This window comes from Castor canadensis, chromosome 1, assembly GCF_047511655.1.
Source record: "Castor canadensis chromosome 1, mCasCan1.hap1v2, whole genome shotgun sequence".
Taxonomy (NCBI): domain Eukaryota; kingdom Metazoa; phylum Chordata; class Mammalia; order Rodentia; family Castoridae; genus Castor; species Castor canadensis.
The window spans coordinates 49,234,074-49,306,162 of record NC_133386.1 but is presented as its reverse complement, the minus strand read 5'-3'; positions in this window follow the sequence as shown (position 1 = coordinate 49,306,162).

Sequence of the window (72,089 nt, the reverse complement as noted above, 5' to 3'; positions counted from 1 at the left end):
CAAATTTGAATTTTTCACCGAGCTTGACTTCCTAAGATATACTCATTTTTTGAAAATATCTTCTATAAAATAAACATTGAAACTAAATTTAATGTTTTGGTGCTGTAGCTATACTGCTTCTAAATTCCTGAATACTTAAAAACCTCATGCTTAGTATTCTATAGGTATAATACCCAAATATTTGATTGCATTTTACATTTTCATCCAGAAAGTGTTGCATCAAGAAGGTTAAGTATTTTCATAGGCTATCACTTAAATGAATATTTAATGCATACTCTTTAATACCAAAGAGGGGAACCCCGTCATGTAATAGAATGAATCTAATTTTTAAATTTTTTGAATTAGGAATCAATAAAGACCTCATCCTAACTGTAAAATTTATGGTAGTCCCCATTATCCATGGTTTCATTTTCCAGTTTCAGTTAGCTACAGTCAACTGCTGTCCAAATATATTAAATAGAAAATTATAGAAAAAAAATTGTAAGTTTTTAGTTGCATACCATTCTGAGTAGCATGATGAAATCTTGTACTGTCTCACGTCCTCTTTCCTAGGATGTGTGAATCTTCCTTCTGTCTGGTGTATTTTCACTGTATGTGCTACCCCTCTGTTAGTCACTTAGTTACTACCTTCGTTATCAAACCAAAATTATGGTATCACAGTGCTCATATTCAAGTAAGAAGATCAAAAGTAAGGCTACTCTACAATGCCCATATGTCATTCACCTCACTTTGTCTCATCATGTAGGCATTATACCCTTTCACATCATTAAAAGAAAGGTGATGATGGTACATATTTTGAGAGAAGCTGCAGTCACCTAACTTTTTTTACAGAATATTTTTACGATTGTTCTATTTTATATTAGTTGTTGATGTTAATCTTTTACTGTACCTAATTTATAAATTAAACTTCATAAACTTGTATGTATGCATAGTATAAGAAGAAATAGAATATGTAGGGCTAGATAATATTCAAGAATTTAGACATTCTATGGAGGTCTTGGAACATATCTCTGCAAAGATAAGATTTTAAAAAAAAGGCACTGAACTTTGACATGTATAGCCGTCTAGCAGCTAAATTAAGCAAGGGTAATTTCCAATTAGTTAGAAGATAAGACCTCAAAGTGGTTCTTAGTTTATGTCTAAGTGTTGTTTTTTTACGAGGAGTTGGTCTCTTGACCCTTAATCAGAAAAGCAAATCAGATGACTTGGAAAAATTTACCCAATTATGCTGACCTAAGTCTCATCCTGACTCTATGGTTGATTTGTCAAAGATAAAATCTTTCCATTAATCTCCCATTTCTGATCATTATTCCATTCCTGACAGATAAGAGATATTCTAGTAAGTTAAAGACCATAATATTCATATTAGCACTGACACTAAAACCATTGTTTTGAGCAGCTTAACTCCAAAACTCTAGAATGCTACATCACGTAAGATGTTTCATGACAGCATACTGGATATTTTGATGTGGCCTTGGGAGACAGCTGTTGCTCACTGTATGTTGAAATGTTTGTAGTTTTGCATGAAGACACAGAAATGTGGTTTTCTGGATTCCCAGTTATCTATATCTTTGAAAAGATTAGAACTGAGACTTTGTTTTAGTTTTTGGTAGAAAACATTGTTCTAGGGGCTGGGGATGTGGCTTGCTATTAGAGCATTTGCCTACCACGTGCAAGACTCTGGGTTCAACCCCCCAGTACCATCAAAAAAAAAAATACCAAAAAACAGAAAAAGAATGAAAAAAGAAAATGTTTTCCAGGCACCTGTAGACAGAGAAAAGTACCTATGTTTTTAACATTTCCACAAAAAGTCATGCACCCTTATCTACTAGCCTATTTATTGGAAATTATTCCAGTTGACCCTTAATCCACACTCTAAATTATTTTTCTGGAGTATAACACCAGATCTCTGCTATTTCTTATTTTATTTTTAAATCATAGTAATAACACTCATGTATAATTTCTTTAAAAGACGTTCAGTTTTCCTATTGCACACCCATTATAAATTTTATTTTGGATCAAGTCAGACCTTTAAAGTCTATGCATTTATAGGACACTATTTGCACCCTTGTATGATCTCTGTTACTGAGTCACACTATGATCTGTGCCATCAGCCATTTGGCTTGTTCTGACAATGGGAAAAATCAGTAATTCTCTCAGGTTAGGTCAGGTAATAAGCAGAAGCTTTTGCCTTGCAAGGTCACAGAATCACAGTGGAGGTCATCCTCCAGGCAATACTGCTGTGTCATTCAGCTCCAGTGGTCAGCTCTCTCTCAAACCCAGTTCAGCAGTAGGATTATACTCTTTCCTCTTTCTTTCTTTCCTTCCTTCCTTCCTTCCTTCCTTCCTTCCTTCCTTCCTTCCTTCCTTCCTTCCTTCCTTCCTTCCTTCCATCAGTTCCCTTTCCTTCCCCTTTCTCTTCCCCTTTTGTTTCCTTCCTTTCCTCCCTCCCTCCTTTCTTTCTAAACAGGGTTTCCTTATGTAGCGTAGGTTGGCCTTGAACTCATGATCCTCCTGCCTCAGCCTCCTGAGTGCTGGGATTACAGATGTGCACCTGGCTAGACTATACAATTTTTATCCTCAAGAAATTATCACCTCATTCTTTGCTCTGTGCTGTTTTTCCTTTTGTGCCTATTATTATTGTCTTAGATGCCTCTGGGCCTTTGCAACCTAACTTTTCTCTCCATACCCTTCAGTTCCTGCACACACTCCAAATAATCGCCTCCCTCTGTATACCTCTTATCTTTAAATGCCCCAAAAGAAAACATGCAATTGTTTCCTCTCAACTTCAGTCATCCTTTCTCAGCAAAGCTTTCTAAAAAAAATCAGACGGTCTTGTAGGCCACTAGCCAGTCTGTAAACATTCATTACTCTTGAGTCAAGTGTCTCTCCTGTCTCCAGGCCAATTAGCTGTGGTCATAATATGTATAATTGTGCGTATTGGTGGGGAGGGAGTTAGAAAGCAGTGACATAACACAGAGCACAGCTGTGTGTGGGCAAGCCAACTTTCCTTTAGAGGAGATCTGTGGTCATTGTAAGAACTTTTAGTCCTATTTTGCACTGAGGAGTAGTAGTAGTATACAAAATATTTATAAAAGAATTGATATTGCATTTATTTTAGGAACGTTATTGAGAGTATACCTCTATATCTTACTATGTATCCTTTTCACAGATCCATGAGAAAAAAAATTCTCTTGTGTCTCAGTACAAGTAATGCCATGATAAACAAAGCTTATCTGGTTATGCTCTTATGTACACCAAGTGTTTTGTAAACACTACTCTTTGGAGTATAACACTGCTAAAATTGTGATTCATCCTGCAAGGAAGGATTTCATAGACTGTGTCTAGAACTCCCTGTTCCTACTTTCTTCATATTTTCTTTTCTTGTTTTGCTTTTCACCTAATTAGACCTATTTCCTTTACGTTTAGCTCTTACCACTTGTATTTTTCAAACCACATTAAATCTTAATTTCAGAAGAGATAAAACATAAAAATGGCAAAACTTATAATTATCTATTAACATAATTATCCACTTGCTAAACTATAATTTTTTTCAAGAAAAGCAGTCATCCCATCATCTTTGTACCTATCAAGTTTAACTCAGTTCTAGCCCTCAACAAGCACTTCTTTAAAGTTTGTTGACTAGATGAATTGTTTAATGTTTTTTTCCCTAATATTAGAAGACGATAAATTTCATGCTGAAAAAAATTGAATAAAATATTTGAAAATAAGATAATTTTAAAGAAACAAATATTTGTGATATAATCTTGGAAACAATATTCTCAGATTTTAAATTCTGGTCATTGTAGCTACAATATCTCTTTTCTTTCCGTCAAACAACCCCACTATGGTCATGAATAGCGTGAAAGTGAAATCTACTTAAGTTCATAGAGTTTATGAGAAAAAAAACATAAATTATATTTTATAATCACTGAAATGAAGACCAAAGTCAATACTTTAAAAGCAAATTGCAAATTCTTTTAGTAATCATTATGGCATTACTATTCATCATTGTAACCTGACTCTGAATGAAGTTGTATTTTCATGTTAGTGTCCTTTGAAACATGTAATTCCATAAGCATTCCATTGTGATGAAAGCCCTTGTGTCCATCCAAACAGAGAAAACACTGTATCACAAGTTACTCATGGCAAGTTTCTGGCAACTATTTAAAAGGGACAAAAAAAGAGGAATTTAATATAATTCAATCAAAGACTGGGTAATACACATGAGAGAAAAACAAGGCTGGATAGAAAATTAGTAAAGTCAGCATTATTACTGAATGCAAGGCTTTGCAGTGTTGTAGAACAAGCTAGAAGGAATGCATTGTGTTAGTGTGAAACAACAGCTAATTCATATGTATGACTATTGAAGTTCAAGTAAAGACTGAGCTGTATTAGACATTAGGAAATCTGGCGTGGGGATGTCTTCTCTTCATGTTTCTGGAAAAATAAATAGCTAGTCAGAATCTCTTTTCATTGGTCATGGAAACACAGGAATGCCACCAATGTCCTGTGACCTGCTCTTGTCTGTGTCCTGTACAATTTCAACATGGCTTTGGGGATAGTATGTTGCACTGTTGAAAGGCTGCCCAGAGAGGAGAGTAACCATTCCTGTTGCTGTTTCTGTAGTCAACCAGCTTTAAATGCCTTCTTTACATAAAAATAAAAGCCCTTGACCTTTTTGCTCAAAACTAAAGTGTCTGATCCTTGGAACTGATAGTTTAGCATGTTCACAGGATGGATTCCATTCCACGTCTCTAAGGAGAGCAGTGATTTGACACATCCTCTTGGTTTCAGGTTCTTATTCTATCCTTTAAATGAGAAACATGGTTGAGAGTCAAATTTGGACTCATAAAACTGTGCATTAATTATATACTGACTCTGCACTATTAAAACAAAGCTCTTTGAGGAGCGGCCATCAGATACCTTTCAGAGGAGGGAGTTTTGGCTGTTATTCTTACAACGCCCCTGAAAGAACCCAGATCCTCTCTCCGGCTGCAGCTTTTATTCCCAGCTCTTCTTTTTTCAATGGTTGTCATGGAATCAACTTATTAACATATGAAAAGCCATACACAACACTTTTCCTTTACCCCTGCCTCCCCCACAACCAAAGCCTGTTGCTAAAGACTTAGTCCTTAATATTCATGTAAAGGAGGGTGGGGCGTGAGAACAGAAATAAAATTGTGAGTGAAAAAACAAAGACGTTTTCAATTTGTATCCCACAGGGCAAAAATGGCTGATTATAAAAGAGAATTTTCTTAATTTCTCTCTTTTTACTGAGTCCTCCCCAGACTATGGCAACTGTGGTCCCCTGTTACAACTGACCTTATTCAGCAGGATTGATTTTAGTTGCCTCATGAGTCAGAGGATAGCTACTGCACACTTCTTAACATATTATGTCAACAGCTTTTGCTTAATTGGGGGTTAATTTCAATGATCAATTCTCACATTTAAAAAATAATAATCTCTAGATTTCTTTAAAAGTTTTACTTTGGTCCAGAAGCAACCCCAAATTGTACTTTGCAAAAGTAGTCCTACTAGCTACCTAGACTATAGCTCATTGAAAAGAATAAGATTGTGGTTGCTGTTTTGGTGTTGTCTTAGGCCTTATCAATAATTTATACTTGCCTCCCTTTGTGTATGTGATCAAATTGAAACCAAATGTTTTTCCATGTAAAAGTATATATTGCCAACACACCCAATACAATTATGAAACTGACTTGAAAAAGCTCTGAAGAAACTACCAAATAAAGATTTCTTAAACCAACAAACACAAAAGTCTCATGAAACACATTATACTCTATATACTGTAGTCACATAGACTATACTGAAAGTGCACCCACAAATTATTCTTACACAGTGTATATGAGACTGGAGTTTTGGACTCCAGACCCAAACTCCTGGGCTTCCACATATCCAGCCACTCGCCCATATAGGCCAAATAAAGAGGCATGGTGAAGGTCAGAAAAAGGAGATTATTACACGGCCCAGGACAAGCCATGGGAAGAGACAGAGTAAGCACTCAGCCCATCTTCAGCCATCTTCAGGGTACAGAAGCTTTAACTTTAAATAGACAAAGAATTAGGGCAGAAGACAAAAGGTATGCATACTTAAAAGTCCTAGTCACAGGTGTGTTCTGAAGGTCAGATTAGTTGGTGGGGCCTGTTTGACCATTATCTCAGTTCTTGTTCTTTAAGAGTTCCAGGGTTCCAGTGAAGTTGTTATCCGTCACTTGAGGGAAGCAATCTGGCTCCCAAAAGATGATTACTCCTGCTCCAGGGTGCAGCCTCATCATTATTGTCCTTATTTAGGGGGTGGTCTGTTCTACAAGGCTTTGCTGTTCCTTGGGGGTAGTTTTGGTCCCTTGTCTTAAAAATGTTATCGATCATTCTTGACCTTCCTTCATTCCATGGTGGCTGCAGGAGAAAATGACTCAGAGCAAAGGACAGCTGGTAAAATGGAGACAGAAATGCCAAGATTTTCTCCTGCTTTTAGTTAACTAGTGGGCCCAAGTAAGGAGTCCCGGCTTTTCAGGAAAAGCAATTTAAGCACGTCTTACACTTACCACTTTCTGGCTCCCAGGCAATTTCTCAACCTTGTCTCCATCTAGAAATTTTTAGTTAATATCTGATGATGACTATAATAGTTAGCAAATAATTAAAATCAAGTGCTAAGAACTTCACATGACTTATTTATTTATTCATAGGCAAATCAATCATAGGAACAAAAGTTGAGCACTTTCAATTTGGGGACTTACTAGCCTCATTGTGAAAGTTCTAAATTAGGGAAAAATTGACCACATTGATTTAGATAACCCACCTGGATATTCCACAGATGGTGTCAATCAGAATTCTTTTGGTTGTTAGTGAGAAACAACAAATAAACAAGAAAATAAAGGGGGAAGGTTAGCTAATGTCTTTCAGATTGAAAAATCCGAGGAAGGCACTGGCTTTAAGCATGACTAAAACTGGAGGTCAATGAATGTCCAGTATCTAACATCTGTCCTACTCCTTATTTTTCTTCTCCTCTTCCCTTCATTTCTTGCTTTCACAGTATAGCTGCCTTATACTCTACCACAATGAAGCTTCCCTCTGGGCAACCCAGGAAAGTGACTGAAGGAAGTTCTGAACTTATATTCACTCTACTTATTCACCCATTCAAAAAAAAAATTAAAACTCCATTGTTTAGTGGTTCTCCTATACCACAGCAAAGAAAGATTCTCACTAGACCTGCCTGGCTCATGTGCCCAGATTTTACTTGTATCTCTATAGCCAGGGAAATACTTGGCCAGTTTTTGTTTTTGCCTACTTCTATGGCTGAAAGTACAATGTCTGTTATAAAATGAGAGAGAGATAAGAAAACTGCCAGAGATGAATAAAACTATAGTAATCTGCAATCCACACAAGCCTATACTCCTTCATGTCTGAAATAAAATATCTCTCAAATTAAATCAGGGTTTCTAATAACCAATATCCTTAATTATCTAAACTAATGAAGGTAGTAGAGGTATGTCTATTACTATGAAAGGAACTAATATTAAAATGCTTTTCACTCAGGACTGGAAGCATGGCAAGAAGACCCTGAGTTCAAATTCTAGTACCACCAAAAAAATGTTCTTCACTCAAAATTTTATCTTGTACCTTTACAATGTGAAATATTGAACAAAGTGGAGTGAGCCAATGTTGGACAAATGTAATAGAGATCCAATTTTATTGAGATGAAGTACTTTCAAAAATAAACATCAATCAATTGAGCTTAATTTACTTACTTTCTACCAGTGATCCATAGTGTACTTGATGTACTAGGAAAGAACAAAAATGATGACTCTAGAGGTAATATCAATAATTGCGTAACAGAGCCTGAGAGTAAACTGAGAAATGTAATTGATTTTTGCTCATCAGAGCAATCAATACAAAAGTGATAAGGTCATAGTTAACTCACCTCTAACAAATGGAAGCCAACCTTGAGCCTCAATGTCTTTCCTTCCCTATCCACCAACACTACTAGATTCTATGATATCCTTCGAGCCCCCATAATATTAGATGCAAGATATGGGATGTAGGCTTAAATGAGCTTACATGCTTGTCTCTCACCTGCATGTTACCATTCCACTAGGCTTGAAACAGATGTTCAGGTCCTCATATGATTTTAAAAACTATCAGGAGTTCTCTGTGGACTCCATGTTCTTATTATTTGCAACTATTCAGCATCTGGCTGAAAATGCTGTGTAAGGGAGCTTATTCCCTCCTCCCCATAACATTTTAGCAGTCTCCCAGTCACCATGAATGGGAAATATATGCATGAATATCTGAAACCTATCCATAGAAGAGCCAGTAAGTGATTCTCATGTACCCAAAAAGGCCTGTGTAGATAAGAAGAGCTGCTATTCCTTGGAGCATCACTATTTGGAGAATTTTCAAGGCCTTAAGGCATTTCTGTAATTTTCATTCACAACAATCACTTCTGCATCAGGTTTTTTGTTCTATACTAAAATGTTTGGGTAAGTGACCCAATGACAATCAGATATCACTTTAATTACTTTTAAACCATAACACTGGCTTTGAAACTCTTACCAAAAACACTTTGTTCAACAAACCCCAAGATATTCCTGTATTTGGTAGATTACATTTCACTAAAGATATTCATCATAAACTCATATTTCTCTTAATAAATTGAAAGTGTCATTATATACCGATCTTTAATTTTCTATTACCTATATGGAATCCCTCTTTTCCAATTAAATATCCTTTCTTTCCTTCTTCAAAAATCAACTTTGAGAACACTTCAATCAGAAACTTTTCCTTATTAAGTCTATTCTACCTTGGTCTACCTGTTCCTTTAAACTTTACAGAGATTTGTAGAATTTTATAAATATCAGTGCTGTCTATCATACGGTCAGCACTGCAAAAGTACTGTAGGAGAACAGAGAAAAAGTGTAAGAAAGGCATGATATTTTCCCTCAAGATATTTAGTCTTGCTTATTTGGAGACAATATTTATACAACTGAAATATTTTAAAGCAAGGCAGTATGTAGTAAATTTGCTAAGTGTATGGTTCAGATAAAAGTTGAAAGTTTCTATTATTTAGAATCACCATTATGCAAAATCTAATGTGTATTATGTACTATTGGGTTCTGGGGACACTAGAGTGACTAAAATCCTAAAGTTTCTTTGTATGACTCATCAACCAATAAGCAAAACAGGCATATGTATAGATGATAGTATTCAAAGTGCCAAGTGCAAATACGGAGGCTGTGTGTATGGTTCTAAGGGCACAGAAGAAGTGTTCCCAGGTCAAGCAAAAACAGGGTTTCTCAACCTCAATACCACTAACCTTTGAGACAGTATAACTCCTTATTGTAAGAGACTGACCTGTGTATTGTAAGGTGTTTTACAGCATCCCTTTTCTTTGCACATTAGATGCTAGATAGCAACACTACCAGCATACAAGTTGTACTAATCGATATCCCCTGGGGGACAAAAATCAGCCCCAGTTGGGAAACACTGGTCTAGAAGGATCCAGAAAGATATTAAAGAACAAATAGAGTTTTATCAGGTCACATGTATAGATGGATGTGGGAACAAGGAACAGCACAAGTGAGAGTCAGTTCGCCAGCATGGTATGTACAGAATCAAAGGTGCTATGATACAGGAGTATACAGAGCAAGTTTCTGCTTCAAATCCTTTTGGAATGATGAAGCATACAAATGAATAAACAAACCAGTGCATAACTGATACTCATATTTGCTGAATAGCAGACACTGATTTGCAGAACTCTGAGCATGTTGAGATCTTCTAGGCTTGGTGGAGTTTCCCAGGTAGGACTGGAATGTCAGGCTGCAAGTAGGAAGCATTCTATGCAGGCACATCTGGAAAGCTGCCCAAAAAGATCTTCAAAGAAAGCAACCTGAACTCTCCGAGGCTCCAGTAATTTATTGTGATTTATTTTCTCATTTGAAATAAGTATTCATTTTTGTTCCTAAATTTGTCTTCTTTATCATCAAATTATATAAAATTCTATTTCCCAGAACCTGAATCCACTCTGCTGGGAAGAAAGCCTAGGTTAACCTTGACCTGGGCTTTGAATAGAAGCCTCCCCTGATGAGAAGAAAAAGAATCGTGTTCTATGTGGGGGAGTTTTGTCTCTGGGGTGGTTTTCATACGCATTTGCCCAGAAAGGAAGGTGGAGTAGACAGCCACGAAAGGTCTCTCTGCCTGCCTTATGATTTTGTGATTTCAAAGCATTATACTTGGTGCACACAGTGCACCAAGAAGCTTAAAATCATGAATCCCACATTTGTAGGACTGGAGAAGATAAACAAGAACTGCTACATAAAACTGTTTGTATAGTTGATAGAACTCAGGATTTGGAGTCAAAAGACCTGCATTTGAGTCTCAGATCTGTCACCTTTAGGGAAGTTCTCTGATAAGTATGCACAGTTGTGTCCATCCTAAGGGATTTCTGGAAGGAATGAGTAGATTAACCTGCTAACAATGGTAAAGTAGACAGTGTTCTTCAGTTGGAGTTTGTTTGGATTGATTTGGCAGTAGTTATTAAATGTTAACTATTTTGAATTTCATCTGCCATGTAAAACAGTAAAGTTAGTTAACAGGCCTGCCGACAACTGGCCCAACCTGTGCAGATAAATCTTACTCACTACTCCAACCACAGATTCCATTGCTTGCTAAAACCCAGGAACACTGTTACTATGGAGAAGAGCCTCTTCTGGTTCTCATGGCTTTGAGTTCTTTGGGATAGACATAAAGATTTAACGCCACAGCGTAAGCAAAGTTATTTGACAGAGCTGGTGGTTCTCAATCCTGGGTGCAGAGAGAATCATCTTGGAAGATATTTGAAGATTTATGTGTGGTCCCAACTCAAAAACATGCTGGGTAATGGGGATTTTCCCCAAGTAAAATCACAGCACATCCAAAAGTGGAAATCACCATAGCTAGTTATCTCTTTTCATTTAGTTATGAAACAGGGTACCTTGCCCTGTTATACCTTCATTGCAGACTCTGTAGCAAGTGTCCTCTTCCTGTGTGAAACACTCTCTTAGAAAAGACCTAGGTTATATATACTATACATAAATGGAAGCAAGTGAAGTCATTGCTCTGTGACTTATTATAAGGCTCAACTAGCCTTCTTTTACTATGCTTCTTTTCATGGAAGAAGAGTCCATGGAGTCAAAGGGATTATACCCACCACCCTTTACTATGTGTTAGGTCTCAGGACTCTGAAATTCCCTTACCAACCAGCTAAGGACAGCTTCCTGCACCTTGAAAGTCCTCTTTTCTGGATCTGTCTACCTACCTGAGTGCAGACTGGACATACCTCTACACCTCTAGGACATGGTAGGGACCCCTGATGGCTGTTGGGAGGCATGTGAATGAGCTTGGACATGACTGAGAGAGTGTCCCTCACACATGTGAAGCCCCACACATTGCAGACTGGAGCCAGGGTATGAAGAGAAGGGGGTGGTTCAAAGGCAGTGGCTGAGTAGGAAGAGCCCAGATCTCCCTGGCCATTGAATTCCAGGATGGAACTACAAGGAGTCAGAGAAGTTTAAGTATGAACCCCAGCTCTACATTATAAATGGAAATATGTTTGTCATAAAGGGCGAGTAGAGCATAATTTAAGAGTTTTCATGTTTGCATCATAATTTTTTTAGGCATAGTACATGTGGTCCTCTTGCCCTGGGCTCCACAAACATTAGGTGCCAGCCTATATGAGTGTCTACCTCACTTCCCTTGGGATGTTTTCTTATTTGCGATCAGCAGTCAGGGAAGTTTTCCAAGGCTCTTTGAATGCAATGAGAATGTGGTCCATCAAAAATGCTATCTGGTTTTATTGTGCATGAGAAGTTGTTAACTCTGGCAGCCTAGCCAGATTCTTCTACGTTCCCATTGTCCTTTTGGCTTCCCTAGCCAAATCCTAATGGGTTAATGAGTCTGTGTCTATGAGATGGGAGGGAGGGATTAAGGAAAGTATAATGAAGCAAATCACAGAGTGTACTATAGTCCTGTAAAGACAAGACAGAAGACTTCGACTCATTTGACTTCATTTTCAATCCACTTAATTTCAAAGCCTTTCTTTCTTTCTTTCTTTTTTGGCAACAGGAAATAGAAGGAATGATCTCTGCTTTTTCTCTTGTAAAACCTGGAGCATGATAACTACCCTGGTCTCTTAGGAACACTGTAAGGAGGATCTCAGAAAACAGGGGATGTTTATAGCATACATATGAAAAAGTGAACAAATTGTCATTTTCTCCCATTTGTTAATCTTCCAGGATTTATTAGGGGTTTTAGAAAGGAAACGTGGCTGGGTTTTAAGAGAGGCTACATAGGGAAATGGTGGGAGTTGGGCAGTAAAAGCCAAGGACAGAATTGAATTTACACTTTATAAATCTGGCACCAGTGTATTTGAACTTGGTCATGATCTGGCCAACATCAGACAAATAAGAATTATTCTCAAACAATGAATTCTCCCAGCAAATTAACCAGGCACATTCAGGAGGCCAAAGTTCCAAAATCCAGGCAAATACCATGAAGATCACTGGAAGGGTCTCTGTAGCTGCCAAGTCAGCTCTTGTCCCCTACACACCAAAAAAGTCAGTCACTTCCCCTGGGAGGAAATGAGAGGCCCAAAGATCAAGCCTCTGTGGGACGGGACACAAGTTCTTGCACAGCCCAGGGGCCCTCCAGGACTAAGATGGCACTGTGATGTTGCTAGTATTTCATTGAGAACAGGCAAAAAGGAGGCTGATGTGAGAAGAAATCCTTACACACATATTGGCATAAAGAGCCTGTGTACTTGGTGCTTAGTATAATGAAATAGAGGGCTTAAGTATCGCCTGCTTGGGGAAGAATGAATTTTTTTTTCCCTCACTGGGCAGCTTTTGCTGCTGGTTCAGAGGATGTACTGTGCTAATTGGCTTCCAAGGTGTCTCTCTCAGACAGGTGGAATTCTAGATTCAGGTTGGGCTGTCATCTCTGGTGCCATTTGTGGAAACTTCAGTACTTGTCTGTCCTGCTCTATTTTAGTAATTAGTAAAGGGTTGAAGCCCAAGAGTTACCTCTTAGCCAGTCTAACCTTAGGCTTCTGAATTTACTATAGACATATCACCACACTCCAGTTCCCAACACCATATTCTTCTCAAGTGATACCCTCATTCCATAAGAAGGGCACCTTAGAGTTTCTTGCATGGGAGGTGGGAGGAAAAAGGGGGAAGAAAAAGAATTAATCAGAACTCTCTTTATACCATAAACAACCCTACCTATAGCATCTACATTATGCATACTGTGCAAACAGTACTCTCTTTTTTCCTTGAAACTTGGAATGACTGGGTTATTGAATTTTTCTACCATTTCCCCCAAAGAAATCCAAGCTAAGTGACAGTTCATGCAGTGGAAAGAACATGGGCTTTGAACACAAAGAGCTCTCCATTTGAATACTGGTTCTTCCAGTTAGTAGTTATATGACCTGATTATGGATAAGATATTTAAGCATTCTGAATCTCTGCTCCTTAATATATAAAATACAGCTAATAATAGATATACTGTAGAACTATTGTGCAGATGAAATTAGATAACTCCTGATAGTCATTCAATATGAGGAAATTTCTATGAACAGGAAATGTGTTGTTCAAAGGAGCCTGTTCCTCCCTTCCTATTGCAAAGTCTTGTTGCTCAGTGAGTGCACCTGCAGTGAGCTCTACTCCAGGGCTATGATGGAAATCTGTTTGTTCTCATTGAAAATACTATGTCAGGATAAGACTTTCAGGGAAGATGACTTCAGAAAATAGTATGATGACCTCTTCGCTTCCCCCTTCCAGTTGTCCCACAGCATCTTCCATGACTGACACATAGCGTCTGGGAGATGCAGCTCTTCTGGGATGGGCAGAAGTAATGAAAGGCCTTTAAGAACATGATAGGCCATCCAATGAGGCACCCTCCTCTGAAGGGGAATAGCTAGATGGTGCCCAAAGGGCCACTCAGTGATCAGAACTGTTGCCAGCCTCAAATTGCCCTGAAAGCAGAGCAGAAAAGGCCCCTAGCCACATCTGATTCCCAAGCGTGAACCCAGCTTCCACTTTTAATTGCACGTGTATTCCACCCTGTGTCCAGTGTGCTCCAACTGGAGATGCATTCTGATGTCTCTACCCCCTTTTCAAGTTCTCTTCTGCATAGTACATTTGTCTATATCTGTGCTGCCACAAAATGCTCGTCACTATCACTAGGCCCAATTAACACCTGATGTTGTGCAATAGTATAAAAATTCTTGATGCTATCATGACTTGGCACCGCTCTTCTGCCTGATCTCATCCAGAACTTCTGAGACACTACAGATAAGATGCCTGGATAAGATCGAATGCTATTCATATAGCATTCGATGCTGGATGATGTGTGTACTGAGTATTTAATGGCAGGTCTGTGGATAGGGTGGTGGGGAGGGAGCTGAGGAGAAAAACTTAGACAGACTAGACTGTTAGACCATCCAGAAATGGATAGTTCAGAATTACACAAGCATCCCAGATCTCTTCAGAACAATGGGGAATTTTATCTGTTTTTTATCTCATCCAGCTTATGAATCTGCTAGAAATTCTTGGAGGTGAATTAGACATATCCTTCAGCTTGCCAGGAGTTCCCATTTTGCAGACATGGAATTTGGTTTGTTATTGGCAGGAATGTACGTTACTGGCCCTAATCATAATAGACATAGATTTATAAAACATGCTATCAGAGCACCTGGGAGAGAAAGGAAGGAAAGCAGGGTGCAAACTATGAGGCTTTCTGCCTGGGTTTAGCGAAGAAGTTTACCATTTTAGAAATAAAGATAACTTGCATTGTTAAAACCTTTGTTGGCAAGCACAAAGCTCATATAGCTCCTTAATCCAATTTCTAAAAGCAACTAGAGCAGCCATCATCATTAATTAAAATAAACAGAAAGCAAAACCAACAAACAAGTATTAATCCCTTTTAAGCATTGTGCTTTGCTAGGAATAAAATAAGTCTCCGAAGCAATGAGTCACAGCAAGGATGGGAGAACTACATGGCAGACTCAATGGTGCATGAGGCAGGAGGTAGAGTGGGAGTCTGGGGCCACCACTCCCCTGGGCACCTTGCCCTGAGTTTCCACTGGCCTGTGAAGTCCCTAACATGGTCCTCAGGCAAGTCTCATGTAGCATTACTGTTTACAAACATATTCATATGTCTGTAATGGCTACAGTAAGCATGAAGCCAGTCAGGTTGGCAACTAATGATCACTAATCTAAAGTGGCAATCTAAAAAAACTACCAAAATGCCACAGGAATCAATGTATATTGATCCCATTCTCAGTGCCCTTGAGAGAAAGGAAATGTTTTTCACAAGGACAAACCTACTGAAGTTGAATATTTTTGTAGAGTGATGGCTGTCAACTGAAAGTCATGATCACAGATTGCTAAACTCTGACAATGAAAAGTGTTCTTTTGACAAATGAAGTCTTCAGAAAATTGCAGAAGAAAGCAGTAAAGGACCACAAAAAAATAGTAAAAACTTTACCATACTTTTTTTTTCCCAACAGAATGTTCTTACTAGACACTGAATATAAGTTAGTAAGAACCTGGTTTGTATGTAATATTGAACTAAAATGGATATTGGAATAATATTTTTTAATGTCAGTTTGAAAGAATATCAAATCATGTATCTTGGCTTTATGTCGTAGTCAGTTCTTGGTAATAGTCAACAAGTAACTGAAGTTCCACTGAAGTTCATAAGCCAAATATAGTAGAATCACTGTGTTAGAGATAGTCAGATATTTTCCCCAGAGGTGTCTAATGGTGAAAAATGATAGATGGAAGAACTGTATATATTCCAGTTTTCCTAGTAGTTTTACTTACCATATGAGTATGATTATATGGTCAATTAAATTGACTGTGGATTATTTTAAGTGGTTAGAGAACAAAACATATTGATCCTTTTTTCTCTGCATGGTATTTTATATTAAACATGGTCTTTTGAGGGAATAATACTTTTTATAACTCTTTGGTAAACTTTTCCAATGAGTAAATGCTTTAACCAACCTATGGTGTCCTCCTTGCAGCTTCACTTCTAATTCTGAATAAAATATCCATCTCATTTGAAATAAAATTTAAACTCCTTGATATCTAAAGACCCATCCACTATTGCTTACTGGGCCCCTCTTCTCCTCTCTGATCTCATCTCTTTGCACTACACCCTTACTTACTCTCAGGCATACTTTCCTCATAGCTATAAGTACACCAAACACATGTCTGCCTCAGGGCCTTTGTACTTGCATTTCCTTCTGCCTAGAGATCTTTTTCTCAGATATCTGCCTAACATGTCTATCATGTCATTCTGATATCCTCTAAATATTCCTTGACCATAGAGACTGTCCATGGTGTCTCTATATAAAAAAGATACTCTGCAATTCTACAACTCCATAACTTCTTCCATTTACCTTGTTTTGTGATTTCTTTCTTTATAGTCTCTCTTTCAAATTTTTATGTTTCTATTATACACAGAATCTAGAGCATTCTATATTATAAAGTTTTATCACATGGTTAGCACTGCAAAAAAACATGGGAAAATGGAGAAAAAATGTTAAGAAAAACATGGTTTTGCTCTCAAGACAGTTATAATCTTGCTAAGAAGAAAATATTTACAAGTGAACTTTTTAAAACAAGATAATATGTGATAAATTTGTTAAGTACATGATTCAGCATAAGTGAAGAGTTCTGTACTTTCAGTGACCACTGTAGACCTACTCTATGCCAAGCAGGATCCAGGGACACTAAAGTGGTTACAGGTCTTTGGTTTTGTTCAGTTTTTATGTCTGCTATCCAATTATAGGTGAAGATTTACTCATTCAATACGCATTATTGAACATCTCTACATGACAGACACTGAGACACTTTTAATAAAAACTAAAGATGAATCAAAAAGATGTGAAACAAGCCCATTCCAATGTGGGAATGGCAGGCTGTCGGGGAGCTATATTCATTGTCGAGCTTTCTGTTTCTCTGTTCCTAAGCAAAGCAAAGGTAACAGCATACACTTTCTTTCTATCAGGGCCCGTTCAACCTTTTATACAATATGCAGTTGTCCTGTTTCAATAACTTTTTGCAATTCTTGGTATTATTCTCTTTTATCTTCACTGATTAATTGCTTTCATTCATAAAACACTGTTAACAGATTGATTTTCTCTTAAACACAGGTTGATTTTTTTCAGGTCACAAAAGGACATGATGTACTTTGTGAATTAATTGTTTTTGACTCCAGAGTCATACCTTTCAGCAAGATTAATGACTCACCCAGAGCCCGCACAGTGCTAGATAGTGGAGAGTTTGTTACTAGCTTCTGTGTTCCCAATCAGCACTTCTGCTTTTATTCTTCCCATCTTTGATGTTTTATTTTGATTTAGTAATATATTGTGTCTTTACTCCTATGTCCCTAAAAGGTGCTCTCTCTGTAGAAGTTGCAATGGTAGCTTCCCAAAGAGTGCTTTTCCTACAGGCACCCCACATCTTTCAGTATCCCCACATCTCTTCCCACCAAAATAAACACCTCCTGAAAGCTTAAACATAAAATGAAGCTAAGTAATTTTGTTTACAAATACAAACAGTTTGGATTTAGTAGCCAAGATTTAGGGCAGTTCCTATGTTGTCAAACATGGTTAACCATCCCAAAGGGATCTTTATTACACTGCTTTCTATACAGCAAGGAGAGGGAGGTGGTGGCCAGTTATGGGAAATGAGAGAAAGGCTTTTCTCTTACCTCTGGGGAGTGTAGATGGTTGATATGGAAGATTACACTGGAACAAAGATTGTATTGCTGGCTTATGTCATTTATGCTCTATTTGTACTACATTATTATAGACTAGTTCTATTGTCTTGACAGACAATAGAGGGTTTTATTTCAGTGTTATGTATAGAAGGCCTGTATGGTCTCTTTCTTCCCTTCTCAGAGACAGGAAGATATTTAGTGTCAGATTTCTGAAGGAGCCATGTCAAAATGAAGAGGTATAAACATTTCCTTTTTTTTCCCCTTTCTTCCCCCATGTTAGCTTTCAAAGTTCCATAATTCCTCTGTTGTTTGTGACAGAAGAGGAAATCATAGCACATTACAGAATAGTCTTCTTGGGCAACTCTATACAAATAAAAATGAGTCCATAAAATAGATCTTAATGGAAATTTCCATTTCATACACTTAAAAAGCAAGCCTTTAGATAATTTTAGGAAAAATGGCTTAAGCATAAATACTCAGAATATTCTGCTTTTAGGTAAAAATTTCTTTCCTTCTCATTCCTATTCTCATCATATACATATGAAAACTCTGCAGTTTTATATTTGCAAATAGACACATATTTCAACAAGGCATAAACAAATGCACATTCATAACAATTGTTTCAGTTTAACCATTGCTTGCTAGTGTTATCTACTGGGACTTATATTCAGTAATATTGCCAAAACTTGTATCCAGCTGAACTCTGTGTTCTATCCAGTGTCATGAGTTTCTCTCCTGTAGTAAGGGATTATCTCTATGAAACAAAATGTTCCTTATAGGCACCTATTTGATTAGAATGCACTCAACACAAAGAATATCTTTTTTTCCCTCAATTCAGACAAGAAGACAAAAAGTATTTCAGATAATTCATGACAACAATTCAATGTCATTGTCCTAAATTTCCTAAATTATCCTTTCCAGTTTCAGCAATTAAGGACCATCCCTTGTTAGTGACAAATCCTTGTCTTCCACAAATACTCAGCCTTAATTATCTCTTATTAACCTGCTCATCACTAGTTTGCCTTGGTTAGACCACTTTGGTATTAAGTAACTGCCATTCAATCTACACTGAACTGCTTCTTTCTAAAGAAAATTGGTGTAATGGGAATATCGTTTTTGTTCCACTCAATTATCTAAACATCCTGTGTTGCAGTTTCCCCACTGTCAAAGCAGAAGTGTCAAAGAGACTGATGGGAGTTGAACAGGTGAGGTCCATAGGCTCCCAGTGCCTGAGGAGTCTGTGCAGGGGAGGGTTGAAAAAGGAAGCATATTGTATTGAAGATGATGATAATTATTGTCATTTGACAATAATTGTTCTTCAAGTCACTGACTGAGTCCATTTCACAACATTCATAAGTAAATTTTGGACACAATTTCTACAAAATAAGTTGCAATTTTAGAAGGCTTAGAAAAAGCAGAACTGATTTTATTAGTTTATTAATAAAGGCAAACTCAGCTCTGTGGGGAAATAAAATGACACTTCCATTTTCTATATCATCTCTCCTTTTTTATTCTTACTGCTCCCACTTCTTATCACACCACACTTTGCTGTGTTACAATATCTTCCCAACTGGCCTCCCTCCATGAGTGGCCCCTTCCTTTCTGGTTCATCCTATAGAGTCCTTCACCTCCATTTTCCTAAAATACCACAAAGTTGCCAAGCTCTTATCAACTCCTTGCTTATGGAATTAAGAACAAATCCTTATAAAAAGAGGAAGTTAAAAAGGTGAATATGGTTCATATATTCCCTACATAAGAATGAATATAGAATTTTTAAACTTGTTGAAACCACCAGAAGAAGGGGACTAAGATAGAAAGAAGAAAAACACAGGCAATGAACCAATTCGGGTTTTAATACATATATACACATATATGGAAAGCTAGCTTAAACAAACAAACATGTCATATTTTTCTTTTACAAAATCAGAGAACAGGAGGGCAGAACAGGTCCTGCCTGGGGTGGAGGGTTTCTACCAGTGGGAGGGGGGAGAAGATGTGAAAAGGGTGTGGGAAGGTGAATACAGTACAAATTCTGTGTACATATGTATGTAAATGGAAAAATGAGATCTGTTGAAACTGTTCCAGGAATGGGGGCAGGAAGCGATAAAAGAGAAGGGTGGAGGGAGTGAATTCAAGCATGATATATTTGATATATTGTAAGAACATTTGTAAATGCCACAGTTTACCCCCACCCAGCATAACAATAAAAAAGAAAAATATATATATAAACTGAGATTTTTCAGAAAAAAAAAAAAACAAGAACAAACCCTTAACCCAACAATCTCACTTATGACCTTAAGGTGGAACTCTAAAGGCAACTTCTTTTGGACTACTTTCTGATCTAGAGTATTCTGTGAGCATCCATGTGCTGGTTTCTGATTTAGCTGCTTAGCCCAGCACTGTCCCCCAGTCTTTACCAAAATAAAGTCTACCCTTCTGCTCCAGAAGTTATCCTCACTATAGCTAGAATCCCTTCTGTTTCAGATTTCTGAAGCACACAGTCTGCATCACAAACTTGGCATATCATCAGCGAATAGTGCATGTATTGGTACAAGTTTTAGCTCTCTCACCAGATTGAAACCCAATGGAAGACAGAACTCATAACTTGCATGGCAAAGTGCTTATTGGAGGAGGGAGATAGCATGACTGAATGTTCACTGAGTAAATGAATTCGTAAAAACAAAAGAAAAGCAGAGCTAAAAGGAAAAGTATCAAAGGAAGAGTCATCATTTTTAAAACAAGTGGAAAATTCATTTTTATCTGTAAGTAAAATGACTAGCATAGAATATGAACAAAATATGCAATAAACCATTTCCTATGAAAATTCCAAATGGAAGATGATAAGTTTGTACTGGGACTGAGTACTTATATGTATCCTGCCTGCATTAAGACTAACATTCTCAACCTAACACTGTGCTTTTGCAGGTCAAGGCAAGGGACTCTTTACCATCAGCAGATATTCTGGCATTTCAGAAATGGTCATTTACACTATTAAATGTCTTGCAGTTGTAAGCATCAGTGCAACCATGGTCAATTCACAAAGATGATTCAGTCTACAAGACAGTGCATGTCTAGATAATGAATTCCATTAAAGCTGTGCAGAAGTTCAGAACTGAAAATCTGAAAGCATATGCTAAGATAACGTTTATACTAGTCCTTGAATATTCTGGCAAGGCAAACCATAAGAGCTAATGAATCAGTGATTAAAAGGTAGAATAGATATGCTATCACAACTATTAGAAAGATTTTGAGTGATCTAATACCATATCCTAAATTTTAAAATTTTTCTATGGGAAACAATCCTTGAGAATTTATTGATATCGTAAGGCTTTATTCCACATACAATAAAAAATAATTACCATACAATTGGACTGCTGATTGTATGCCAATTTAATTAAGGAAGCTACTTAAATATGCCATACATGCATTGTTCTTTTATATCAAAAGGTCTGACATTGCAAAGACCTCAAATATTTCTGGTTTCTTAAATAGGAAATGATAGACACTCTGGGTCTATCTGTGCTTTCCAATAAATGTTATTTTGAGATGCTTATAACATAGTTTCATAGCCCAAGGAATAAAAAACACTCATAACCAAAAGACAGTTCCCTACCTTGTATTTCAGATCATGCACACTGAGGAGTTCCATTGATCAGCCTGGTGTCTATTGAATTCACTGACTTTGATAACAGAGGTATAAGGGTAAATGAAGAGATGGTCTGAGTCGTGTGATTTTAAGGGTGCATGCAAGAAATTCAACCAAGAAGGTGTTCTCTTTGTCTTTCAAGTCTTTCCTTCACCTTCTAAAATTGCAAATAACCCTACAAAAAAAAAAGCAAACTTTTAAATTATTTGGGAATAAGAGAGACTAGGCAGAGCAGCACAGATAGGAAAAGACAGTTTGGAGGAAAGCATGCAGCTGAGGAGAGAAGAGTACAGATTATTCTAGAGAGCCCAAGGCACCAATCTGAACCTTGCCTACTTCTACCTTTTGGCTGTGTTCACCCCAGGATACACTCTTATGATCAATTCAAATCCATCATTAACCATACATATAAAAATTGTGGAACTTGGGCCAAGTCATGGTGACCTCAGCTTTTTAAAAATAGCCTTCTTGGTGAGAAAACCGTGTCATATACAGCAGATTAAATTGTGGAAGGAAGATGTCAAACACTGAAAATATATTTAGGAAGACCATGCAATTTATCATCCAAATGTGGATACCAAAGAGTGCATATTTTTGCAATTATAGGAATGCCAGGCAGACAAGTAGGCTAGAATTCATGATTATCATAGTAGTACCTTCATTTTTGACCATCAAAAACTATTGCTATTTTTCTGATGATGGAATAGATAATTAATTTTCACTTTCAATTGTTTTGAGAGTTGAATGATTAATTCCAATGGCTGATACTGTTTTCTAATTCCTGATCTAATTTGATGCAATGTATTAGGTATATAGTTAACCTGGTAAATCCTTCACTGATCCTGGGGTGAAAAGTGGCAGGTATACATAGCTGGAAACAGAGGTAGAGAGAGGCTTCTCCAAAAGGAACCCAGGATATTTAATAGGATAGAGATTGACCCCAGAAGACTGTGAGATGGGAAAAATCTGGAAAGCAGGCCAGATATTTGTAGGAGGGGGTGAAAAAAACTTTTTAGGCTCTGGAGGAAAATGCTGAATAAGAGCTAATGAAAAAGAGAGTTCCTGAAATCTCTGCCACAAAAAGAGTGAAAGACTGATTTATTTCAAAAGGTGTGCTATAGCTTTATTTCCATGTTTTCATAAATTGCATAGTGCTAATTCTTACAATGCCAAGCAATGTTTGCTCTTGTCATTCCTCTCCTAAGAAATGAAGATGGCCAGCCTGAACTACAATATGAGACCCTCTCTCAAAATAAAAAAGTAGAAGATTCTGTTTGATTCCATCACCCTCTAGTAAAAACCCTCGTGGCCCATGGATTTCATCTATCACTGGGAATAGACTGCATCTCCTGAAAGTCATCCTTTGGCCTATTGTAACTATGTTTTCTGTATGCAGGAAATAGAGAAGATCCCTTGGGAAATCCTACAATTTCTACCATTTAACTTCCTGAGCTAATTTAACAAAAACAACAACAAAAATAGTGCCGAGAAAGGTGCATGGATTTCAGTATAAAGGCCTGCAAATGCATTCAATTCAGAGCTATGGTTTTCATCAGAAAAACCGAGGTTGCATTTTAATGTGATCACGTGCACACACCAGGACCTGATTTTCCTAAATTGTTCTCACTAAATGGAATTCCTTTACCAAAGCACAGACCCATTTTTTCCCCCAAGGGGCATACTATTCTAGTTCTCCAATGAAACTCAATTCTGTGCAGTTCAAGGTTGAACCAAGACTGTAATAAATCCGTCTTTAAACACTTCCATTTATTTATTAGGAGATTTTAAATTATTTGATCCTATATATTTTGTTTTAGAAGACAAGAATATATGGAGCAGGGGAAGTTAATCCCTTACTCTTTTCTCCTGCTTATTCTCTACTTATCAATTCACTTTGGTTCAAAACATATTGATTACAGTGCTATGGACTGAGTAAGATGGCAAATGAATCGTTTTGCTGATAGCTTAGAACATAAAAAAGGCTAACAGTAACTTGTTCGCATTTCTCTTCTCTAGATCTTCCACTGCTGTCAAAGAATGTCAGCTTCAGTTGGGTTTTCTAAATGTGTTTTTCAAAAACTCTGAGTAAACTTAATTTTGGAATCTTTAAAATGCCAACAGTGAGCGCTTCCTTGCGCAGAGCAGCCCGGGTTGTCATGGTGAAATGGGTCAGAACTCTTTGCCAGGCAGCCGGTGGAACTGCAAGCAGGCTGTTGGCGTAGTGATCGCAGCACAGGCCAAAGCAGTGCACAATCTATAGCTGAATCTAGGTCACTGGGATTCTTTGATGCTGCAGCTGTCCGTGCGGGACTTCCATCTCCGAAAGGGTCCACAAAGCCCCCGAGCACACAGGGCATCCCCCGGTAGCTGTAAACACGCCATTCTTCTAGATCCTCCCCTTCTGCTGGCCGTGTGTTGTTCTTCACATTTAATTGAGGGCGCTCAGCCATGTGAGCTGGAAACCGTTCCGTGTGTGTGTGTGTGTGTGTGTGTGTGTGTACGTGTGTATATACGTGTGTGTGTGTGTGTGTACGTGTGTGTGTGTGTGTACGTGTGTGTGTGTGTGTGTCTGGGCATGTGTGTGCCTGTGCAAAAAAGACACAGAGACGAATCACCCTGGAGCCTGCATGTTGAAATCTTTCCCATTTAAATGCGTATTTCTGCAGAGTGAGCTAAATATTAATACCACATTCTTCTGTTAATGTAAACACTAGCAGCAAGCTTGACGGCTCATAAAAATAAGGAAGAGCTTAGGCTTTCTTCCATATGCAGCATGTGTATTTTTTTCATTTGCGTTAACACCACATCTATGCAGGAATTCGGTGACATAGGCGGGCAGCTGAGAGAGCAGAGCAGAGGCCTCCAGCGTCTTTACCCACTCAACCGTTGGTCAGTGCTCCCGTTGCTGGGAAAACTCTAATTGTCCCCCTTCCTATCAGAACTTTAAATTATACATTTGTGCTCCTTTATGTGCCTTGACTTTTAAAATATACATTGGAAATTACCATTTTCTATTCTATTTAAAAGCAGTGCCAGGCGTGGAGGTCCAGGCTTGTAATCCTAGCACTTTGGAGGCTGAAGCAGAAGGATCATAAGTTCGAGGCCAGCTTGGACTATGTGGTGAGACCCTATCTCAAAATAAATAAATGAATAAATAAATAAGTAAATAAATAAAAGCAGTGATCTGTATCTTGAAATTAAGCCAGTAATCTTCCTTTATATTGACATTTTTATTATCCTTTTTTTTCTGTTGGTTTTCCTATTTGGGGTACATTTTTTAACTGAAGAGCAAGCATCTTTTCAACGTCTGTACAATGCAAATTAGGATCTCCACCTTTTCAAGCTAAAAGCTTATGTGTACACATGCACTCCTAGTATGTCACTTGCTGCTATCAAACACGCCCTGTATACAAATCTTAAGCAAGGGTCTTTTCTCAATTTAACAAGAGGTAAAAAGAAAAGCTTTTTATCTCTACGGTAGTAAAGTATATGAGATAGTAAGATTTATACTTATCCACTACTTTCTTCAAAGACAAATGCTGACTAAAATAGCAGAAGAAGATCTCTCATAAAGCCCCAAATATCAAGTCAGTGGAAAAGAGAGGGGGAAGACAGGACTTTCACTTAGAATGAGAGCCAAGTGAAAGGATTAACCTTGGTGAGTAGCAATAACATTCTGAAGACAGAAGGGAAGGAAACAAGGATGGTTCTAGACATAAATAACTTAGAAGATGATGGACAGGAAGTCAAGTGAATTGCCTTAGCCAGGCAACTCAGACCATTAGGAATGAGAACAGCGGTAGCTTGAATCAGTGTCTGTTATGAGCAGGCTGCTCTTAAGTGCTTTTATGCACTGTCTCACTGAACCCTAGCTGCAAAATTGGGAGAGTAGCATCACTGTGTGTGTGAGCATGTGTGTGCAGAAGCTTAGTAAATGAACCAGAACCTCAGACAGTAGGGATGGGAAGTCCTGTTTTGATGTGGGTTGTATCCCTCCAGATTCAGGCTTAATGGCCACAAGATTAGACAGTTCTCTAGCCACATACCCTTACTGTGCTCCTTCCAACAAGGAACATATATTCTTACCCCCTCCCATCATCTCCTGTCAGGACATATGCCCTTCCTTCTTCCTCCTACCTACCAGTTAAAAATTCAGGTGAAATTCAGGTACCCATGGAAGCCTATTCTTCATGCTTTTGTCTCCCTCTGATTCCTGGAGCAGTACTTTCTATGTATTCATATCACACTGTGTATTGCTAGAAATGATCATGGATGATTTTTCTGGGGATATATCCTATGCTTACATCTTAAAAGCAAAAAACAAAAAACATAAACAAACTCCTTGAAGGCAAGAGTTGCATCATGGACTTCCTTCCCCCTTGTATCTATCACGGGTCCAGCAAGTAAAAGGCATTTCAGAAACATTATTTGACTATTGCTTCCAAAAGTAAATGTCAGTAAATATGCTGTAAACAAACATAAAATCTTGAAAATACTTTCATCATAATCTAGGAGTTGGTTCCAGCTGTGGCCTCTCTTGCCCCTGAAGACTATGGATTGGTGTCCAAAGGTGATCACACAAGGAAAAGTAGGGAATAAACCCAGGGCCCACTGTGAGTTCTGGCCTGCCACACAGCTCCTGCTCAGGTGTCCCTCATTCCTCTCACGGGCACCTTTCCAACACTCACCAGTTTCTCAGCTAGACAATTTGATCTGCCAAAGATGCAGAGTTTTAAAGTCAGGCATTTAATAACTGAGGAACCTTGAGCAAGTGATGTAATCTCTCTCTCTTTGAGCCTCAGTTTCCTGTTTGCAAAGGGATGACAATTCTTGCCTAGAAATCCCTACCACAGCCTCAGGGAGCTGTAGCAAAGACTAAAAGGAAGTCATATAGGTAAGATCCCTAGCACACAGCCCTTATCCAATGTATGCAGACATTCAGTTATGAATTCTCTGGACCATCCTGACAAAGGTTTGGGCCTCTTTCTTCTCCAACCATCCTTGGGTTATATACCTTTCTAGAAGTACTCTCTTTATAAAGACAATAATCCCATTCCCACTTGTAAGTAGTATAATATCCTGTTGCTATCTGTACTTCTAAGAGGAGAGGCATGGAGACAAGGCTGGAAAGCACTGTGCATAGAAAATAATTCAAATGATTGCACTGTGTGGTGCCTTAGTTTTTTATTTTAAAATAGGGTTTTGTGAAAAATAATTGATGAAAATGGTAATGATACAATTTGTTGTGTTTGTAAATGTGCTTACTATACACTCTCAAAATAAAAATCAGAAATCACCTTCTAAAAATGAAATTGAAAAACCAAAATATTGGAAACTAAAATTTCAAAAGAACACCATGAATAATGCTCTTAAAAGATCTGAAAACCTAAGAATCAATTTAACAAAAATTGTGCAAGACCTTTCCACAGAAAATTCTAAAGCATTGCTAGAAAAAATTTTTGAAAACTTGAAAAAATAAAGATATAAGTAATGCTCATGGATTTGAAGAATGAATATTTTTCTCTATTCCTGAAAAATTAATCTACAGGCTTGATGTAGTCCTGGTCAAAATCCTGGCAGGCTGATTTTTTTCTAAAAGAAGATGATAAGCTAGCCAGGCATGGTAGTACACTTCTGTAATCCCAGCACTCACGACAGGAGGATTGAGAGTTTGAGGCCAGTCTGGGCTACACAGATAGACCCTGTCTCAAAAAAACCATAAAGCCAAAACCAAAACCAAAAAGAGACACAAAGGATATAAGGAGGAGCAATATGTAAAAAGACAACTAGCTAACGTTACTTGATTTCAGACTTGCTATGAAGCTACAGCCATTGAGATGGTGGAATAGAATAGAGAGTTTACAAATAAGCCATACATTAGACCCTCTAGTAAGCACAAATTTCTTAGATAAGACAAGAAAAAACTCCAAAAACAAAATTTAAAAATTTAAATATTAAACTGGACTTTATGAAAATTAAATCAGAATGGATGAAAATATTTGCAACACATACAACTGATAAAGGAGTACATCCAGAATACACAAAGCACTTTCCAAGTCAAGAAGAAGAAAAATGATACGGTTTATTTAAAAATGGCAAAAGACTTCCAGAGACTCTTTACAAAGATATATAAACATCCAAGATGATTACATTAGCCACTGGGGAAATGTAAATTAAAATCACAATGTGATACTACTTTATGAAATTACAGAAGAGGCAAAATTAATCTGTAATGATAGAAATCAGAACAGCAGTTTCCTAAAGTAGGGGAGAGAGGTAAATGACCACAGATGACATAACATCATGGGGAGATGGAATGTCCTATTCTTGCTCAGAGTGAGGTTCCAAAGTGTTACAAATCTATGTACCTAAAATATATGGATTTTGTTATGTGTAAATGCTTCACTAAAGTCATTTTTTAATTGAGCAAGATCAAACTTCCTTAAATACTCTGTTTCTCAAAAGTGCATGAAATCTTTCATTTCTAAAACAGAGATCAGTCTACTAAAGGTATTGACTTTATTGACCCCTCTTCTAAATGTTCTAGAAACTGTGCTCCTTAGATAGTCAATTCCAATATTCTTAAGACAATGAGTGGTCAAGAGGTCAAAGAGACAATGGTCATGCCACAAGCAAAGTTGTATTTTTTAAAATACAATTTGAGAAATTGCAAAAGTATAATACATGTTATGCACCCATCACCAATCTTCAACAGTTTTCGTCTTGTTTACTATAACCATATACTTCCTTCCCCCAGCCTCTCATTTAATTATTTTGAAGCAAATCTTGAGTGTCATATCATTTCTGCTTTAAATACAAGAAGCTCTGAAATTGTGAGTCATTTGCTGGTGCCATGTCCTCTGCCTGAAATATCCACCCCTTGTCCTTTATTTGGCTGGCTTCTTCCCGTGTTTCAGATGAGCTCTTTGCAGAAAGACCTTCCCTGGCCTCCCTATCTAAAATAGCTCACCTTCTACATCAACCCAGCTACTTTTTATCCTGGTAACCTATATCCTAGTCTTTCACAACATTTTCCACAATTCGTAATCACTGGTCACTGGTTTTGTCTGCCACTGGGATAGCAGCACTGTGCGTAGATAACGATTAATGAATGATAGGTCTCCATTGTTAATGAATTATCTGAGCAGATAATCAGCTGCAATGTTTCAGAGGCCAACAATTAACATCCTCCTGCATGTGCTGATACTCCATACACCCACCAAGGATGAGTTGGTATAACATTTTTCAGAATTTCCTAAAGCCTCTCTGTAAGTATCCATGGGTCATGGATGTGTCTTTGGTATGTTTTTATAAGTATCATAAATGGAAGAGAATTGGTAAAACCCACATTCTTAGATCTGTTGGTTTTTTTAAATGGAAACAATCCTTAGACAGCATTTGGTTGAATACATAACAGGCAAGAAAACATTATGGCCCATATCTAATGTTGCAAAATTTGTAATTTACAAGTAACCATAACCTGTGATCTTTATCTAGAAAAATAATTAACTTGAGTGAGAATTTAATCACATGAAATATCAGACAAAGCAGATCAATTTTATACTATCCACCACAGTGTGCTCAGTTAAGCCATTTATTCAACAAATACTTATTTCATACCAGTTGTGCCCAACTCCATCTAGACAGTTGCAGATAAACTGGTGAACATAAGCAATTCCAAGGTCCTAATGTGATTATTTAGCTTGCCCATATTCTAAACTGTGAAGAATTAACCTTGCCAGAGCATAAAGGTGTTATCAGCCAAAGCCCAAGACCAGTGAGAACTTTTTACCCCAGGGTCTCCCCTTCTGTTGACTCACCAATGCACAATGTGATTGCAGGATCCTAAGCCTTTTATGACAACATTGGAGGGGGAGCAGAAATAGAATAAGAAATTTCTTGGAATCCAGAAGTTCCCAACATACCTAATCAGGTGACCTAATGACCATCATTCAACCATGCCTAATCCATAAAGAAAGGCATGCTTCATCCCATTTTCTTCAAAGAATTATGCAAATTATTCTGTCCTCTTTCCTCAAAATTTGTTTACTCTTGCCAGAGCACCAGTCCCAAGATGTAGTAGGGGAACTATGGGTGCTACAACTGCTCCTTTCTCCTACATTAGGCACAGAGTCAAGTCAAGCTCAGTGGTGTGGGGCCAGCAGCAAAGTAGCCTTGAGAAGGACAGCACACCTCCCAGAAGTGGAGCAGATGCGACAGTCTCTCCTATAAATTCAGGATAATGTCACTATCTAATCTCTGTGTCTCCAAGGTTCTCTCCCACCACAAGAGAATTTTCCTAATTCCTTGATAAAATTCTTCCCAGTCTCTGAATATTTGTTTGGCTTTCTTGTGGCATTTCTGGGAATTTTAGCTAGGCTTGTTCATTACCTGGAGACCACCAGTCCATGAAGTAGCCACTTTGGATGACAACAATATCATCTTTGGAAAGCCAGCCTACTAAGTGTTGAATTTTTAAACAATGGAATACTGAACTATAGTAATTTCATTTTCCCCTTCTGCAAAGGAAAATAATGTGCATTTCATTTTTAGAATTATAAAATAATGCAAATTTCTTACTTTAACAGCTCAAATCTCAGTTGCCAAGTAACAAAACCCACGAGTCCTCTATATTTTCCGTGAACTTTCAAAGTTTGTTTCTGGCTTACTTCAGGGCAAGGAGAGACTGATTGCTAAACATAATGCATGTTCTTCCTACAAGAAATGTGGGGGTTTCTCAGAAGAACCTGGGGTGGGAGGTACTGGAGAGGTGATGGAAAAGTCACTGCTGGCTTTTCCTTTCTGAGCTATTGATTCTATTACTAATGAAAGACAAAGACTAATTGTTCCTTCTCAAGATGAATGTTGGTTTGAGAAGCCAGAGGCATTTTTGAAAAGATGCAGGAATTACCCTGCTGAGTTCAGGAAAGGGCATGTTGGAGAACAAGACAAAGATTCTATCTTTCTTGAACGTTGTTTTCTAACACTCTTAAGCCTACAAAATTCTAATTAGTACACACAACTAGATGCCCAGGCTTGTTCCATATTTTTGGTGAAAATCAGTATCTCTGTCCTCTAAACTCTTGTAGACTTCATGTTCTATATAATTTCCTGATACTCATTTTATGCTATCCCTACTACTGGTGAAAATTGCACTGTTTCCCTAACTAGATTACAAGAACCCAGGGAACATACACAACAAATACTTCTTGTTTATTCTCTACTGACCTATGTAAAAAAACTCTATGCATTCTAAGTAAAGATGTGTTTAGTGATTATTCCATACATGCCTAAGATGGGAATAGAAATAACATCTGCCCCAATTTCCCTGCTTCCTTCCTTCCCGAAATCTCTCTCTCTCTCTCTCTCTCTCTCTCTCTCTCTCTCACACACACACACACACACACACAGCATTGTCATCATCATCATCATCATCATCATCCTATAGCTACTACAAGGAAAGTCTATTCATTTCCATTAGTCCCTAACTTCCTTTGGCCCAACCTGATTTCTTATAGTGAATGTATTTTAAAATGGGCCTCTGCTTAGTTTCATGTTTTTCTTTGATTCTGCCATTCTATATAATCAGTACTCCCTGCCTTTTCCCCTATTTCTTTTCTTTTGCAATCTTCTTTGTGGGTTCCTATCTGTGGCCCACCTCATGGCAGTTTGTACTTCTCAGCATGTGCCCAGTGTTCTTTCCTTAGCAATCACCCTAGGTGATATCATCCATTGCCATTTATTCTCTGGTAGCTGCCAGTGTTCTACTTCAGACTTGCTTTATCCTCTGGGAGTTAGACCTGTACAACCAACTGCCTTCTGGATATCTTCAGGTGATGTCTCACAGGCATCTCAAACCCTACATCACCCAAACCAGAATCATCATCTTCCTTCTTACTCCAGTGTTCCTCATTTCTGAAAATGAGGTTATTGTAAAGCCAATTAGCAAGAACCAGACACCTTCTCCTTGATCCAGCTAACCACCAGTCATCAATGACTGTTGGCTCCACCTCTTCCATACAACTCTTTATCCCTATGGTCACTACACTAGTTCAGACACCAGCATCTCTCACCATATTACTGAAGGCCTATTCTGACTGGCATCGCTACAGATGTATGGTTTTATACCTCCAAACTACTTAATCCAGAAGCCAGAGTGATCATTCAGGCTCCAGGGCAACCTTACGCCTGCCACCCTTCCCTGACACTAGTCTTACTTTTAGCCATATTAAATGTTTTCCAACATCAAATGTTCAATGTGCCTTTTCAAGTCTTGTTTCATGCACATAGTCCCTATGGCACTGCCCCCAGCTTCTCCTGTTTGTCCTTCATTATAGGCCCTGCCTTTTCCAAGACAGGGATACACTACAGAGAAAAGCATTCCTTTATATTTAAAGCCAGAGATGGGGTTTCCCCTTCCCCAACCTGGTTGGTTATTTTAATTATCAAGGAAAAGCAACTTCCTTATGAAAGTGGAGTAAAGGCAGGAACTGTACAGCAGAGCTGTTCAGTGTCCAGGGAGAGTAGACTCCCTGTCACCACCAGGTCCACACAGCACGGAGTTTTAGAAACCTTATTTCAATTCTGCAACTACTATTTTCTTTGACTTAAGTCTAAGATGAAACCAATAATAATGCATATTCCAAACTTCTGCCACCTGCTGGAAGACTGATAGTTTTTTCTTTGCACACAAAATGCATAATCATGGTGGTCATTCAAACGTCTCTTCCCAGATTTTACATTAAAGGGGACTTGTTTCTTATTTGTCTGCTTAAGCCATCTGGTGCTCCCATTAAATTCGCAAGCACTCTGGGTTTGACTCCTCTCCAAAGAGGTATTGAGCAAGATAAGAGAGTAGTGTATTCAATGATTCAGTGATAGTAACTTCCTTAATCTGTGCATTTCAAAGTTAAAGATCAAGGTGCAAAGAAATCCACCATCGTGCCCAGAGTGGAACACTTTCCGGGACATTATTAAAATTAAAGATCTTTGCTGGCAAAGCCTGCAGAAATGAAGACTCCTTTCTGAGAAAATAAACTGGCTAAGTTAAATAGAAACTACACCAAAAAGCATTTAAAGGCCACTTTAAGCAGAATGCTTTTGTCAGGGACATGGATCCAGGTTACTTTTTTCCCTGGGGACACTAGATACTGTGTAAAAAGGAAAAAAATAAAAGAAATGAACAAACATAATAATCATTTTGCTACAGTCCTAGGTGCAATGTATCCTAAATTTAGCAAATGAACCCTAGAACAACAAAGGATAAGTTGGCCTCTCCAGCCCTGAGCTGGGACCCTGCAACATGAGTTGTCAACTCACATCATCAGAGCCTATGCAGATTTATCTAGGGCTTGGAAATCCACTGACACATAGGGGCAGATGTGACATGGCCACACAAGCACAAGACTCAAGTCAGAAGACCGGGATTCAAATCCAAACTTTTTACTCATATCAGCTGTATAAACTCAAGAATATCATTTGTTAAGGTTTAGATATGAAATGTCCCCTAAAAAGGCTCATGTGTTAAAGGCTTGGTTGACAGCTCTGAGCTTTGGGAAAGCAATTGAATCATGAGGACTCTAACCTCATCTGTGGACTAATCCACTAATGGGTTCATAATTCGAGTGTATTATTAGGAGGTGGGGAAACAAAAAAGTAGGGCCTACGTGGAAGAAGTAGGTCACTGGGTGCTTGTCCTAGAATAGTGTGTCTTGCCCCCAGTCCCTTCTCTGTCTGGCTCTCTCTGCTTCCTGACTCCCATGAGGTGAGCAGTTTTCTTCATCATGCCCTTTCACTGGGATGTTTCTGCCTTGCTGTTGGTCTAAAAGCCATGGAGATACCCAACCGCTGACTGAAACCTCAAAATCCATGAGCCAGACAGAATCTCTCCTCCCTTACGTTCTTTTCTCATGTATTTTGTCACGAAGATGAAAAGCAACTAACAACAGAAATCATTGAATATCTCAGGGTTTCTAAGAAACTTCCTCTTCAACTGGAACAGCAGTATGTCTAACACCAGGTTATCATAGCACTGAAACAAGGTAATATATCAACCTAATGAATGATCTTAAGCACAGTATGCACCATAGACACTTGGGTGAGAGATGAACTGCATACCCTTGGCCAACTTACTCCATTTCTCTGGATTTCAGTTACCTCATCTGTAAAATAGGAAGCAATAATGCCAACCTCTTAGATGGCATGGAGAAGTAGGGGCAGAAAGAGTGGACACCATGAGCACACTTGGCTAGACTGTCAGCTTCCCCTCTGTACCACACTGTCCACAGGACACTTAAGAGAGGTCCTTCATCTTTATTATATAGGTATAAAAAAAATAATGTATGGAAAGGACTTAGAGTGTTCCTAACATATTAAAACCATTCTATAAAATAATATCTCTTGCTGGGAAGGCATTGTGGTGTACACTTATAATCCCAGAACTTGGAAGGCTGAGGCAGGAGAATTGCAAGTTCAAGGCCAGCCTGGATTACAAAGTGAGACCATCTCTCAAAAAATATTTTAAAGACTGTATGCTGTTTCATGAATTGTATGTATTATAAATTAAATACATATTGCTTAGTTTGCTGTCTTTTTAACCTCCATATTCATACATAACCAGTTTTTTATATCTTCAAAAAAAAATTATGATTGCTATTCAGAAAATCCAGGAACATCACCGGAGCTCTCTCAGCCTAACTGATCCTAAAGCCAGTTCCCTCTGTGGCATGGGTGCAGGTATTTTCTTGAGCCCTGTTGAGAAGTGAAATGAATGGTGACCATCATCAGATGGACTTCCTGAAGAGTCTGCACTGGCCCCCCACTGGAGTCCCACATAAACTCTCTGCCCCATCTATAGAGACAGACAGGTAAATTCCTTTCCAGAGCTTCAGAAACCTCAGGACACATGGATTAGAGAACTGAATTTGGCTGTCTCTGGCTTCTCTTCTAGAAAGAGTCTCCCATAGAAGTATCAAGGATCAGACAGCCTCCTTGGCAAAGGGCTAACATCCATCTCACATCTTTCTGAGTCACTTTTAGCAGCAACCTGGAAAGCTCTTTCATGTGTGCCCAATTACACTGCAAAATGTCAAGCTTGTGAATTTAGAAACTTGTCGACACTGCTACAAGCAGATATTAATTGACATTAAATCACCATGGAATGCCTTAAAAAATGCATAGATGCCAAAGGCTTTCTGACTGAGGAAAGACAAGCACGATGAAATAATTAGATATGATTTTCCATTTCTTTACAAATGTTGCTATATACTTAATTTGGGAGCACTTGGGCTCTCTCTTTCATTATAATTAACTTACTTGTATTCATTTTGTCTAACTTTTTGAAAAGAGTTTCTTAAGTCCTTCAAAATCTAGGAATGTAAGTATTAAAAATCAATTTATCTGATCAATCATAAGTCTTTTCTCATTACTAACTATTCAACTGCAATCTGGTCTGTGACAATACTGAGAGAATGCAGAACCTTCAAACAATCTTTTTTAATTTTTAAAAAATTTATTAGCATATAATATTTGTGATGTTTACATATGTGCTTACAATATATCTTAGCTAGATTTTCCCTTTTCATTGTTCACCCTCTTCCCCCGTGCCCTGTTTCTTAGAACATTTCAACATTTCTTCTGCTTTCATGTGTGAATATAAAATATATCCACCATATTCACCTTTATTCCCCCTTCCCTTATGCCTGCCCACCTCTCACTGGTATCCATCTCCAGAAAAGACCTATTTTTCCATCCTGCCCTTCATTTTATTTTTTGAGTGTATATTGATAATTCAAGGGGCTTTCACCTTGGTACCGCAGGCCTATACGCATCATGCTTTAATCAAATTAACCTCCACTCCCCATTACTTATGCATTCTCTTTCACCACGAGCCCCTAATATTCAACAGGTTACAGTACGGTACATTGCTATATTCATATATAGAGGGATTGTTTAGATGTTTTTCATCCTCTAACATTTTCTTTCCTTCTCCAGTCTCCCATAATCCCCCCAATACATATATATATATATATATATATATATTGACTCACTAATACAATATATATAATGTATATATTAGACTCACTAATATAATGTTGTTCCCCTTCTCACTATATATATGTATATATGTATGTATGAGTATATATATGATGATATATGTAACTATATATATATTTAACTTACAGGTCTAGCTTTCACATGTGAGGGAAAACATGCAAACTTTGACTTCTTGAGCCTGGCTTACTTCGCTTAAAATGAAGTTCTCCAGTCCCATCCATTTACCTGCAAGCAACACAATTTCATCCTTTTTTATGGCTGAATAAAACTCTATTGTGTATATATACCCATTTTCTTAATCCATTAATTAGTCATAGGGTCAAACATTCTTAAGGAAGGAGAAGGGGAATTTGGATTTAAGTGCTAATATGCCATTATGTATTGGAAGGATATATGTAAATTGCAAGTTATTTAAAATATTTCTCTACCCTACAAATTTGGGATCACAGAGAAGACACATGTGCTGTTTACCAATATTCCTAGCTTTTCTCCATTGGTACAGGAGACCTTTCTACTTCCCTCCCACCTTAGAAATTAGATTTAGTAATGTGACTTCTTTTGGTCAGTAAGATATGTGTCACTTTCAGAAAAAAGTACTTATTTTCTTTTTTCAGACCTCCTAAGCATTTTCCTGACCTGCCTTGACTACCATAGACGTCCATATTGGTATGGCCAAGCCATCACAGGCCCTTGAGAATTTTCCTTGCTGAATGACTGACTGTTCAGCACACTTGACATGAGCAAGAAAGGGACTTTTTCCCTTTAAGATGTGGAGCTGTTTGTTACCACGGCACAGCCTAGCCTTGCTAACCAGTTCAGAGACCACCAAGCCCTACTGCAATAAGTTCCCTTAATTCTCGAAGCCTGTTCTTAATACTGTCTGTTTCCCCCTCTAATTCTCTACCACATTTAGAATCATGGATAGTTTTAGAAGAGCTAGTAAGAAAACATTGGGAGCTAGCACCCAAATAAACATTCAATTAAATTAATCATATGTACATGAACTGCATAGAAAAAAAATTACTAGAACTGCATTAAATGTCTCTTGGAATTTTATCTCCTTGAGCCCAAGGTATACGTTGCTTCCTATTGCTGTTGTAACAAAAATAGTGGCTTAGAACAACTTGAATTCATTCTTTTATAGTTCTAGAGAGTAGAAGTTTAAATCAAGGCAGCAGCAAGGTTGTGGTCCTTCAGGATACTTCAGGAGAGAATGTTTACCCTGCCTTTTTTCTCTCCCCTCCCCTTCCATCTTCCCTTCCCTCCCCTCTGTTTCCTTTCCTTTCCCTTCCTCTTCCCCTTTTCCTTCCTTCCCTCCTTTTTTCCTTTCTTTCAAGAGAGAATCTCACTATGCTGCTCATACTGATCTCTAATTTGTGGGCTCAAGAGATCCTCCTGCTTCAGCCTCCCAAATGTCTTTTTTAGCTTCTGGAGGCTACCTGCATTCCTTTGTTCCTGGCCCCATCTTCAACACACATCACTCCATCTGTTTCCATTGTCACATTTCCTACTCTTCACTCTGACCTCCTGCCTTCCTTTTATAAGGACCTCGGTGACTACATGTGACTGACCAAGAACTCCAGAATAATCTTTCCCATCTCAAGATCTTTTTTTCCATCACACCTTTGCCATATAAAGTAATATTCTCAATAGGAGTCTTTAAATTATCTAGCCCTGCCTTGTTCTCCCACTACTGTATACAACTTCTTACCCTTGTCTAGCACAAACTCTTATATATATATATATTTTTTTCCAAATAAGTTATTTGATGGGAAGTTGCTGGGATTGAACCCAGGCATCACGCATGTTTGCATACACTCTGCCACTGAGCTGTATCCTCAGCCATAAATGTTTATTTCAAATGTACACCATATCATAATACTTGCTTTATCAAGAGCCTTAATAGTAATGGTTAATAAAGCTAATACATGCATATAGCTCAGTGATAGAATGTTTGCCTCCTGTGTGCAAGGTCTTGAGTTCAATTCACAGCACTGGAATAAAAAAAGCTACAAATATACCCATGAAGAAAAAAGGCACTGTTCTTTATATGGACAAGAGAAAATAGCTTGTTTCAGTTTTACCAAATTAATGGGAAAAGGAAGTAAAATGTTGTCTTATAAAAAGTCCTTAAGAAAAATGAAGCTGGGCTTTGGTGGATGCCTGTAATCTTAGCACTTGAGAAGCTGAAGTAGGAAGATTACAAGTTCAAAACCAGCCTCGGCTACATAGTGAGACCCTGCCTCAGAAAAACAATTAAGGAAATATGAAAAAATACTTCAGGTCTGTGACTATTGACTTGAACACATGTATTTCATGTTCATATATCAGCAGTTGATATATATGCATGGATTCAAATCACCGGTAGCTAACACTGACCATATGTCTTCTTGCTGAAAGTTGCTTATGAATGTCTTTCATTCCTCCCATACCAGACAATTTGCTGAAGGTACAGTCTGCTATTTCATTCTTCTCAGTTTGAGATCTGAGCAGATAACTCTTATTTCTGTTCTCTGTCTGCCTGTAGTCATCAATTCACATAGCCTTGAGGCAAGAGAAAAGAAAAAAAGCCCTCTTTAAATGTGTGATCTCCCAAATCTGCCAAACTCTGTGACTCCATAGTAATTGTTTCAACCACTTTCCTCTGCTGACCCAGTACTTAATATGCCACCCAACTGAGGGCATTCTCTTTTATGGATTCTCCAGTTTTCTTAGTCTCTAGAAACATCTAAGTGCTCTTCATTCATCCAGAAGTACAACAGGGATCTTCCAATGGAGCAATTGTCTATGGCATTCCAAAATATGCAATGAGTGGATCCCACAGGTGAATTGAAAATAATCATAACCACAAAAAAAATACCTTTGACTGCAGGTTCTGAGGTAGAAACTAAATTGTGAGGTATGTATTATTTTAAGGAGCTACTAAAAGAAGAGAGAATATTGCATTTTTAACACTGACAAGAAGTACTATACAGAGTGGCCTGAGAAAGCCTCAGAGGTGATGGTCCCCATGGCTGTGCCTGTGAACTTGGACCAGCTGAGACACAATAGTGAATCTCACAACATACCTTGACACCTCACTCATTCAGACTCTGGTTCCTTGACTGTCAGATCTGCCTTCATATCCTACCCATGCCTGTCAATTCTAGATTTTCAGCTCACTTTATCCCTAGCTTAAATTCAGCTTCCTTATTCATAAAATAATGCTAGAAGAATGAAATGAAATGGCATATATAAATCCTAGCATAGAATCAGTATAGCAGACCACTTTAAAAAGGCTATTTAATTCATTCACCCATTTGTCATTACATGTACTGGAAGCTTATTATGCACAAAGCTCTCTTCTTGGTATGGAAGGTACTATACCCAAAAAGTCTCATCCTCGCCCTCAGTTATTTCACACTAAAGCAGGGTTTTCAAGCCACAGTCTGTGGAACTCTAAGTATGGGTAGGTAACTCAGAAGTTTTTGAGGTCCTGTAGTTGTGAATGGACTTTTGTGTTCTTATGTGCTTACAGTACTTTTCTATAGAGAAAAGGTCCATCCCTTTCAATAGGTCATCAAAGGGATCTGTGTAGTGGTCATTCTTGGTTTATATCTCCCCAGCATGACTCTCTGGAAAATAAAATGAACACTTTCTTTGCCCTGGAGACGCACTATTTTGTCGTTCTCAATCCATATGGTTTGGATGAGGGATAATTTCAACTCCTGGTTCAAAAGATAAGTTTCATAACCCATGCTGGGCCAACAAAAGTTAAAAATAAAAAAATTAAAAGTCATATACTTTCCACCAGAGCTTCAAAAGTTGTAGAATTCAAGCCATAAGCTGCTTGATACAGAGGTTTCCTAGAGGACTAACCCACCAGGAAGAGACTGTTGGTCTCACTACATAAGCCAGGCTGGTCTTAAACTCTGGTCCTCCTGCCTCCACCTCCCAAGTACTCAGATATAGACATGCACAACCATACCTGACATCGTAGTTCCAATTTTTAAATGCACAAATGTTAAACTCTACCCTGACGAAACACAGCACATGGATAAAAATAAAAGTTAAAAGAAAAAATAAGAATGAAAAATCATATAATCACAAAAAATAAAGAAAAAATGAAAGTGAATTTATGAAAGTGAAAACAGCCATTATAGTGAAAGGATAGAATTGAGGTTATACTTTCTCTTTTTAAGAATTGTTTTTATGATATTTAGTGTTCTTTAAAGTATTTTCAAAGCACTTAGCACAATCTGTATTTTAAAAAAATACATTGCGATGAGTCACTTGTGTTACAACATATCCTCAAATGGGAAATTCCCTGGTGACAAATAACTAAAAATTGGAGCACTAAGTATATATATACACACATCTTGGTTAAAGAATAAGCCCATTTAATTAAATGGTCTGCATTTTATCATGACAGGCACAGAACATTTGAATTACAGAAAAAATATTACAATCTTTTGGGATTTTTTTTTTCATTGTAAGACCTGAGCTGTCTTATGTATAAGGTATGTATTTTTACCATCAAGTTCTTCAAAAAAGAAAAAGAAGAATCACATGTACCCATGTGATAATTCCCCAAGTGGCAATTCCCCATCATGGGGAGAGGAAGCAAACCTAGGCCACTGGGCTGTGAAGCTGTTTTAGGCAATCCCTGTGAGGTACAAGAGAAGTGAGGACCCAGAAAATACAAAGCCCTAGTGCTCTCTTAGAAACCACAGAAGCCTCTAAATTTCCACTGATGACAGAGAAAGATGGTAGGGAAAGACCACAGGGGGAAATCACCAAGGCTATTTGAAGGAGAGCTGAAAGGTCAGACAAATGCAGAGACAGAAGCCATGGCAGTGAAGACCCTAGGAGCACTCACTACACCCACATGGTGTATGCACAGTGGGGGCAGGTCTGTCACCTGCATCCAGTGAGCCACCAGCTGACGGTTTGCCTGTACCATCTACAAGAGAAGTATAAAACTCCAACAGGGAAAAACAAAGAATGCCTCTTTTTGGAGGGGACTTCCCCCTGGCTAGGAAGGTTTCAGATCATGTTTTGCAACAATCTCATGCTTGTGACAGGGTTTCAGGGAAATGAGACAATTCAGATGCACATCACAAAGGAGAAAACAATCAGCAATAGCTTAAGAAAACAAACTGAACCATGTGGAGTCTGAGAAGGCAGTGGTTCAAGACAATGCTCAGTCTAACTAGGCCTACTGTGGAAGAGACCCCAGAGAACAAGGGCCAATGTCACTTAGTCTTCAATCATAATTAGAGTTTCTATTTACTAAGAAGAGCCTTTACACACTGTATGGCTTCTTACAATGGATAATATGAAATGACCATAATTATCCCCATGTTCATCTGCAAAAATGAGAAAATGTATTCAAAGAAATTAAATAAATTAGCCAGATTCAGGGCTAAGATTCAAATCCATCTATCCCAATTTGCATGATTCTCCTTTGGTCCTTCTGTCACTAATTCATGGGACTCACTATGCAAGTCACAAACTTCTTCAGCTTAGATTTTCCTTTATAGTTTGTCATAAGTAAGTCTAGATCTACTTCTTAGCTACAAGTTAAATAAGATCATAGCCTGAAAAATTAGCTATTTCTGCCCTGTCATCAACCAGCCCTGTAGAAATACACAACTCATGTAAGCTCTCTAGGTCTCAGGTTTCTCATTTGTAAAATGAGGCTGAAGTGGGTCCTCTCCAGCTCTTGACTTCTCTAAGGCATAGGTAGTCCTCACATGCCAAAATAAGAAAGCAAATTTCAAAGTTGTTTTATTTTTAAACAAAATATGTGTCAAGATTATCATATCCCAAATCCCTACAGATAATGCACACTTAAGTGGCTCAGGCTTAAAAAAATTTAAATATTTTTAAATGTTTTAGATAGTCTTGCAAAATTGAGTGAAAGTACTCCAAGCAACCCCACTGTCAGCAGAAAGGCCACACAGAAAAAAGCAGATCAACATTCTTTAGCCGTCTCCCAGCATAAATCATCACTCACCGTGGGAAAATGATGGCTTGCAGGAAGTAGGGCCTATGAATCATTTTATTGTTCTTGGACTCTGATCGAGCAAGAATTAGGGAAAATACTGGAAAGTTGGGGTGTGAACTATGACTTGCTAATAGCTCCACTCATGGCATTATGAGGTAAAGAAAATGGGAACCCAAGTAAGCTGCAGGTCTGTGGTCTATTGAGTCACAAGGCTGCTACTCCGTGTGGTTAAGTCCAAGGCAGAAAAAGTCCAAGGCAGAATGGCACGGGCCCCTGACTTCCTGAGTCACTCCTGGAGTCTGAGTCTTTACAACCTCAAAGAGTCATTGGTCAGCAAATGCAAATAACGCCACCCCTGGGCTTGTCCTGACAGGATGCCTACTTGTCAACTGATGATTGTGTAAGACATCCTCCTTATATTGAAATATAAGCAAACATCTAAAGGAAGTGTTAGGTTGCTTAACATCAGCCCTCTTTTTCTAGAATAGAAAAACATGAGAGCTACCCCACAGATGCATTTCCCCTGTGACTTCAGCAAATATTGTGCTATAATTTCTCCTCTATGGCTAATCAGCATGCCATACCTACTGCAACGTACTTTTTTTTTTTTTCAGTACTGGGGCTTGAACTCGGGGTCTACACCTTGCGCCACTCCACCAGCCCTTTTTGGTGATGGGTTTTTTTGAGACAGAGCCTCGTGAACTATTTGCTTGGGCTGGCTTTGAACCACGATCCTCCTGTTCTCTGATTCCTGAGTAGCTAGAATTACAGGCATGAGCCACCAGTGTCAGCTACAACATAATTTTTATATCATATTTTTTAGATGGCCATTTATACCTTTAGAAAATGATATATACCTTTGAACAAGAAGCTATTTTGTGATCACAGACATAGAAAGGTACGAGATACTTAAATTACAAAGTACATATACAAAATCCTAGGAACCCACAGTAGAACATAAGAAAATTAATCTCTTAAATACTCAAGAATATTGCTCTCTATTGTCTTTATGTCTTAAAGTGTTCTGGTGATATAGAAGGGAGAATGTTAAAAATTCTCCCAGTCTTAAAACAAGGGTTTTAGAACTGTCTTCATTATAATACCTGAATGACAGGGGAATGAGTCTCATAGTCAAGAGATTAGCTATTAGGGAGATACTCACCTTATTTGATTTAACCTTCTTACCAAGTTAAAATAAAAACAAGCATGTATCCCAATATATCTATATTTTTATTTATGAATTACATAACTATACTACTGACAAATGTGTTATGAACAATATAAATGATTTTTAAAAGATGGCATTTAAAGATATATGTGTTTATATTTTTCCTCTCCCCATATTGCAGTAGACATTGGAGCTTGTGCACTTTGGGACTGCTGAAGTTTCAGTTTGCCTGTCATAGAATTTGTGTTATGTTAAATGAGCGCAAAACAAGTTTTGTGCCTCTGTACACTTTTGCTAAAATTCCAAATAGCCCATTAATTTTGCAGTTGATCTTAAGGTAATTGAACTAAGCACACACGAGAAATCACAAGGTCATCCTCCATGTGCTTGCAAGAGTATTTCCCCAGATGTTTCTGAGCCACTGTCCATTGGGTTTTGAGGGAACCACTAACAATCATCTCCTCATTAATATCATTTAATTGCAGTACTAAGAGTACTTTGTCTTTTAGAGTTGCTTCTCTAGAGGGATAGAGGTTGTACAAAGGGAAAGAGCAGGTCTCATTCAGGTGTAGTGCAATGTGGAGAGTTCTGTAGAGCTCTGTCTACCAAGCAAAAGGGCTGAACAGAGATGGTGGTGATTCTCCTTGTGGATTACATGAGTTCCTAGATGAAAATGCTGTTTTTTCTGAAAGCACACATAAAACATCTAACATGACCAGTATAAGGAATGGGCTGGGGCTGGAATGCTGGATGTATATAAGAAAGCACTAAGCCTCTCATGCTCTCTGTCCACCTAGATGCACAAAACTCCCATGCTTAGAGGGAGAACACTGGTCTCTCTGTTCATTCTTCACTTAAAAGTATGTACTTGTGTTTTACAGACTAGCAGAAACCCAGTAAACCTCTATTAACATCTCTGTGTGACCTTCAGGAAACACCTCATGGACCATTAAAAGTGCTAAGGGGAGCTGAGATGCTGGTGATGAGAATGTGCTAGACAAGGAAGGATGAAAGGGGGAAACCTGTTTGTGAGGCCTATGGATTTTAAAGGGGGAAATATGGTTGGGGAGTGACAAATAGGATCTCTAAAGGGCAATCACCATCATTGACACTCTTGTTTAGAGACCATTTAATGACAGCCACCCTAAATTTTGGTTCTTTCTTGGGTTAGTTCCACAATTGCTGAAATGAGGAAGTGAGCCCAGCACTTTTATAAGCCTCAGAGTTAACAAGAAGTTATGAAAATTCCCAATAGGCTTACTTTATACTCTAATACTTGAGCAAGGAAAAACAGGGACATTCCATTGATGAGTCACACCAAAGAGACAAGGGACTCTATAAAAGGTTTCCCCAGACAAAAGGAGTCTTTATGAAATTGGGGAGAATCAAATGAAATTAAAAGATTTGGAAGATAAGGGTATATTTCTCACAAAACAAGAGAAAGAACACTAAGTGAGAAATGCTTGATAGTAAAGATTGGTGCACAAAGAGTGCTTGGTGAGAAGAAAGAAAAACAGGAGCAAAGATTCTGACCCTGAGGCAGATGGGAATGTTGGGGAGGGCCTTGGGACTGAGTCAGTTAGGATCAAGGGAGATTCAACCATGCCTGGCAGTGTCTGAGGAGACACAAACACAGGTCCAAAGACTAACAGAGTAAGTGTCTTAGTCCATTTTCTGTTTCTATTACTGAATATCTGAGGTCATGTAACTTATAAAACATAGAGGCTTAGTTGGCTCATGTTCCTGGAGGTTGGTAAATTCAGAGGCATGGTGAGGCATCTGCTTATCATCTGGTCAGTGCCTTTGTCCTACATCAGACCATGGCAGACAGCGTCATAGAGCAAGACAGCAAGCATGCCAGAGAGAACTCATTTCTACTGCAAGACACTCACTCCATGAATGAGTTAGTCCATTCACCTCTTGCAAGTCTTACCTCCAAATACCACTAACCATGACTTTGGAGATTAAGTTTTGAACGTATGAATTCCAGAGCTCAAACATTCAGATAGCAGGTAAAAGTGAGCCTGAGGACAAGGTCAGACTCTGCAATTCCAAATTCCTTCTGGAATCAGTAGAGTGTGTCCCAAGGATAGGACAGATGGTTTTGTCAGAGGCGTTTTGACTATAAAGCCTGGAGGCTTTAGATAGGCCATATCAGGAAGAAGCGCACTGATGCAAGAGGACTAATATATGGATGAGAATTCCTCATAGAGCTTTTTCTGATTAAACATGTCTCCTGTAAAGGCTGACATTGAATTTTGTATGATACAGGAATTGTAAAACTCTGAAATCAATGAGTGAGTCTAATCTATTGTGGGCATAGATAACATTGAACATCATAGATTTTAATCTGGAAGATTCTAATCACAACTTGACAACAAAAACATGAGTGTATGTAATGTCAAGGCTGAAGAATGAAAAGAGAATGTCACAAGCAGTTATTTTTCCTGCAAAGGCCAAACATCCAGTTATTTTGGAATAAACATATATTTCATAAAAACCACAGCATAAAAAGTTAAAGCCATCTATGATACTTGTGCGTGGATCTAATTATTTTCTATGGTTCCATGTAAAGATGGCAGTATTAGTTCAGTGATCACTAACCGGATATAATAATGGTAATTAACATGTGACAGTGGCTGAGTTTCAAAATGACTAAATGATGCATATTTAGAACCTATCGTTTATACACAATGAATCATTTACTAATAATTTGTTCAGTCATAGAAAGGCAGTCAGGATTCAGAATTAGATTTATCGTCTCCTGGAATCCTTCCTCTTCCTATGTCTTAGCATATATATGTTCTAAATTGAACTAAAATAAGTATTTATTTTAATGACCAGTTATTTCTATTACAACTTTTAATTTTAGGGCATCCTGGTTATTATAGTGACTGTACCTTCTTACTTGGCATGTCGTCCCTACTGCACTGGGATTATTGCATAATTCACATGAGGTCGACAGCTTCTGACCATATCTAGAAAACAGAAGGTGCTCAACTAATGCTTATTAAATGAAACTAGATCTAAAACTGAAATAAAATTAAGAATTCCTCTAGTATTCAGAGAACATGTCAGATCATTCACATTTTAACAAATACATTAGCTTTCACACTTAAGCAAACAAGCTTTGTCTACAACTTTGATTTCATTGCTTTTTTCAGCAATCATGTAATTTCAGTGCAGATTTACTACTTTAGATGTGTGTCATTCCCCTTGTTCTTCATGGCTTTCCTTTTTGTTCCCCTTTTGCTGATTCCATGCCAGCTTTTCTACTTTTCCTTCCAATCCCACCCCTCCCATCACATACACACCCCTTGTAATTGTCTTTGGACAAGCCTATTTAGTCATTTGTTAGATTTAAGATAAAAGTTAGAGACTTGAGAAGAAAAAAACCAAACATGAACCTTGAATATAGACTTCATTTTAGATTTATTTCACAATTATTGTAAAAACAACTTGGAACTAATTTTTTTAAATCTTTTCCAGGTTAGTACATTGTATACCCTGCACGAGCCACTACTAAGTCTTAATGTCTGGCTGCTGAGTCTTGAATGTTTAAATATTCAAAACAAGTTTCTGAGAATATTATTTAATATTCACTTGTCATTCAGAGTCTATATCTAGACAGGGCTGCTGATAAAAATGAAAGACAAATGTTGGCATTCATTTTCATAACATAATTAAAGTTCATTTCCTGGGTGGGGTTGGGAGTGGGGAGTGCCTTTGCTGGCCACCTTCTTGTAGAACCAGGCTGGAGTGGACACTTCAGGCTAACACAGGTACAGGTGCTGTTTTTAAATACTCCTAATTCCCATAAAGAAAATAAGACCCAGTGACAGAGCCCATGACCACCCATCAGGGTGAATTTCTAGACCTACTCCTTCTACCTGCTTTCTTACAGTGTATATAAACTGAACTTTGCACAGATCAGTATCAGCCACACAGGAATAGAGATGAGAGTATAATAAGGCCTTATTCTGCCCCTTCCCCAAACCATTTGTGTGATGTCAGCTCTGATATTCCCTCCCCTCAAGCGCATACTTCAGTCCTATTTTCCACAGCACATTAGGTCAAAATGTTTTGTGACACTTTAAACTTCCTTCTCCCTTCCCAACAAACCCAACAACGAATTCTTAAAGAAAAAGAAAGATAGCAGACTATAATGAGATTGCATATTGAAAAATTATTGTTTCAAAGCCAAAATCAATATCAGTTCCAATTCTGCTTTAGAAACATACACTCTGAACTGTATTTCCTCTACAGTCTTGGTTTTGGGATCTGCACAATTAGGACAGAATGTTCTCTCGTCATCAGATTATCATAAGAACTAAATGAAACTACATATACATATAATATACATACACACATATATAGTTACATGTATATGATGTAGGGTATCATATAATGATGTACATACACATACCTTGGGCTCAATAAATGGAAGTTACTGCTTATTAGTACTTATGAAGTGCTAGGCAAAGTATAGGATTCAGAAGTGGTACAATTTGGGCTGGGAGTGAGGGGGTGGGATATTCGTAGCTAAAATGGTAGAGCGCTTGCCTTGAAAGCATGAGGCCCTGGGTTCAATTCCCAGTATCACACACACACAAAAAAGTGGTACAATTTTATTCATTTTCTCAAAGAGTTTAAGATGTAGTTAAAAACTAGAACAAAATTCATGAAATATAATTTATAATTAAGAACTAAATTTTTTCATTTTTGCTATATATATGTTAGAGTAATTTTAAAAAGGCAATATGTCAAGTGGGGTTGAATTCTTTAAATATCAAAAACACTTTGAATATAAATGTGAAATTAGTTTTTTAACTCTAAAAAATGAATCAAGCCCAAATAATACAAAATATTTGTCTGTTGTTCTATAGCATAGCCTAAGTTAGGCCCCAAAGTAGAGTGTACGTTCAATATTTACCATGCCATTTCCTTCTCTTTACACTCAGTTGATATCTGAATAGCCTCAAAAGACTATTAAAAATACCTTTCAAACTACAAAGCAACATAAGTATCAAAATCTTACCTCTAGTATAACTCTATTATATAAACTTTTACATTTTATAAATTTATCTTAAGAATTTAGGACCTCACAAACAATGATCTCATTTTTGCTCACATAAATGCATTTTATATTTGAGAAATTGAAGGTTATAAGAGTCCTTAAAAAATGGAAAGTCATAAAAAAAAGCCAATGTCACTGGGAGAACTCAATATATTTGTTCTATTGAGTAAGCAATAGGTGTCTGATCAATGGACTAGTTTAAAGAATGAAACAAAAAAAAGAAAGGAGAGAAAAAAACAGAAAGAAAGAAGGAAGAAAGGAAGGGAGGGAGAGAGGGAGAAAAAGAAAGGAAGAAAAAAATACAAGAAAAAATGTTTAATTAGGAGATCTTCTAGATCCTAGGTCAATCAAAGTCAGCTACTCAAAAGGGCATTTTCTGTGGATTATTTATTTATCCACTCAATCCCCTAATATGTGCCAGGAACTGACATGGCACAGGCAATTACTGCAATGTGGGTAAGTATTGTAAAGGATAAACATACAAATTGCTTGGGAAGCACATAATCACAGAGGCAATGTCAGATTGCACAACAATTAGGAAGGGCTTCACCAACAGGAACATTTGGCTGGGTGTTTGATAGGCAGGATCCCAGGTAGAGATCACTGAGTTGTCTGCCTGGTCTCCTATCTAGGCAACCAGCACTTGGTACTTTGGCTGGATAAATGAGAGCCACAATATCACTGTGGCTTCCCTGGAAATGCAGCTCAGCAAGCATTTCTGGGACAACTGGAGCCATGGTAATAGGTACTTACTATGTTTGATAGGCGTGTGGCATGTGTGTGTGTGTGTTTGTGCACGGTTTTATATATATATATATATATATATATATATATATATATACATACATAACTTTAATATTCCTTCCTTCCATATTGTACATCTTTACTTGGTGAACTAAGTCACCAAGGAAGAGCTGGTGGTACAAAAGGAAGGAAAGAAAGTCACATGGGATATGTTTTCATTCAGTCCTTGGGAGTTGTCAATGAGCAGTTTCAATGTATTGTCAACATTGTTCTCTAATTTTTAGGAAAAATAACTATTGAAGACTTTTTAAAGGATGTTCATAGTATTTTAATGTTTGAAAATGTTCTCGAAATGAAGCAAGGCTGAATGACACAAAGAGCCAATAATAAGATCCCAGTGCCTATGTCTATGACAGTGTTGAACTATTGTGTGTAATATGTACACACATCATACAAAAATTTCCTAAATAAGACTGAATCTCAAGATTTGTCTCATCAATTTTAACACCATTGTGTCCCCATGCTGCTTATTAACTTCTGTGTTCCAATACATCCTTTATGTGTCTGACTCAGTCGTGCATGTACATATTTTTAGTCTGCAGGATTGATTAGTTATATCCATTATATCTAATTCACTGGGAATCCACATTTGCAGGTATCCTTCAACATCCAAGTCTGCACTAGACTTGTTCACATCCTCCCACTTCTCTGACTTCACTATCTCTGCTATGAGAATCACATTAATTTCATACTAACTGTACTGCAGTCAGTTTGCCTGTAGGGCTTTGCTTCCATTTTTATTAATATTTTACCAGGTTTTCCTCCCCGTGTCTTCTTTCTCCACGTCTCCCCTTACCATCACATCTTGACAAAACTGCTTCCAGACCTGAATACATTCATGTGTGTAGACTAATAATCCTTTGCTTCCATGGCAAGGTGGAAGGGAGCTAAAGCAAGTGATGTGCACAGTATCCAGCAGAAAAACGCAGCTCCTGCTCCAGGGGAGGCAGGCAGGGCTTTGTAAGCACTGAACCTCTCCAACTGACATGAACTGGTTATCAAGGACTTTCTAAGCTGTGCAAACCATTCTCAAAAAGCACATATATTTACATTTAACTAAATCATGTATGCAGCATTAGCAGAGGGTGCTGCGGTGAAGGGCTATCAAAGAAATTTGAGAAAGAACATGCTAAGGAGATGCACTGAGCTGTGTGCTGCATGTAGAGTGTCTCCTTTAATACCAAAACAAGCCTGCAAAATAGGGGTTGTTGTCTCTGTGAGATAAGAAACAGAGACTCAAATACCAGTTAGCTAAAAGGAAGGCAGCTGGCTGCTTCTCTGTCTGTGCGCTGTCTACTTTCTGAACTGCACCATCACGCCAGGGTCCACCCTGGAGCTTCTTAAAGTTCATAGGGAGAGGCAAGATTTTCACTGACAGAAAAAATTCTCTTTAAAATATTAAAAACAGAACTGCCAAGTGTATGTATATATATCCACATATATGTGTATAAATATGTGTGTATGTTTATATACACACACACATATATGTGTATATATGAAATGAAATCAGTATGTGGAAGAAATATCTGCACTCCAATGTTCTTTGTAGCCTAGATTCACAATAGCCTAGATGCGGAAACAACCTAAGGGTCCATGAACTGATGAATGGGTAAAGAAAATGTGATACATATACACAATAGAACACTATTCAGTCACAAAAAAGAATGGAGTCCTATCAGTTACAGCAACAGGAGTGGAAGTGGAGGCATCATGTTAAGTGAAATAACCCAGGCGCAGAAAAACAAGTACTGCATGATCTTGCTCATGTGTGAAATCTAAAAACGCTGATCTCATAGAAGGTAGGATAGAATGGTGGTTACCATAGGCCAGAGAGCATAGGACAGAGATGGGCTGTGAAAGAATGATCTCAGGGTACTAAGCTATAGTTCGGTGGGAGCAAGAAGCTCTGGGGTTACTATTGCACAGCATGGTGACTGCAGATAGCAATAATGTTCCATAAGTTTCAAAAACTGAAAAGATTTTTAAAATGTCTTACCTCAAGAAATGATAACTGTTTAAAGACATAAATTAGTTTAACTTAATTTAAATATTATACAATATTGTAATATAATATTGACTATTACACATGACTCCATTAATACAAATAATTTTTATATTTGCATGCATCAGTTAAAAATAAATTTAGCCAGGCATGGTGAAACATGCGTGTAATCCCAGCTACTTGGGAAGTAAAGGCAGTAGGATTGTGAGTTCAAGCCCAGCCTGGTCAACTTAGTAAGACTCTGTCTCAAAAACAAATAAATGAATAAATAAATAGAAATGCAGTTCAATAGTAGAGTGCGTGCTTATCATGCATAAGTCTCTGGGTTCAATTTCCAGTATTGTATAAAATAAATAAATTTAATTTAAAAAATAGTGAAGCTTAGTGGTGCATACTTCTAATCCAACCACTTAGGAGGCTGAGGAAGGAGGCCAACAAATTGGAGGCCAGCCTGGGCTTCACAGTGAGACACTGCATCGGTTAAAAAAAAAAAAAACAAGAAGAACACACAGTGCGAGGTGGAGGAGGTGCACTTTGATGCACACCGTCCAGCACTCATTAACAGCAGCCCTTCCTGTGCTGGTTAGGAACTGAGGTCCACTGGATGCTTCTCCATGCTCTCTTTCACCTGTCTCTGAATGTGACTGCAGAATACCAGGGTCCATGATGCCGCTGCCATCTCTTCTTTCCTTATCCTCTGATCACCTACCTTTACCAAAGCCCATCCCAAAATTGCCAGTCAAACCTCAGAAATGGAACAAGAAAGTAGAATTTACAATTACTTTGGTAATGGCTGCACAAATGACCATATGTTCTATAGATCACACCCCACTGAGGACTAAAGTGTTTACAGTAAAAAGGGTCAAAACCAATATTTGCATCTGGGGCCTCCCCTGTAAGCAGAGCAGTAGAGAGTCTGAAGTCCAGGACTGAGGCGCCCGCTGGGGGCTGTCTGCTTTCTGAGTGCCTCCCTGCAGGTCCTGGGGTTGCTGACTCCCTTTGGCCTATAGTCGGTGCCTTTGAAAATGAGACAATCAGTTCTCGCCAAGCACTTATCAGAAACATGTCCATTACTGGGCCAGATAAAAATGTTTGGGTACTCATTTGAAATCCTTAGCAGTCTTTCCTGCTTTGGGCCAGGGATACAGCCATTTGAAGTTACAGCCTGATTTTTAAAAAGTAAAGAAAAAATAATAATTGGGAAACTTTGTGCCTGTAACAGCCTTTGTTTCTATCTCATTCTGTAAAACAAAGACCATGTGCGAGCACGATCTTTCCATCAGCAAACCCAACACATTTTTCTTTTGATTCTCAGATCATTTTAAATCACAGATTTATTTTATTTATATTGCTTGAGTTTTTGAGACAGGGTTTGACTATGTAGCTCATGCTGGCCATGAACTTGCTAGATAGCCCCAGGTGGGACTCCAACTCCAGATTGTCCTGCCTCTATTTCCTCAGTGCTGGGATTGCAGGTGGGATCCACCATACCTGGCTAAAGATTTTAAAGGAAGCCATTTCATTTTGGTTTTGGTAAGTTTAAATGAATTCAGGACATTAGATAAAAGAAAGAGAAGGATTGGGAATTGACTCTACCCTGTCCTACTCTAACCCAAGTCTGGAGACATTACTCTTATAAAGGATTCCTTGTTGATATAAAATCAACATAAATAATTTCCAGGGAAGATTTACCTCATATTTCTTATAATAAAAAATATTCTAAGTCCTGGCAAAGTGGTCCACGCCTATAATCCCAGCTACACAAGAGACATAGGTAGGAGGATTGCGGTCCCAGCCTAGCCCCAGGGAAAAAACTTGGAAAACCTACCTAAAACTTAACTAAAGCAAGAAAGGGCAGGGGTTGGGGCGTAGCTCACATGTAGAGCACCTGCCTAGCAAGTGTGAGGCCCTGAGTTCAATCCCCAGTACTGCAAAAAATAAAGGAAAAAAAAAATCTAAATAACATGTTCCAAATGCAGTGGAGCTCAGGAATGGTGAGAAGACAGTAGACACTGAAGACCTTCTGTGTAATGCTATAAATAGAAAATTGTTTCTACATACTCAGGCTCTTTCTTATAATTCCCTCTCATATTTCTGCTTAAAATATTCATAACTTCTCATCAATTGTAATCTATAATTAGTTTGAGTCTAGCTTTGAAGATTGGTAACAGAGGAAGATATAATTTACAACACCACCTGATCTCACTTCCTGACTAATAATATTCCAATATTTTGGATTCTGGAACTCTTCGTTCCCAATTATTTTGTTCTCCTATAAGTATGTCACACAATAACAGCTAAAAGCTGAACTATGTCCCATTCCTTGGGTACTTGCTTTCTAGTTTTGTTATTTATTTATGTATTTGGTTTGGGAGTGAGATGAGGTCTCACAGGCTGACCTCAAACTTGCAATCCTCCTGCTTCTGCCAACCAAGTGCACCCCCCACACCCACCTTTACTTATTCTTTGAGGCAGGTCTCACTATGTTGGCCTGGTTGGCCTGGAACTCTTGGGCTAAGAAATCCTCCTGCCTCAGTAGCCGGGACTAGCAAGGGTGTACCCCACCACCACGGCCAGCTAATGGTAATTAATATTATGTGTTCTGGCATGCTGGGAATCAATCCAAGGTTTGGTGCATGCCAAGCAAGCACTCTACCACTAAGCTATTATCCCAGCTCACAATCAATTTCAACTAGCCTAATTGTTTTAACCTCAAAGCCCCTGGGTGGGCCTCAACCATTGAACCAAGAGGCCAGAGAATGTCTATTCAACAGACCAAGGCATACAAGAATAAAACAAAATTACTGGCATGGTGACACAGGCCTGTAATCACAGCACTCAGGAGGCTGAGGCAGGAGGATCATGAGTCTGAGGCCAATCTAATATAGGGGGACCCTGTCTCAAAAAAAAAGGGAGGGAGAGAGAATAAAATGAAATTGCTTTCTGCAACTACCAAAACTCCGTTACCTTTTTTCTATCCCTCAAGCCCAAGAAATGCAACCCCACAAAGCTGGGTGCCTTTCATGGGGAGCAACTGAAGTGACTCCTCACATGGAGCGCGGGGAATACCACCGCCACAGAGAACATGCACAAATGTGGAAACATTCCACAGAGTTGTAGCCGGGTGTGTTGTGGTTTGAGTCCCTTTATGACTAACTGCAATGGCTGCTTTGTTTACCATTTCACTTCTTTTTAGGGTGGGAGTGGCTATGAAACATCGTTGTGGGTACATGGTTTGCTGGTTTGGTTCTTGTTTTTATCCAGTCCTTTTAGAAATGCAGCTACTAAGAAAAGAAGGGTCGTTACGGGGAGAAAAGCACTAGGAAGGAAAGCAAGACGACTAACTTGTGATTCTTCCTCTCTGCCCTGAGGAGAGATGATTTCCCAATAATAAAAGTGCAGTGGAGCCTTGATTTTTTATCTAGTGGGAGTTCCTTCCAAGAACAGCAACATGGGGGCTCAGTGCCTGAAGCTGCTTCAGCATGTCTACAAGCTGGCCACTGCAAGCCATGTGGCCTTGGGGAACAGTAAATGCCGAGGTGTGTCAGGCCAGCCAGCTGACCGAAAGCTGTGCTTGTAAACCATCGCTCCTTGTCTTCATGCTGAAAATATGTGCCTCCTGGAACCTGTCCCTCTGGGTCAGATGTGTATGATATGATTTACATTCTGGAATGCCAGAGGAGGCCTGTGCTCACATGCACTCTGGTGCAGGAATCAGGTTTCTATTACGTACAAGATCCAAGCTGCCTTTCATAGTTGACCTGAATACATTTTTTTCTTTTTAATTTTGGGCTGATTTTAGAGCAGTTCATTTTCTATCACGCCTTAAGCCCAGAATATTTGCATGGAAAATAACTGTTACAATTACCACAATGTCCTAGAGCCTAGTTTCACAAGCTCGCCTCTCCTGCCATCTGGGAGCTCTTGGTCTTGGTACCCAGGAGCCAGGTACTTGTGAATAGCAGTGGGGCAGGCAGACCTCTACCTTGGTGTCCACTCTCTGGGCAGTCCTGTTCTGCTGAGTGGTGCGTGGGTGGAATTGCATGGGATTTCAAGTTTCTCAAAGAAATAAAGCAGATTTCATGGATATATCATTAGTATACTTGGCAAGGCGATTTGTATAAATATTTTTGCTTCCTCTTGAGGCTATGTGTGTATTTCTTAAAGTTTCTTTCTCAGGTGGATGTGGGGAGAAAGAACGGCTTAAAGGTCCTGGGATTCAGGAAGCTTGGTTCAAGTCTTCACTATGTGACTAAACTTCTAGAAGGCTTAGGAACACATTTGACCTTTGGGCCTTGGTTTGGGAAACCTTGTTTGGATTAAGAAGACTCAGTTTTATTAAGCTATGATTAAGAAGAAATAGTTTAAGGGAGGCTTTGGTCTTTTGTTTTTTTTAACCCCTGTAGGCTTTTTCAGTTATTACTACGCTAATGAGTATTATAAGTCCCAAGAATGTGTGGCATAGACCAAACTGGTATGACTATGGAACACGTCCCAAAAAGCACTTAATCTTATATCTTGGATTCTGTTACAAGTGTTCTGTTGAATATAACTTAGAAAATATCCTTCTAGAAACAGAAATTTCCTTCCCACTTGAAAGTTCTATGAATTTCAAAAAGCAATCCAGAAAACACTCATTTAATAGAAATATTTTTTAAAAAGTCTGTTGCATCAATAAAGGCTTTATGTTGTAGATAAAACTATTCATTGTCAATAGTTCAAGAAAAAGGAAATTATTATATCAGAACTCTTTATCATCTATTTGAGGACCAAAGAACCTGTCTTGAATGCTACCAAGGAAAAAAGTACTCAATCACAGCTAGTGTTCCAGACAAAACACTGTTGCTTATGCTGCCATGCTCAGCTCACATGGCAGTAGGAAACAGAAGAGAAAACTCCACTAACACCGCCCCTGTGACATCATCAGTGTCTCGGTGCAGGCTGAAAGGTAGTTTCCCTGAATGTGAACTAAATCATTTCACTTACTTCTGCCTAAAAATGGCCCCTTATGGTAAATAGAATTCTGACATGGTCCCCAAGATTGCTGCTCTCTGCTATATACTCTTGGTGTATTGTGCTCTCCTTGAGCACAAGCTGGACATGTGAATACAGTGGTGTGTCACTGCCATGAACATGTTCTAAACATGTCTAAAAGGGCCAAGCATGGGGTATTGCCTGTAATCCCAGCATTCAGAAGGCAGAGATAGGAGGACTGAGTGTTCAAGGCCAGTTTGAGCAAGACCCTGTCTCAAAAAAGCAAGAGTTGGAGATACAGCTTTGTGGTATAGCTCTTGCCTAGCATACAGAAGGCTTTGGGTTTGATCATGAGCACTGCCAAAAAAAAAAAAATAGATTATCTTGGCTGAGTCTGGTCTAATTAGGTGGGTACTTAGCTTTGTGGCACTGGGGTTTGAACTCAGGGTCTTGAGCTTGCCAGGTAAGCTGTCCAGCTCTCAGGTAAGCACTTAAAACAAATCAGAGACATTTTCCTTTTGGCCTTTAAGGAGCAAAGTGCAATGTTGTGTTGAAAGACACATGGCAGAGACTGGCCATGAACTGTGTCTGGCCTCTGACTGACAGCCAACATTCGCTGGTAAATGGATGGAATTGGAGAACATCATTCTGAGTGAGGTTAGCCTGGCCCAAAAGACCAAAAATCGTATGTTCTCCCTCATATATGGACATTAGATCAAGGGCAAACACAACAAGGGGATTGGACTTTGAGCACAAGATAAAAGCAAGAGCATACAAGGGAGGTATGAGGATAGTTAAGACACCTAAAAAAATAGATAGCATTTGTTGCCCTCAACGAAGATAAACTAAAGCAGATACCTTAAAAGCAACTGAGGCCAATAGGAAAAGGGGAACAGGTACTAGAGAAAAGGTTAGATCAAAAAGAATTAACGTAGAAGGTAACACCCACGTACAGGAAATCAATGTGAGTCAATGCCCTGTATAGCTATCCTTATCTCAACCAGCAAAAACCCTTGTTCCTTCCTGTTATTGCTTATACTCTCTCTACAACAAAATTAGAAATAAGGGCAAAATAGTTTCTGCTGGGTATTGAGGGGGTGGGGGGAGAGGGAAGGGGCAGAGTGGGTGGTAAGGGAGGGGGTGGGGGCAGGGGGGAGAAATGAACCAAGCCTTGTATGCACATATGAATAATAAAGAAAAAGAAAAAAAAAAAAGAAGAATTAACCTAGAAGGTAACACACAGGCACAGGAAATTAATGTGAGTCAACTCTCTGTATAGCTATCCTTATCTCAACCAGCAAAAACCCTTGATCCTTCCTATTATTGCTTATACTCTCTCTTCAACAAAATTAGAGATAAGGGTGGAGTGGGTAGTAAGGGAGGGGGTGGGGGCAGGGGGGAGAAATGACCCAAGCATTGTATGCACATATGAATAAAAAAAAAAAAAAAAGAAAGCAAGGACCCTAGTCCTACAACCACAGGGAAATGAATTCCACCAACAAAAGTGAGTGTGGACCAAGACCCTGATGAGACTGTCCCCTGGCCAAATTGATTTCACCCTTTGGGAAACTCTAAGCAGAAAATACAACCACTTTTTTGGAAGTGCTAGGGTTTTGAACTCAGTGCTTCACGCTTGCTAAGCAGGTGCTCTACCACTTGATCCACTCCCCCAACCCATGCTCACATTCTTCATTTGCAGAAACTGTGAGTCAATAATGGATGTCATTGTGAACTACTAATCTGTGGTGTTTTGTTATGCAGTACTATAGTTTCGGAATGTCTCCCAAAGAACCATGTGTTAAAGGTTGGTTCCCAACCTCTCAATATTGGAAGTAGTGGAACCTTTAAGAGGTGGGGCCTAGTGAGAGGTTTCCCAACCATTAATGGTATGGTCTTAAGGGAATATTGGGACCACAGCCTCTTGCTCCTTCACTCTTTCCCATCTCAGCCGTGATGTGAATGGTTTTGTTACACTGTACACTCCCTCTATGATGTACTGCTGAGGCAGACTAGAGTTAGAGAAAGCTTGGGTCTCAGAAAATATATGACTTAATATTGCATTTCAGATTGACCATGCAATAGCCCAGGGACCACCCTCGCCTGGTGCAGGGACCACCCACGCTCCTCCTCACTCATTGATTATTGGATGGGAGTCACATGGTTCTTCCCTTCCCAGAGGTTAGCATAGGTTTTAAAAGTACTGATGAAGAGAAGCACACTCTCTCTGCCTCCCAGTTTCCACCTGTATTTCCCTTCCTTAACTTTTAATAAACTCTAGTTTTACCCACATATCCTGCTATGGATTCTTCCACTTGGGACACAAGGATTTTGGAAATCTGATCACAGACTGCACCTTTGCCTTTAACACTGCTGCAGGGCCATAGTAATGGCTCCGGTTGGTCATGGACTGAAACTCCAAAACTGTGGGCTCAAATAAACCCCCTCTCTTTATAAGTTGATTATCTCAGGTATTTGTTATGGTAACAAAATGGTGACCGACATATGTAGCAACAGAAAATTAATGTGTGCATTGCAGCATAGAGCCCAGGTTGCTTCTCAAACTAGGGCTTTGGGGAAATGTGATTTTTAACTTTCCATGCTCTAAAGTGCAATAAGAAAAGCCAGAAGTGACTGGTGTTGGTACTGAATCAATCTCTAGTGTGAGTTATCACTTCTTTTAAGAATTCTTTTCCTAAACCTTTCATAGACCATATGATAGGTTAGAAAAGACCTTTTAATTTTTATTTGTTTCTTGGTTGGTTGGCATTAAGATGGCAAAGATCAATCTATCGTGTAAATACTCAAGTAAAATTAAGTATAATTAATATTTCTGCCAGTAATTCCCTATATCAATCAAGTAGTCACGTAACTCATGCACCAATATTCCTACTGTTGCATCAATTGAAAAGCTTCTTCAACTCTTTTAATAGATGAATGCCACTCCAGGAATGGTCTCTATGATGGAATTGCTTATATGGAGATTTTAATGACCTCATACATATGTTAATAAAGAGTGCCATGTGACTAACATTAAGTATATTAATGATATTCTCAGTGGTTTTCCACCATGAATCAAATAAAGCACCAACAAAACAGACCTAATAAGAGAAGGATATTTGAAAAAACCATCTTTCAGAAGAGAAGAGTTAAGGCAAGTGTTATTCATCTGATAATATACTGACTGCCCTTCTCCCAGGACATATGAGTGGATTGGAACCCATAGGCCCCAGGAAAATAGAAAATTTTCTGATAAAGATGAATTTATTTTATTCCCTACATGTATTTCAATTCTCATAACAGAAGGCAGAGCACACTAAAACAGTTCTATTTATTTGTTATATCAAGTGAATATTACCTATCTTCCTTGCCTGGTTAATATTCCCTGACCCGGTCAGCTTTCTCTCATTTTAGAACCACCAATGGTAAGAAAGGGTAAATGGTGAGAATGACATTTAAGAAACTGTTCTCCAAAAACAAAACAGAAAGCCCCATTTGCTGGATCTCATGTCGTAATTTCCTTGACTTGTTCCTCTTGGCTGCTGCTCTCTCCTTAGGAGGCTGAGCAACTTCTTACAAAACTGTCCCCTGTGGGTTTTCCCAGGTGCCTGTCATTTCCTGAACAGCACTTAGTAAGAGTCCCTTCGTTTTTTACAGTGCTGAAAGCTTGCAAAGTGCCTTCTGAAAATCTTCTCATCTTTCATTTGATCCTTGCCATAGCCCAGTAGGGGTCAGGGCAAGTGTCACTACATTCAACTTATAAATAACAGAAACATGCATTTCCTAGAGTTATATAACTAGCCTCCACTGTGGTAACCCTTGATGCTGATTGGAACCTAAGTTTTGGTGGGGGAGGGGGTTGGTGGGGGGGTTATTGCTTGGGTTTTGGTGGTTATTTTGGTGCTTGAACCAAGGGCCTTACACATACTTTATCCTGATCTACCCTCCCAGCCAACCCAAGTTTTTGACTCTAAGTCAGGCAGTCTTTTTCCAGGATTCCTATTCTCTCTGTCCTCTTACAAACACATCAGTGAATGGATGGAAATAAATTTTGTTTTGTTACTGTTCGCTGGTCCTGCTCACCCAAATCCTTGTCCATACTCATAAAATGCATGTGTAAGTATGGCTGACACAATCATGTGCAAATTCCTGAGCATAAATCTGGATCTTTCTTACCTCATAAGTCTTACCCTTTCTCCTCCAGGAGCACCTATTTCTCATAGTCTGTTTCCCATATTCACTTGCTTCTGCCTGGACTTGCTGCCAGCAAGTATAAGTTACATTTGCCCCGGCTAACCCAGTCTGTTAAAATTTCTGCTAATGTGTGTATGACACTGTCTACAGTCTGAGTTCTTAGAGGTGTCTTGTTTATCTTGTATTCTCTGTATTTAACACATTGCTGGGAATTTTAGCACTGAACTGTTTGTGGAATTGGGATTTAAAAAAAAAATAATGGTTTTATCGGTTAGGAAACAAAAATAAGGTGAGCCTCAGAAGGTATAACTTCCTTATCCGAACTTGTTCTGTGGTGTCTGAGAGTCTAAGAATGAAACAAATTGACTTCTACTGCATTTCAACATGAGGTGGGCTGGAGATGAGAGTGGAGAGCAGAGAAAATAATGTCAATAACCTTTGGAAAGTTCTGTTGAGAGTCCTAGGACTTAATGTGACACCTTTAGTTACTATAGTGGACACGGAGACACCCCAATCATTTCTCTTTTCTAGGAGAACTGCTGTGGGAAAGACAGCTGACAGACGCTTCCAAATGCCACACCTTTGGATCCACTGAAGCATTAAAGCCAGGTCACACTTCCCACTAGCAGCTCTGAGTCAACCACAGAGCAGAGTGTGGGCCATAGGATCATGTTGCTTCTGCCTGACACAACTTCTCCAGGGGGAAACTGGTTCACAGAGCTCAGGGGCCTCACTGGACTGGCTGAGAATTTTTCTGAACTGCACTGAGGTCTGAGGCTCCTTCCAACCCAGCCCTTCTTTCTAACCTAGCCCTGCATGAGGACTAAAGCCTGTCCCTGCCTGCTCAGGCTCCCACCCACCTTGTCCTTCACAGGTACTTTCCCCAGGAAATCTCTGGTCCATTGAATCCTATCTTCACATCTGCTTTTCAAAGAACCTAAACTGACTGAGGAATCTAAAGATTTTTTTTACAGACTTTTAAGTCATATCTTTTAAATGCTACTCTGAATCTCTGGACTATGGTCCCAAAATTAACAATGCCCAACAGTTTAAAGTTATGTAGTAGTTTAGAATCTGAGCTTAAAATACCCCAAGAGGAGACAAATAGTTTCTGCTTCTGCATATCTGAGTGCACACGGAATGGAGGGTAAGGAGCCCAGGTTGGCCCGTAACTGATATGAGAAATGCCAGGCTGCTGTTGAGTTCTATGACAACAGGAGTGTGGCCATGTCATTAAGGTACCACAGGGTATAGGGGCCAGGCCTCTGACAATCAGAGTACAAACAATACAGCTGTCTCCACCGCTAACCAACTAAGGAAAGCCATAGCGGTCATCGCAGGAACAAGTAGCTTACATAGCATGCTCTGACACAGGGCAACATGTCAATCTCTATTTTCTTTTCAAATTTTCATTGGACATTTCAAACCATTTCGTATTTTGTTGTATTTGTGGACATGCATGACCAGATAGATATATAAAAAATTATGAGAGTTAGAACCTAAGCATTTTATAGTATAGGGAAGTCATTTAAATGCCACAGCAGCAAATAGTTAACCCTCTAAGAAAAACTCTTCTTTGTTTTTATTTCATACATTCATTCAGTGAGTAAGTTAGTTAGTTCGTTTCCGAGACATGGTACCAAATGCCATGATTACAGGTATGTGCCACCACACCTGGCTCAAAACCCTTCTTTAAGTAAAGACCCAACCTCCATGAGGACAGAGCTTCCAGTCCCTCAAAGTATAGCACCCAGCCATTCAAACATGCTAGCCTGATGGTCAGTTCTCTCACACAATCTCCTGACCCACAGATGAACTGCACTGTCAATCCAGCCTTGATAACATGATTTGGTCAATGAAGTTAACTACATTATAGCTGTGGAAACTTGAATAACTCACAGTTTGGCTGGCTTTTTATCTTCTTTATATTTGTCAACAGTGTGTGTGCTAGGGCTGTTGTTTGTTTGATTTTGGTTTTTGAGACAGGGTCTTATTATGTTCCCTAATCTGGCCTCAAACTCCTGGGCTCAACTCATCTTCCCACGTTAGTCTCTCCAGTAGCTGAGACTATAGGCATGACACCATGTCAGGCTGCATCTCATGTTAATGTGAGCTGTGGTCTTGCCTTTCTTCAAAAGAGGATAAATTTAAAAATATAAAAGGTTTTTGAGCCAGGCATCGGTGGCTCACACCTATAATCCTAACTATAGATCAGGAGGATTGTGGTTCAAAGCTAGCTGGGGCAAATAGTTGGTGAGACTCTATCTCAAAAGAACCCATCACAAAAATGGGCTGGTGGAGTGGCTCAAGGTGCAGACCCTGAGTTCAAACCCTCCCCCAAAAACAAAAAGAAGCTTTTTGAGCTCTTCCAAAGAAAAGCAAGGTCTCTGTGACCTATGGTGAAATTTGAGGCAATAGGAGTTTCTTGGAAACACCTATATTTAGCTCATTGAAGAACATGAAAGAGAATAAATTATGATCTCTCCCTCAGCTACCTTGGAGATTTCTACATAACCTTCTGGGAAAGGTTGGCCTCCCACTTCTGAGAAACCTAGGAGCCAATATTTTCCAGGACTTTTCATTCTGTTATTTGCTGTTACAGATAGAGTACCTTTGTTTTTGCTTTCTAACTATAAAATTGTCAGGTGATATTCAGTACATTTTTCAAACCATAAATAGTATTCTAATGTATTCTCCCTATCACTGAACATCAGAGTAGGCTTCCTAACATCAGTTAAGAATTATTGGTCTAGTCTAACACCCTTACTTTACAGATGAGAAAAACTGAGGCCATAAATTTGTCCAAATTCACAAAATTAATAAAAACTGAAATTGATTAATTATAGATTACTTAATTTTACCTTCAGTTTGAAAAGTATAGTCTAATGTTTTTAAAGAGAAATGAATATAATTACCAAAAAATTTCTACCTCCAAATGGTAAAATATGTGATATTTGCTATGTTATAATTTCTTTCTGTCTACAGTAAGGAACAGGATTTAATTCCTGCCCTCAAAGGGCTTACAGTTTACTGGGTACAACAGATGGGTAAATAGGTGACTTCAATTGAAGCAGGTTTAATAATAGGGGAAAGTGATGTTGCGGCACAGAAGAGAGAGACCAAACCAAAGCGAGGGGCTGGGAAAGCTTTCTGGAGCAGCTTTGCCACTACAACACAGGGTGCTCCTTAGATCCTGAAGCTGTCTTATCCTAGCATTCTCACGGGGCGTCTACTGGTATTCGTGCCTTACCCACCCTTAGCAAATATTGCTTGTGCAACACTCTAGCCAAATAGTTTTTAGAACTTTGAGGATATCTTGTAGGATTGTACTCAATGCTGCTTTGTTTTTCACTTTTCTTTATACTTGAGTTGAATACATTAAACTATATGACATAAAAAGAAAGAAAACTCCTTTTTCCAACCTAACAGTAATTTTTTCCTCACCACTTCTCTTTTGTTAATGAGAACTTGGCTCTTTGAATGTTTTATATAAGTAAAAACAAAAATAAGGGCTAGAGATGAGCTCAGTGGTACAGCACTCACCCAGCATGCATGAGGTCCTGGGTTTGATCCCCAGTACTGGGAGGGAAAAAAAAAAAAAAAAAAAAAGGGCTGGCAAAGTGACTTAAGTGGTATAGAGCTCCTGCCTAGCAAGCATGAGGGCCTGAGTTCAAACCCCAGTACCACCAAAAAAATTAATTTTTACAAAAAGTAAAAAATCCAGAATCTATGTATAAGAATCCTTCAATAAATAAAACTCATTAATTATCAATCTTTAGGTCGGATGGACTAGATTTTTACTCATCATACAGGGTAAGAATTGAAAGACTTTAGAGACTTGTTGTGACAAGGTTTATACCTTGGTCACCCTTGACTGCCTCTTTGCCTCCAACTTCCTTGCCTCCTCCTTCCCTATTGGCTTAAGCACTGGTGGATGCGCAGTGTGCCAACATTGCTTTTTTCTCAGAATACAAGAATTGTGCCACCCACAGTCCTGTGGCAGGAGGCCAGAACACTGCTAGCATCACAAGCATGAGTCAGGCTGTGGCTTGAGCAAGAATTCCTGGTCTAGGTTCTTTCCTGATAGTCCACTTGCTATTGCCATCAAATCAGCAGGCTGGGAAGTACATGATATAAAAGAAATACGTGGCGTGGCAAGTTGGAGAACTTGACTCAGTCTGGTTACTTTCTAGATTGTGACCATTACCATTCTTCCTCTAATGTTCTGTCTGCCTCACAGAGTTACTGTGAGAATCAGAGTGAAGCTAGAAAACTAAAGGTTTAACTCTGATTAGAGAAGGAAAAGAGACAGTCTCATATGTCCGCGATCAGAGTATAGACTACAGGATTTTCTGGAAACCAATTTGGCAGTAATTACCAGACTTAAAAATGCCCAGATCTGTGGCCTCGTTATTCCTGTTCTGGAAATTTAGGCTCAGGATATAATTAAGAAAGTGTAGAAAGACATATGTAAAAGGATGTTTACCAGCATGCTATTTTTAATAACAAAATATTAGAAACAACCAAATGTCCTATAATAGAAATTGGCTATGTAAATCAGAATATACTCACGTAGTAAAGTACTCCGCAGTTATTAAAAACGTGAAAATAAAAAACATTGATATAGAATTGATGCTATTAAGTATAAGTTTATATGTATCATGATATTAAAGCTGAATGATATAAAGTCATAGATTTGTGCATATGAAGATATTAAGTGCACACTTCTATACAGTCATAGATTTGTATATGTGATGATATTAGACACATGCTCACACTCAGAGGAAAAAACAGGCTGTAGAATTATACTCACCAAAGTGTGCACAGTGTTTAATTCACAGTAAGTTTATTTTATTTTTCAAATTATATGTCTGTGATTTTTAAATTTTCTATAATATGTGTATATTTCTATTGTTGCAAGGAAGAATAACTTTATGTTTAAAAAGTTAGATAAAGCTCTGAACACCGACTTTGGAATTAAAAATGAAGGACAGGATTGTAAAATAGTTCCTGTGGAAGGGGTGGATAATTGTGGGATGAGGGATGGTGAATGAGGGATAAAGGACAGTGAATATGGTGGATGTACTTTATATACACATATGAAACAAACAATGAAAAAAGGAAATAAAAAATGAAATATTTAGTAATTGTTTTAAGTAGAGGGCAGAGGGATGAGGGAGAGACATGGTGGGGGGAACCTAACCACTTGTACAATGTAAGAATATTCAGAAATGTCACAACAAACCCCCCCCGCCCCGTACTACTAAGGTATTCTAACAAAAATGCTTTGAGAAAAATAGGTGGCACATACAAAAAAAAGTTAGATAAAGAGGGGGGTTGTTTTACAGATACAAGATACCATTATGTTCCATTAGCTTCCATAGACTCTAATGGCATATTCAGTGAATTATGACATGGCCTAGCCTTTTTCATGGCAATGATATATTTGTCACTATGAATTTTATTTTACAGATCACATCTGCTTCTTAATTGGTAAATATAAAACTGAAGGGAAGCTTTATATACCTGCTAAAACTATATCTTTCTACATTTTGAAAAGATCTTTTCTCTAAGTGATAATTATTCTTTTAGGGGAAGGTAAGCCATATGAAAAGAATTCATTCACTGTCAATCTTTGTGTCACTATAAATTTTGATTGAAAAATTAGAAAAATCTCCTTTGTCCATGGCATTTAAAATACTGAAATATTTTGTAAAGCTTCGTCAAAATGAAGATTTTTAGTAAACCTAACTGATACTGATGAAGAAAATTATAATATCCATACAGAAGGTGATTGTTACATTGTCAAAGGAAAACATATCAGATCCATTCATCTTTGTATAGTAAGTTTGTCACTTTTAACCCATGAAATATATGTCACATAAAATTCTAAAGCAATTATCTCATTTGCAAATGGGGAACTCCAGTTCTATTGCTAGTTCCTACAAAAGCTTTCAGTAGAAGCTCAGGCATGCATAGCTTGTCTGTGCTTGATTTAAGTTATGTACAAAATGAACACCATGTTGGCAAGCTTTTAAATGAAGTTTTACTTCTGAACATAAAATTCTATGAGCCTCTGAAAGATGGAAAAGGAAGAGAATTTGGAAAAGGAAAAGAAGAAAGCTTTGGTGATTCACCAAGGAGGATTTCATAGCTCTTTCTCAATGAGACACTACAAAATGTCTTTAATGAGCCAATTCCAATACTTAAACTCCAGTGCATTACTCTGCTGCTCCTGAAATTTGAACTATTGACACTCACAACCAACCTATAAACACTATTACTTTTAATCTGAGTCAAGTATTTTGAGGAAATTTTTAGCTAACTTTAATTTAGATGCCATTTTTTCAAATAATACATAAAATTTTCATGTAAAAATACCTAAACTAAATTGTATTCATTTTAAAAAATAAAGTTAAGTACTAAATTATATTTTATTGAATTAAATACATACAAATATATAGTAAGAAAACTGATGAAAAAGGAGTTCATGTCTGTACCCAGTAAGTTATATCACATTTGCTTTCTAAACGAAACAGTCGTATACAATTAGCTGTGAGAGAATTCCACAATAAGAAATAAAAGGTCTGAGTCAATACAGACAATAGTACATTATTCACTGCTAGAAAATTTATTATTTTGAAACACTAGGGCAATATTCTTGATTTTTCATGATCATTTACCGTGATCATGATTTTTCATGAATTTACCATGATACTATGATTTGAGTGTATTCCTCAAAGCTAAGTGTTGAAAATTTAATCCCCAATGCAACTGTTGAGAGATTGAATCTTCAAAGGTAATTAGGGCATTATGCGTTGACTTCATGGATGGATTAATTGTTATCTCTAGAGTGGATTCCTAATAAAAAGAAGCATTTGGTCTCCTTTCTACTCTCTGTCTCTGTCTCTGCTTCTCTCTCTCTCTCTCTCTCTCTCTCTCACACACACACATACACACACACACACACACACACACTCACTTGTCCTTTTGCCTTTTGCCCTGAGATGATGCAGCAAGAATGTCCTCATCAGATGTGGACTCCCTTGCTCTTGTGCTTCCAAGGCCCCATAATTATAAATTACCCAATGACAGATATTCTGCTGTAGCAGCCCAAAATGGGCTAAGACATATTTATTTCCCTTTACATACTGCTTGGTCTATTATTTGTATTTTTGTATTCATAACCAAGCAAGAATTTATGACTACCATATCCATTACATTCTGAAAAGTTTTACAGAAAATACATAATTATGCCATCAAGAAATTAATATTAAGGGCTAGGGTGTGGCTCAAGTAGTAGAGTACCTGCCTAGCAAGCACAAAGCCCTGAGTTCAAACCCTAGTACTAGGGGAATGAAAAAGAAATTACTATTGAGTATAAGGTTAAGACATAGACACAAAAACCTCTCAATATGAGTAAGCAAAAAGGAATGCTAAGTTGTATTTAAGACAATAAAGTATCTCACATTCAAAAAGAACATAAATGTTCTAATGCCCAAATAGAATTAATTTATATGAAAAATCCAAGTAGAGTTCTTGCTACATAAGAGGTACTCAATTAAGCTCAGGGGATTTTTTTATCCCCCTTACTTTTTTTTCAGCTGGAAACTTTGTGAGTAAAGTGAATACTAGACTTTAAAAGATATTAAATAGACAAAAAGGAATTCAATAGGCATTAAAATAGAATATTATTGGAATAGAGGTAGGGTACCATATTCTGACTGAACAAACTGACCCTTTTATTTGGAATAGAGGTGTTGATAGTGTAGGAATGAAGTGTGAGAATGGGTGTTCAGTGAGCTTTGGTATTTGAACTTGAACCAGTCATTTTTATGTCCATACCAAATACGTATTATATCTCAAATCAGTATGTGGGTCCTGTCAAAACCTCCAGTCTTTTACTTATTCCTTGCCTTAGAGTTCTTTCCTATCTTCACTTCCTAATTACCCCATTAAGATTTCATAGTTGAACACTGTGACTCTCCTTAAATACTCTGAATTCTCTTGCTGCATTGTCTTCCCATCAACCTGACAAAATCCTACACCAACCCAACTATTTGCTTTTCCTAGGCAACCTATCAGGTTTGGTTCTGTCACTTCATGCAGAAGAGAAGCCATAATTGTGCAATGGGTAGTATCAATCTGTGAGCACTGATCTTAGAGCGGCACTTCTACCTGGGTATTATCATTCTCCAATTTTTCACACCTGTTCTAAACATGCTCCTCCCAGTTTCTGACAGCCTCACTTTACCTTGCACTTCCAGCAGATAACTTTTCCCTGACTCCACTGGGAAAATGAAAGCCACCATAAGGCAACTTCTCAAGTTCTGACTACACAATCTAACAAATCTGCTTTTTTTCCCAACCTTTGTTTTTCTCTTCTCATGCTGGAAAAACAACAGTCTTCATTATTTATTTAAAGCCAGTTCCTCAGCTTACTATGAATTCTATTTCAAAGTCTTCAACCATGATCTGTCCATGGTTAATCTCTCAGTTTCTCTCTTTCATGCACACACACGTGTGTGTGTGTGTGTGTGTGTGTGTGTGTGTGTAGTCAACATTTTCTCTCTTTGTCCTTCCCTGCTTCCAAATCCTTCTATCCAATATCCTATTGCACTCCTACTCTTCACAGTCAAACTTCTTGAAAAATTTAGTTGTACTTATTTTGTTCTTATTTCCACTCATATTCCTCAATCCACTGCAATCTCTAATATGATTCTACCAGAAGTGCTTGCACCAAGATTACCAAAATCTACATATGAGTAAAGCAGTGAGTATTTTAAATCATTTTCTAAGTCTCCATTTTTTTAACATTTGACATTACAGATCATTCTTTAAAATGGTCTTTTTTGGCTTCTATGACTCCCGACTCTGCTACTTTCCTACTTAACCTTTCTGAGTCCTCCTTGGCAGTCTCCTTCAATGATTCTCTTCTTACTTCTATCCCGTTATTGCTTTGCATACTTTTTCTGGCTTGTCTTGTTTATTTGTAGGATTTCAAAGTACCCCAAATCCATGAACTTCAGACCCAAATTCCTATCTAATTTCTGAGTGTGTCCTTAACGGATATCCACAAGCACACCAAACTCAACATAGGCTCCAAACTGAGATCAGATGCCTCATCTTCCAAGTGACTTTCCACTGAAGTTTCTTATTTCAATGAAAGGCATCATCACTCAGACAATTGTTCAAGTCTAAACCCAATAGCTTATCTGTCGATCTGTACATCTGCCCACTCCTTTTTAGAGGGCACATGCACATGCATGCACACACTTTACATACACATTTATCACAAAGTCCTTTTGAATCTGTTGATGATTTCTGCAACCTTCCTATCACTTAATCCATTTGCCTTTTCAGCCATTTCAGTGGCTGAACCTGTACAAAGGTGAATAATCTTCACATGTCATCAGGGCATCTAAAATGATCATCCTACTACATGAAACCTCTCAGGGAATTCTTTGCCCATACAGAAAAATACGAACTTCCCTCCTTCTATAAGGTCTCTTGGGATCTAGCCCCTGCCTGATCCTAGTTCCCTCCTTGGCCTTATCTCCTATTACTCACTCTGCATCTCTGAGATCTAACCATGTGCCCTTGTTCTTCAGAATCACCTCTATGGACAGTCTCTGATGTGAACCTTCTGTTTCCACATTCTTCGCCGCTAATTCCTTGTTATTCAGTTCTCAGCTTAACCACTACAGGGGCCTCTTCTGACTTCTCTATCACATCGTTTAATTTTCCTTATAATACAGTGCAAGTTCTGAACCTATCTTGTCATTTGTTGTTGTTGTTGATTTCTTAGCATATAATTCCATGAGTGCCTAAACTCACCTTATTTCTCATTGCTGAATCCCAGTGTCTATAACAGAGATAACTGAACTTTTCTATAAAAGACCAGAAAGTAAACGTTTATTTTGCAGGCCATTCACTATTACGCTAACTCTGATTTTGTAGCATGAAATCAGTTGTGGAGAGAAAGTAAAAAAATGAGTTTATCTTTGTGGCATTAAAACTTTAATCAGAGCCAGGCATGGTGGCACCCCCTAAAATCCCAGCACTCTGGAGCCTGAGTCAGGAGGATCATAAGTTTAAGACCAGACTGGGCTGCATTGTAAGAACTTATTTGGGGGAGGGGAGTTCTTTAATTATAAATACTAAAATTTTCAAGTTTGAATTTTATATGATTTTAATTTTCACAAAATATTTTTCACCTTTTGAGATTTTTGTTTCTTTTTTAACTATCCTCAAATGTAAAAACATTCTTAAGTACCAAAACCTTCATCCTTCTTGCTCTTAGGCCATAGTTTGCCCAACCCTGGTCTAGAATGCTTACTGTTACCCATAGGAGGATCACAAACCAGATTATTAAGTGGATGAACAAGTGAAGGAAGGAAGAAGTAAACAAGGACTTGGTTTGCCTTTGTATATCTATTCTTAGACTTGCCTTGGGCCAAGATGAATACGATTACACATTCTACTGATTCAGTGCTCAACATGGATTTGCTCTATGTTCCTGGTTGTTACTTGTTTGTAAGAATGCTACTAGGTTGGTTACCTAAGTCACTGGAATCAGCACAAGATATGAAAATCTTGATAACTTTGGCTGTTTTAAAATGTCAGCTAAACTGGATGGGGTACTGTTTCCCAAATCAAAATTTATGTATTTGAAATCCAAAAGCTTAGGTACTATGATGAAAAAAATTGAGAATACATTGCTTTTAAAATATATACCTTTAAGTCCCTGTGTAAAATAAACAAGCTTTCCAAGATAATTATAGGTAAAATATTTTTTCTCTAACCTCCTGTTTCATATAATTAGAGAAGGTTTCTTAAAGAAAGTAAAATTTAAGGAGGTCTTTTTAAAGGGCTTTGAAATGATTCAAGTCTTCTTTTACCCTCCTTAGGCTTGTTTCCCTGTGTATGGCCATACTTTGCAAAATTCTCCCCCTTTAACTGCAGCCCCTTCCCAGCCCCCCAAAATATTCAAATGAATGGAAAAGATCAGACTTCTATTCCTAAATTAAGATGAGAAAAAAAATTAAGTTGAAACAATTAAAGGGAAATAATAAAGAAAGTTAAATCCTATAACTTAAAAAAGAAAGCTTAAATGACAAAAGATAACTGTTAAGATGTTAAATAACTCCCCCCAAAATAATTTCCCCCTAATAAGCAAGATTAAATCACTCATCAGAGGGAAAACGTAATATTTTAGAGAAAGTTGTAGGAAGCCTTCTGCTCCTGGGAGCAGAAACTTGGTTGAAAGTTTTGGAAAGCAATGACACTGTAAATTTACACAAGTGCTGAACTGGTGGGTTTAAGAGCATTGAGACTGTATTGGGGATGCACCTGACTTGAGAGTAACTTAGAATTGCCTGTTTCTAAATTGTCACTTGTAAAAGTGAATCAAACAGGGGAGAAATTTTAAGTGACTTCTTAGGCTATCCCTGAGATGTATTTCATACTTTATAATCCCATTCTCAATAACAAGCACAATTGGGTAGGGAGAGAGGGGCTTCTTTAGAAACTCCAACAGATTATACTGATATTTGTAGCTTCCACTGAAAGGAAGGATGGAAGGAAGGAAGGAAGGAAGGAAGGAAGGAAGGAAGGAAGGAAGGAAGGAAGGAAGGAAGGAAGGAAGGAAGAAAGGAAGGAAGGAAGGGGAGGAGAGGAAGGGAGGCAAGGAAATGTTCTTTTCCTTGCCATCATTTTCATTTGGGGAGTGATAGGAAGCCTTCTCAGGCATCAGTCCTTGTCTGGCTGTTCATTACTTTTCTAAGCTCATGCTTGAATTGCTGAGAGCTTCCTTGAGGCTTCCTTAGTTTTCATTGAGCTTGGAACCTGTGGTATCTGTATGAAAGCCAAGTTTTGAGTAAACCTGAGGCTATTTAGAGTTTCAGGTGGGAATCATGTGCTCTTCAAGACTGAACTTGGCATCTTTGCCCGGACTGTGTATTTGATGGTACTTTAATTATGAGGCACATAAGAAGTGAAGGGAAGAAGGCTCAAAGGCAGTTTGACTGCCAGACACTGAATTCAACAAGCATCTAGTTTAGCTTAGTACGCCCCACACCTGGAACCAGAACCCCTGACTAACACATAGTGGAAACAACAAACACCTGTTGTGCTATGTAGACATGCAAATCACTATAAAAAGCAGGACATACCTCCAGTCTTCTCTTCATCCTCTCTTCTCTCAAACTCATCCATCAGGTGGTGTTTTATTCATGCTGGGAGAAGCTGCACTCGTGTAAATGTATGTGTGTGGGTTTTTCCTATACAGCCTAACTGCTATTGCCTTAAACAAACTGAGAGAGACAGAGATGGCAAAGAATTCCTAAGATTAAGGTCAAGAAGCCATCATAATACCTAAGATTTTGCAATTCAAATA